Source organism: Telopea speciosissima, chromosome 3 (genome assembly GCF_018873765.1).
Source record: "Telopea speciosissima isolate NSW1024214 ecotype Mountain lineage chromosome 3, Tspe_v1, whole genome shotgun sequence".
NCBI classification, from domain to species: Eukaryota; Viridiplantae; Streptophyta; class Magnoliopsida; order Proteales; family Proteaceae; genus Telopea; species Telopea speciosissima.
In genome coordinates, this window is record NC_057918.1 from 60,923,936 (window position 1) to 60,995,131 (window position 71,196).

Consider the following 71,196-nt stretch of genomic DNA (forward strand, 5'->3'; position numbering starts at 1 on the left):
AAATATGCCCTTTTCAAAACTGTTAGTTAGATTTAAACATTAAAAATTACCATATTACCCCTCATTTTATATTTTTACCCATTTGCCCATACATTTCAAAATTCAATCCCATCTCCTCAACCTTCCATCTTTCCAACCTCATCTTCCTCCATCTCACCTCTTTCTTCTCCGACGACGTGCATACATATCTTCCGGTCATCTCCGGTTCTTTTGCATGGCTTTTGGAAGATCCCTTGCTCTTAGACGATCCATGGTCCTTGTCCGATTTCTTCTTTTTGCGTAAGCTTTTGTGATCATCGCTCATCACAGATCGCAGAGCGCAGCAGAGAGGAAATCGTAAGCCATGGGACAGGCCGATAGGGATTAATTGAAAAGGGAAAATTGATTACTCTCGTACGTAGTCTCGCCTTTCACTCTTCTGCGATCAAGTTTAATTTTCTCATCTGTTAATAATCTCTTTCGTCCTCTTTCGGAAGACCTAAGTCAAGCGGGTAATTCCAGGGAAGCTTCCCATATATATATGGCAAATTGGCAAATCAAATTCGCGATCTCTTGTAATTGAGGGACAAAACCATACCAGTCAATATCTTTCGTTTGAACATTGGACTAACTGGTTTCCCATTTCAATCAGTTCGAACATCTCCATTCAAGAATTGATATCCCAATTGTCTATTTGTCTTTGGGTAATTGAATTTGCCTTTCATAGAGATTGATTCACTAGCACAACTATTCATCAAGAAGGAAAACCCTTCTTAATCAACCAAACTATATCAGGTTTACTCCAGCCGATATAAGGAAACCTAGTGATGATCTTATTCAGTTAATCAATAAACTCTAATTTCTGCAACTGCATTTGGATCGCTTGCTCACTTAATTTGGGATTGATATTAAAAAGGAAAGCTTAAAACAGTGTTATGTTAAGAGAATTAAAGAAGAAGAAGAAAGAGCAAGACAGAGTGAGAAACAAAAAATGCTAAACGTTGTCTGGGATCTGCAATTTTATATTTTGGAGACTAATTCGTAGTTAACATTTAAAATTTGGGAAAATTACATACCCCTCCCCTGTACTTTGGCCTAATTATACGTTCCTCCCCTTGGTTTTCCCACCTTACATTCGATTCCCCTATAGTTTTCAAAAACTTACTAATTCCTCCCCTGCCGTTAGCATCTGTTTGTTATGTGCTGACATGGCGTAGTTAGATTTTTTATAATACCCAAACTAAACCTTGGCCATTGTGAGATTGTGAGATGACCCATTTACCCTTTTGATAAAAATAACAAGGGAAAGGGAGAAAGACACTTCCATTTCCAAACTTCATCTTCAACCTTTGAGCCGTGAAATCTCCGGTGACGATACACCCTACCATTGTCTGAGTTTGATGTTCTACGGCTAGAGAAGAAAGGCACGGAGAAGGTATGTGTGAAACCCTAACTTCCTCCTTTGATTTCAACCATTTTCGCTTTCGAACTCATTCTTCTTCTTTTGTGACCTAAAATTTCTTCCATAAACAGGTAGCTATGGCTAATGCTAGTTTGGAGAATGAGATGGGAAGTTAATTCCTCTTCTTCCATACACCGACAAGCTCGCCCTAATTCCTCTCCTTCAATCGATTTGAGGTATACCATACACTGGCTTGCCCTAATTCCTCTGTTGTACTCCATTTAGGGATTTTTTCATCGGTTTGTTGTTGATGTAATACATTGAGATTTCCTCTGTTTTTTGTTGATGTAATACAACAAGAACTTGGGATTCATTGATTTAGATGAGCTAGTCTCTGCAATATAATAGGAGCTCCATGCATGGCCTGTTGAAACCAAAGCTTGTTAACCATGATATTGGCACGAGTAGGAAAAAGCCCACATTTCTTGTCATGAGAAATAAAAAATTGAGAGTGAAAAGGGTTCAAAATTAGTCAACCAAACCTATTGTATAAGTAACATTGCAAGGGAAGTGTTACTAATTAATAGAAAGCATATCAACAATGGGGCTTCAGCCACCCCACACCCACTCATTCAGTAAAATCAAATGTAACATAAAGTTTCATGATGTATAGTGAAATGTCAAAAATGAATTGTGCTTGTCAATCCATACATACATATGAATAACTATGCAATAGGCTGAGGCATAGACCCAAGTTTTACATACTATAAATCTAAGAATTGTCATCAGATTTATTTGATATTTTGTTTAGCAGAAATCCTTAAGTGTATTAGTCTCTTAATTTTACACCTGGATGTTATTTATTTAGATAATATTTTTAGCATGTTTTTAAATATCTGTTGACCCATATCATCAATGTTGATTTTTTTTCGTTTATGCACAACCCTAGTAATGGATGTAATATGCAATATTGAATTTACTTAGCAAGATAAATGGGCACAGAAGAAGGTTGATCCATATAGGTATGGCTGTCTAGACATGATCAGTGACATATATAATACAGTGCTTAAAGAAGTCCCTATGGGTCATTTAGTGAACTTCAAGATTAACTGTACACCCGACAAGTGATTGAAGTGAATGATGATTACACAATGTACAAGATGTTTTCACTGTGTAAAAAATATGCTTCATTGAATGTTCATGTCCATAGTCTTGATGTGAATGAAGAAGTTAATGAGAATTATACAGTCAATGGCTACAACAATTCGATAGTGAGCAGAGAAGAAAATGTTGAAGAGAATGAGGTTTATTCTGTAATAAATACAGATGTTCCAGTTAGAGGTCATGTTACTCAGCAAAATATGGTAAAGTGCACTCCTAGAAGAGGTGGTGTGGGTTGTAATTCAAAATGTACATCTGTAGGTACTCGTACTGGTACGGTTATTGCCCATGCTGCTTCTACTGCTAATGCTAATGTTGGTACAAGAGAAAAGGATACTAGAAGTTCAGCCATGGGAAAGGCTACTAGACCAACTGCTACTACAAGATCCAGTGGCAAATCAATTGGTGAGAAAGCCAAGACTAATTCTGATGCCTTTGCTAGAGAGAGAGAGTAGTAGCAAATCAGATGTCACGCCCCCATCCCAGACAAGAGATAAAATACATTATAAGGGGTGACTAGGATGACGCGTGTCATCCTACTAAGCTGTCAGGATCACTAACACAGTGTCCCAACGCACAGTCATAATCAATATTAAAATAATATAATATCAGAGTGCGAAAAGGAGAATATTACATTCCAAAAGATCAATAGTTTTGCGAAAGCGTATAAAATCAAATAGTTACAAGATGATCAAATCCTAGATGATAAATACTGTAATTAATCCATTTTCCATTACCATCTAATAACTATCAACAAGGGTATAATAGTAAATGTTTATACATGGGCTTTAAGCCCTAAAATAATCAGAAAAGGGACTAAGTCCCAAGTATCCTCACGCCGTAGGCGCAATCATCACAAGGACACCCGTTGCCATGTTCCTCTAACACAGCTTTCGGCTCCTCCATACTTGCATCATAATCTAAAAAAAGTGTGTACACGAGGGGGTTAGCTCCACTGAGCCAGTAAAGGGATGGGGATGCACAAACACACAATTCACATAATCCAATGATGCATGCATATGTTAAATAAATTTTTCACCTAACATCACAACTAAGTCAGAGGTATATGCTACTGTGACAACTCGGGAAACACTGTGGGTCACTTAACTTATCGTCACAATGAACCTCAATTGTCACCAGGGGGCCTACGCCAGTCGAAGCTACCAAAATCACCCAGGGGCAGACCCCGATAACCAATACTACCATGACTGGCCTCTCCCACCTCCACAGAATCCGGTGTACTAATTACTCAATACCTAAAACCCTGTTGGTAAGGGTCGTAGCATAAGGGTGCAGGTCCTAGCCACAGATATACTACATGTAATTCCTATCGTCCCAAGAGGTAATCCGGACGCATCAACTTTTCATCTGATTTAGTGCCCGGTTACCAGCACGGCACGGCGCATACAGTTCAATATGGCATTCAATCAAACTATTATATATAGTCTGGGGTTCCAGCACCGGCATTCACCGACACCGTAACCCAATAAGAAAAGGAAAGCAACTATAACATCAATATGTCATCTCCATTAAAAGTATGCAAAATGCACAAGCATACCTAATAAGATATACTACTAGCTTGATACATGTATATTTAATGATAGCAAGCCCAAACAAGACCAAACCCTCTCACAGTATATGTTATGCCCCGATGTTACAAGTTGTAGCTGCGATTAAGTAACACGTCACAAGATGGGAATTTAAACCTAAAAAAAGAGTGAGAATAAGGTTAAATAAGTAAAGGGAAGGATCCCCAAAAGGTATCCCATAAATCATTTAAGCATAAGGTTTCAGAGGCAGGGTGGTTTTATAGGTGGTCTCATGCCCAATTCTTACAATCACATGTAAATCCTAGCTAACCAGGGGCTTAGGAAGGTCTCTGCCAAGGGTGGTTTGTCTTAGAACATGAAACCGCACCTATAACCGACTTTAATAGAGGCTTATTCAAGGGGTGGTTGCAAGGGTGGTTTCTCGTAGGTCTTGAAACCGCATGTAAAACCACATACCTGTAGAACCAAAAATTGAAAGGTTTTTCACCAGGGGTTCCTTTCCCAAGGGGTTTAAAGGTAAGGAGGGTTCAAGAAAGCTTCCTCCTAGGTCCAGTAGGGTCCTAAGACCTCATTAGGTCCATGTATCCCAAGGATTCAAGAGGGAAAGCAAAGAGAACCTAATTTAGGGCATAATAGGGTAGAAACCCTAAGTCTTTCAATTGGAATGAGATTGAGAGCTTTAGAGCAAGCCATGGAGTAAAATAACTCCACAATAACCAAGGCTTAGAGGTTCCATCGATTCCTTGGGTTTCAAGAGAACCCTAGGTCAAGTCTTTCCCATTTTCCAAACCCCAAAACCCAAAATAGAAGAAGAGAGGTGGGTTTTAATGGCTTACCTACCCCAAGGAAGTGGTGCTCCACGTTGAGGGCTCCAAGAAGTGATCTTCAAGCCTCCAACCAAGATTCTCCACCCTTCTTCCTCCTTTTCTCCTTCCTTCTTTCTTCTTTCCTTCTTTCCTTCTTTCTTCTTTCTTCTTTCTCCTTTCTCTTCTGTTTCTCTCCTCCACGATTTAGGTTAGATGGGAGAAGTAAAGAGAAATGAATGTTTTTTCCCCTTTAGTCTTATTTATAGAAAATGGGCCTTGGGTTCTTTAAGTTAAATGGGTCAAGAGCCAAATGGGTCGATCCAAGTTAAATGGGTCAACCCATTAGTTCTAAATAGAAAAGAAATCTATCAAAGGGGGTCTATTAAAGGGTGGGGTCCACGTAATAATAGAACACAAGTCCCTCACACGTTTCCCGAGGTAAGTGGGACCCACAAATAAAATTTTTTCAACTCAATTAAAATAGTCCAGGCGGTCCAAACCTTGACCCGTACTTCGAGGACATCGAGGAAAAGGATAAGTAAATAAAATTAGAGGCTAGAACTTACTTTTTCCTTGTCATAGTTTGTCTCCAATGACCCCGAATAGTTTCCTCACAGGCAAACCCATACTGTGGTCAATAATTTTGTAACTGGGTTTGACCACCAGTGAGAACAGCTCACCAGCATATGTGGCAGTGGTAACTACATGTCACGGGAAAGAAATAATAATTAATTATGATCTGGGGTGCGGGTATAACATCAGATGCATCTGCAACTCATGGCAATTCTGGTGACACTTCACCCTTTGCAATAATTGGAAGCTTGGGCATTGCAACCAGTAGGGAGACACCTAATGGTACAAGAACCAGGGCAGCTAGCAAGAGTTATGGAGAATGTGAACCAATAGAAAATGCAACTGGTGAAGACACTACTGATGATGAATGGGTCTATAAAAGTGAGGATGAGAGAGTTGATGTGAATGATAATAGTGGAAGTGATAGTGAGTATGAAGAAGAAGCTGATGTGCTTGATGTGGAAGGATAAACAAGTGAGGATAGGGTTATGGATGAGAAGGATGAGTTGTCTGACTATAATCTTGATGAGTCCCATGGATACAAACTTCAAGGTGATGATGGTTTTGATAAAAGAGAAAGAATAACTTTAGAGGTTGGTTTGGTGTATTATGATGTGAATCATTTCAAAAAATTACTTTATGAATATATGGTTCAAGAGGGTTTTCAGCTTTTAAAACAAAAAAATGAGAAGTCAAGAGTCACAACAAGATGTGCAGGTAATGGTTGTACTTGAAGAATTCATGCTTCTCCAGATGGTGATGGTAAGGCATATATGATTAAGACTCTTAACCCACAACATCCATGTGTCAGAGATTAAAAAAAAATCAATGTTTCATACAAGTGGGTTGCTGAGAAACTCTATGAAGAGCTCAAGGCTGACCTAAGAATGTCAAGAGAAGCCATGTTAGCTATTTTTCTAAAAAGATTTGGACTTCAAGTTTCATACATGAAGCTGTGGAGGGCACGCAAGGTTGCCCATGAATGGAATGAAGGTAATCATGTAGAGTCTTATGCAATGTTACCTAGCTATGCAAGGCTGGTTGTGCAAACAAATCCTGGTAGCATGTTCATACTTCAATATGAGGACAGACAAGTGGATATGTCAACTAATCCAGTCTTCAAGAGATGTTTTGAATGTTACAAAACATGTAGAGATGGTTTTGTGAATGGTTGTAGAAAGTTTGTTGAACTTGATGGCTGCCACCTTAAGGGTAGATTTGGAGGGGTGTTGTTATCAGCTATAGCAGTTGATGGGAACAACTCCATATTCCCACTTGCATTTGGAGTGGTAGAAATTGAAAACAAATCCAGTTGGAGTTTTTTTTTGGATTGTTTGCATGATGCTCTAGGGGATGCAAGTGATAACAACACATTGACTTTTATGTCAGAGAACCAGAAGGTATGCCGGCCTGATTTAGTATGTTATAATTATTTTGTGAAAATTTATAAGTTTTGAATTGATATAATTTAAGTGGTATTTAATTTCTATGTTGTGCATTTGATTTATATAGGGATTGGCAAAGATTATTGATGAACTCTTCCCGTATTCTAATATTAGATGTTGCAGTAGACATCTATACCAGAACTTCAAGGCAAAGTTCCCTGGATCTATATTGAGAAGATATTATTGGGCAGTTTCTGAAACATCTACTTTGGTGCTATTTCAAAAGGCAATGGATACCATTAAATCCATTGACAATGCAGCCTATGAATGGTTGAATAGGAAATCACATACATTATGGTCTAGGCATGCATTTGATTTGAGATGTAAGAATGATTTTATTACAAACAATCTCACTGAGAGTTTTAACAATTGGGTTGGATCTTTGAAGAGCAAGCCAGTATTGAATTTACTTGACTCCTTCAGGATGAAGGTGATGGAGAGATTATACAATAGGTACCAAAAGGGTTGCCCATATGAAAGTATAATCACCCCTAAGGTGTTGCACAAAACAGCAACTATTAAAGAACAGTCCATACATTGCCATGTCTTTGTATCTTCTCCATATGAATTTGAAGTTGCAGAAAACTTTGTCAAAAAGTTTGTGGTTAATTTGAAAAAGAGACGTTGTATATGTAGAGTATGGGAGTCTAATGGGGTGCCATGTAAGCATGCAGCTGCAGCAATCTCATACAAGAGAGGGATTGTTGAAGATTACTGTGATGAATGTTACAGTAAGCAGAGGTACTTGGTGACATATGAGAATATGATCCATCCCCTCCCAAATATATAAGATTTGAGTAAAGAAGGTCCAGCAGGTGTTGTGCAGCCTCCAAAACTGAAGAGATTACGATGTAGACCTCATAAGAACAAGAGGAGGGAACCTGATGAGGGAGCTCTTGCAGATTTTAGAAAGAGAAGTAGGACTGTCAGATGTGATAGTTATAAAGGACTTGGACATAACAAGAGGAGATGTGAGAGAGCTCCAGTCAAGGAGAAGGGGGCATCTTCTTCTACTACTTCAAGGTCCAAAAAGGTAATTCCCTCAATTATTTTTTTACATTTGTTATATGTAGTATAACTATATTGTAACTTTAATCTTTCATGTAAGCTCATTCTAACTTTATTTTTGTTTTATTTTTATGAAACAGAAGAAAAGAAATGAGTAAGAAGATGAGGTGCGCATGTCACAGATTGTAACTAGATCACAAGCTTCTACTACTGCTACAACTGAGACTCCACAAGACAGGATTATATCCCAATTGGCAGCTAAATGGGCAAAAAGAAAAACAAACAACAAAAAGTAGCTGAGCAGCTTGGAAACTTTAAAGGGAAGCAAGTGTCAGATGGTGTTGGCTGCAAACTTGGATTTTTTTTTTTATCTTTTATGAGTGTTATGAACTTGTTTTGTAATATTGACCCAGGTTGTATATGGGTCTTCAAACAATGTCATGTATTTTGAAGTTTTAGTACTTTGTGGATGTAGGTTGATGGGAACTGTAAAGGACTTGGACATAACAAGAGGAGATGTGAGAGAGCTCCAGTCAAGGAGAAGGGGGCATCTTCTTCTACTACTTCAAGGTCCAGAAAGGTAATTCCCTCAATTATTTTTTTACATCTGTTATATGTAGTGTAACTATATTGTAACTTTAATCTTTCATGTAAGCTCATTCTAACTTTGTTTTTGTTTTATTTTTATGAAACAGAAGAAAAGAAATGAGTAAGAAGATGAGGTGCGCATGTCACAGATTGTAACTAGATCACAAGTTTCTACTACTGCTACAGCTGAGACTCCACAAGACAGGATTAGATCCCAATTGACAGCTAAATGGGCGAAGAGAAAAACAAGCAACAAAAAGTAGCTGAGTAGTTTGAAAACTTTAAAGGGAAGCAAGTGTCAGATGATGTTGGCTGCAGACTTGGATTTTTTTTTTTATCTTTTATGAGTGTTATGAACTTGTTTTATAATATTGACCCAGGTTGTATATGGGTCTTCAAACAATGTCATGTATTTTGAAGTTTTAGTGCTTTGTGGATGTAGGTTGATGGGAACAATTTTAGGATGTTTGAAAGTTTTAGTGTTTGATGGTGGAATTATGTGGAACGTATGTAATGTTGTGTGGTTGATTTGATGTTACTTATTATGGATCCCCATATGGTTTTTATTCGTTTTACTATTATCCTTGCATACAGGTTGTAAATTTTGTCTTGTTTTAGGGGAGATGTTGCCCATATGATTTTTATTAGATGTTTACATATTATCCTTGCATATAGGTTGTAAATTTGTCCTGTTTTAAGGGAGATGCTGCCCATTTGGAACTAGGACAACTTCACATATGATCAGGTCCATACAAGTTGTCAATTTTTGTCATGTTTTAGTGGAGATGCTGCCCATTTGGAACTAGGACAACTTTACAAATTCACAGTCCCTTTTACCTACTAAAAAATGGAAAATGTTGCCACTTTGAAGATTGGAACAGACCATAACAAACACAACAACTAAAAAAAATTGTTCATTTCATTGCTAAATAGTACTTGATTACAATACTTCATCAACTCATCTTTCGCAATTTTTTAACAATAAAGGCTAAAACAACTACAACAACAAAGAAAAATAAAACTTGCCCAACAAGCTACCCCCGACCTAGTCTAACATCCATCTGCCCTTGTCTAAGCTCCATCTGCCCTAATCTGAGTTTCAAACTGGACATCTCTTCCACCACATTTGGAGGACTGGGGTTTGGTATTCTTTGCATCTCTTCATTCAACACCATCCTATCACCAGTTATCTGTTCATTATATGGATCATACTGGGAGAAAAATCTGCACTTGTCCTGTTTATTCTTCGCTGCACAAACACAATAAAATTTGTCCGGATTCTGCTTAGATTCAGATTTTTTACTTCTGCTCTAAACCCACAACAACACTTCATGTTTTTGAACTTCAATCCAGGATGGTTGCTGTCATTCACACTGGATGTAGACATTGGATCTGCAAACAAGAAACTAGGTTAGTTGGTTTTAGGGAATCTATTAATCTGATCCAAACCGAGTTTAATTTACATGGATATAAAAGCACAGTTTATAAATAAACTGGATCAGCCAACTCTATTTTGCTAAATCAACATATGGTATTACAATCTACATACATTCTACCCTAATTCGGTTTACAACCTACATACATTCAATCCTAATTCGTTTGAGCATGATTTTGCCCTAATTCGGATTACAACCTACATACATTCAGCCCTAATTCGTTTGAACATGATTTTGCCCTAATTCGGATTACAACCTGTATACATTCTACCCTAATTCGTTTGAACATGATTTTGCCCTAATTTTTTGAACATAGGGGTGGGATTGAAAGCTATTTTGCTAAATGAGCATATGGTATTACACTATGAGTATGAAATGAAAAAAGAAGAAGCAATTACCCTTCGTCGGAGATGGAGATGTTTGGAGGTGACTGTCGTTGGAGATGCTTGAAGGTTGTTGTCACTGGATAAGCTTGGAGGTGGGTGGAAATGAAAGCCCTAATCGATTTTAGAGATGATGAAAAGGGTAGAATTGGAAATGCCATTTCAATTTGTTAGTAAAGGGTAAAATAGTCTTTTCAAATCATTAACTAACAGCACCCTAACACCATCAGCAATAAGGGGTCAAAATGTAAGGTGGGAAAACCAAGGGGAGGAACGTGTAATTAGGCCGAAGTATAGGGGAGGGGTATGTAATATTCAAACCATAACCAGTTGCCTCTAAGCTGTAGGGGAAGGATTGAACAAGGGTGCGACTGGGTGGGGGAAAGGAGCCGTGGAGTTGTAGGCGAGGGTGGGATGGAGGCAAGAAGCTGTAGGGGGAGGGTAGAGAGGAGAGGGAAAGGAGAGGGAAAAGGAAGCTGCAGCCGCAATCAGTGAGGAAGGGGAGTGGGAGTGGGAGAGGGAGAGCCAAAGGTGGAAGGAGAGGGAGCCGGAGAGGGAAAAGAAGAGGAGAAGGTGGGAAGAGGGAGATGGAGAGAGGTGAAAGTTCAAAAAAACCATCCATAAAAAAAACTTAGTGACAAAACCATTAAAGGTAAAAATGAAAATAAAATAAGATTAACCCTTTAGATTTTATGTAAATGTTGAAATTATGGGAGGTGTTATGTTATTATTTCAAACACCAGGGATGCATATAATTTGCTCTTACATGTCTCTGCCACAGAGAATGGATCATTGCACGTACATAACTAGTGTACGGGGAGTGTACGGGGACAAAATGGTTTGAAAATATTTTTAAATAATATTAACGGGAGGATGTTCCCTGTGCCGCAGCACAGGCTGCGCCCAAACACATGGGCCTGTCACTCAAGCGGGTAGGGTGCTCATTAGGCCCACCCATGTGCCTGGGCATAGCCCTGCGCTGCGGCACAGACAACAGCCCCCCCACTATTTATTTAAGGAAAAGGTTGGGTATGCTTAGTGCCTATAAAACCACCTCAACCCTCTTCTCCATGCTTCACCGCAAACCATCTGTAATTTGCGCACCATGGATTTCCATCTCCTGGAGAAAGCCCTCTTAGGCCTCTTCTGCGCTATCGTTCTCGCCATTAGCATTTCTAAGCTCAGTGGCAAGCGATTCAAACTCCCCCCTGGTCCACTCCCGATTCCTGTCTTCGGCAACTGGCTTCAAGTCGGCGATGACTTAAACCACCGAAACCTGACAGAACTGGCCCGCCGATTCGGCGACATCTTACTCCTCCGCATGGGCCAACGTAACCTCGTTGTCGTCTCTTCCCCTGATCTCGCCAAAGATGTCCTCCACACCCAAGGAGTTGAATTCGGTTCAAGAACCCGAAACGTTGTCTTCGATATCTTCACAGGTAAAGGCCAAGACATGGTTTTCACCGTCTACGGTGAACATTGGCGAAAGATGCGGCGAATCATGACCGTCCCTTTCTTCACCAACAAGGTGGTTCAGCAGTACCGATTTGGGTGGGAAGAGGAAGCAGCTAAGGTCGTTGAGGATGTGATGAAGAACCCAGAGGCATCGACGACTGGGATTGTTTTGAGAAGGCGGTTGCAGCTTATGATGTACAACAATATGTACCGGATCATGTTTGATAGAAGGTTTGAGAGTGAGAATGATCCCTTGTTTATAAAACTTAAGACTTTGAATGGGGAGAGAAGTAGGTTGTCTCAGAGCTTTGAGTATAATTATGGTGATTTTATCCCCATTTTGAGGCCTTTCTTGAGAGGTTATTTGAAGATCTGTAAGGAGGTTAAGGACCGAAGGTTGCAGCTTTTTAAGGACCATTTTCTTGAGGAGAGGAAGTACGTTTTGATTTTTTTTTTTTTGGAAACCTCAATTCTTTTCTTTAATGGGTTCTCTGTTTTATGATGCTTTCTTTGATTTATTTATTTATTTTTTTGGTTTTTTGAATGAATTGTGGGTTGCAGGAAGCTAGCAAGCACGAAGGCAACGGACAACGCAGGGCTCAAGTGCGCCATGGATCACATCCTTGATGCCCAGAAGAAGGGAGAAATCAACGAAGATAACGTCCTTTACATCGTCGAGAACATCAATGTTGCCGGTAAGTTAATACTGAAACCCTTTCGAATGTTAAAAAGGAGAGATTTTAGCTCACAGACACGTAGACGCGCGACCACTATTTTAGAACTAATGACCCGGTAAAATTTCGTATAAATGGACAAACCAATTTAGTGACTGTCGCAAATTGGAACTCTTCTGCCGTAATTGTCGTTGGGTATGGATATCCATTTCGGATTTTTCTCCTCTCAGGTACTTCTAAGTAAGTACCCACCTGTCCATTTATAGTTCAACGGTCAAAAGTAAAAACACTTTAAAACCCAACCCGATCAAAAGTAAAGACACTTTAAAACCCAATCCAACCCATGATTTGTCCAACTTAACCCAACCCAATCTTCATCTCCCCTCTCTCTCTCTGGCAACTCTCGGAGACGGCAACCAATGTGGTGGCGACCCAACCCTCCTCTCTCTCTACCGGAGTGTTCCAGCGACGGCAACTCTAAGAGGCTGCAACCTCTCTGCACAAAGGAGCTCTGGTTCGCCATCACCAGGAGTTCGCCATTAAAGAATAGTGGGAGCTGGTTCGCCATTACAGCCAGAGAGGAGGCCTTAAAGCTTAAAATCTCTCTGTGGCAACTCGTCAAACACCCTTCTTGCAAAATCAACATATCCAACCATTTATAAGAGAGTTAAGAACAAAACCATCTGAAAAGAATCCAAGCACTAGAACCTGACCCTGAAGACCCAATAAAACCTCTACGTTTCCCACATCAGTACACGTCTTGGAAAAAAATGACCAGGTGATTCCATTGCACCACTCTACAACATTTCTTTATACAAAGAAATACAGATACTTGGGTTGCTTGTTCTTGAATGAGCTCTAATCATGGCGTTCCAAGTGAACGTGTTGGGCATCCTCATTTGATAGAACACATGGCGAAAGTAGTGGAGATTGACTGAATTCAAAAGGATAATAGTTTCTAATAGTTTGGTTGATGCCACATGGTCTTCCCATAGGCTAATTCTGTAAATCTGAGAGTGAATTTTCTTTAGTTCGGTCATGCGTCTGCAAGAATCGAGTAGAGGAAGACATGGGTTCTTAAGAATTAGTTTTCAGACTATTGGTTTACTGAAATCAAAAGGTTAAGAGGTTGGGTTTCTACTCATCATGGATTTCAGGATACCTGAGGTTTCATGTTTGATTGAAACTTGAGACAGGAGCAACCGCGATGAGAGAAATGGGCGTTTCGGGGTTTTCTTTTTTTCCGGTTCCCCCTCCCTTTGATTTGCGTAACCCGTAAGCTTCTCATTTTGGGCATCCTCTCCGGCAACGGCCAAGAAAGTGAGAAACAGATAAGAGGCAACTGCTGCTGGGCCATAGGCAGCGAGAGAGGAGGGTTGGGTCACCGCGGCGATGGTTGCCGTCTCCGAGAGTTACGAGAGAGAGGAGAGAGAGGAGAGAAATGAGAGTTGGGTTTTAAACGGATTAAAATCCTCTGGAGTACCTGCGGCGCGGCAGTGCACATCCGACGGCACACACATGGCCTCTGCTGTGCGTCGGATGTGCACTGCTGCCCCGCCGGTACCGCAGAAGATCCTGGTCCGTTTGAAACCATAGTTAGGGTTGGTTGGGTTGGGTTGGGTTGGATACACCATGGGCTGGGTTGGGTTTTAAAGTGTCTTCACTTTTGACCGTTGGATTATAAATGGACAGGTGTCACATTTATAAGGGGGTACTTATAAAAACTTACAGATGAGGAAACTTGAGAGGAGAAAAATCCAAGTAGTCCTCGTGGAGGTTTGGAGTTAGGTAGAGGTGTAGAGCTAGAGGTGTCAAAATTGGGGCAGAATCGAGTAAATCGGCTTACCGAATTGAACTTAACCGAGGCCATATTGGGTTGGTTTCGGATTGGGGTATTACGACTTTGAAACTAAATTGAACAATATTGGAAACCAAAAGAAATCGACATCAAAACCGGTTCAAAACTAAAACGAAACCGATCTACCTTGATAAGAAACCATTAACAGCCCGAAACTCAGTAAAAAAAATCAGATTTTCCTATAGCTTTGTATAAATATGTAGGAAAAAAATTCCCTGCATGGGACTAAGGGTATCAATTGGCTCGGTTTTAGTTATTCAGTTCGGTTTCAACTCGGTTTAAGAAACGAAGTGTAGAAACCAAAATTGAACCGAATCGTGAATAGAAATACACTTTCAAAACCAAAACCGAATTGACTCGATTCGGTTCGATTTCATTTTTTTTTTGGTTTTGTATTCAGCTTCTTAGTGAATTTTAATTTAGTTTCATATTCGGTTTAGATCTTATTTCAAGTGTTTGGGTCAACTTTTTTACATTTTCACCAATAAAAAAAACCCTTATTTTTTAGGATCATAGTCCACCAAACACTAAAATGGAAAAAAATTATCATCCACATTTGATTAAAAAAAGTTTAAAAAAAATTTAATTGTATATGGTTCTTTATTCGGGTTGAAAATAGGTAATTCAATTCGGTTTAACGGTTTTTACATGAAATCAAAACGAACTGAACATAGAAATATTTCAGCTTTGGAAACCAAAACCGAATCGATTTACTTCGGTTCGATTCAGTTCAGTTTTAAATGACCAGTTTCGGTTTTGGTTCTAAATTAACACCCTTATATGGGATGCAGGGGCCACGCTCAGACACATTGGGGGCGGAAATAACCACCCCGTCCCCAAGAATGGTGGAATTTTCGTCTCCCAATGTGCCAATGTGTGAGCTGTCATTGGCTGTTGGACGCGCATGGCTCGTGCGCTCCCATGCAGAGAACAGTTCCCCAAATATGTATGTTAAAGCGGACCCAAATTAAGACTGAAATCAAAACCATTAATAGACTGATACAAGAAATCGATACGAAGTTAAAATCAAACCAATATGGAAGTCGCATTTTCTATGTTGACTTGGTTTCAGATTCACCATTCCCAAAACAAAACGGGCTAAAGCCGAATTGAAATCGCCCAAACCGATTGATTGACACCGGCAGTTGGCACCCAACGTATTTCTGTACAATTTTGGTGAGTGGACTCATTAATCAATAAATATCCATGAAAGAACAAAAGTTACCGATCGGTCCAGGTGTAATGGTCTGACCCAAAATCCTTTTGTCACAACAATTTTTTTTTTTGTCAAAAAGACAGAAATTTTGACAATAGTCCACCAAACACTAAAATGGAAAAAAATTATCATCCACATTTGATTAAAAAGAGTTAAAGGGAATATAATTTTATATGGTTCTTGCATGAAATCAAAACGAGTCGAACATAGAAAATATTTCAACTTTAGAAACCAAAAGCGAATTGATTTACTTTGGTTCGAATCAATTCAGTTTTAAACAGCTCGTTTCGGTTTTGGTTCTAAATTGACACCCTTGCATGGGACGCAGGGGCCACGCCCAGATACATTGGGGGTGGAAATGACCACCCCATCCCTAAGAATGGTGGAATTTTCATCTCCCAATGTGTCAATGCGCGAGCTCTCATTGGCTGTTGGACGCGCATGGTTCCTGTGCTCCCATGCAAAAAACAGTTCCCCAAATATGTATGTTAAAGCGGACCCAAATTGGGACCGAAATCGAAACCATAATTGACAGATACAAGAAACCGATACGAACTTAAAACCAAATCAATATGGAAACCGCACTTTCTATATTGATTTGGTTTCAGATTCACCATTCCCACAATAAAACGGGCTCAAGCCAAATTGAAATTGGCCCAAACCCACAGATTGACACCAGCAGTTGGCGCCCAACGTATTTTTGCACAATTTTGGTGGGTGGACTCATTCATCAATAAATATCCATGAAAGAACAAAAATTACCGATCGATTCACGTATAACGGTCTGACCCAAAATCCTTTTGTCACCTAATTTTTTTTTTGGGTAATTTACACATACCACCCCTGAGGTTTGACGAAAGTATGATTTTACCCGCCCCCCCCCCCCCATTTTGGAAAATTCTGCGTACCCCCCTGAAGTTTACAAACATTAACAAATACACTCATTCCGTCAGTTCATGACTAACAGTATTAAAAACATCAGGTGAAATGACAAAATTGCCCTTGCAAAGAAAAAAAAACCTGCAACTCAGTAATTTACTCTGATGGTGACATCGCCGGTGGACATCGGAAGACCTACCTTCATTCAACATCATATTCGCTCACCTTCTTGTTACCAACACCAAGACTGATAGCCGCTAGAACCTGATCCTTTCCTTCTTTTGCTTCTTTGCCTTTCCCCACTCTATCGAAATTGTTGGCAAGGAGAGGGCAATTGGCAAGGGCATCCCAGAACTCCGAAGGCTCTTTGCCCTCATCGATGTTCACAATGGGTCCTTGAGCTCCCTCGTAACGCACGACTTGAGACGCAGCAACGCTGGCCTGATTCAACATTACCTGAGTACAATTCTTCCCGACCCAGATGTAAATCACCGAAGGTATATGAATGATGAAAGCCCCACGAGATTCGAGGCCGAGTGCGCTCGGATGATTCAACATTTTGGGAACCAAGTGGAGGGAATCGTAGGAAGAGTGGGGGCCATCCGGTACATCCGAAGCACGAGTTAGGGGTGGTGCACTGCGTGAACCCTCTTCCGCACTGCAAGAACGGCAGCGAAGCCCATGTTTGGGTTTGTACGTGATCCCGCGAGCAGCCTTCACAAACTGGAACGCATCCTCAAAGCTCTGGCCATCCCTCCACATAAGGTAGGCGATGACCAAGGAGGTGGAGCGGGAGACCCCCCCTGGCAGAGGTGAACGAGAACACGCCCTCCCTGCTCGCGTACATCTTTGAAATAATCGAAAACATCGTAGAGGATACTGGTGATGTCCTCGGAGGGGCTGTCTTGCAGCCACAAGGTCTTGTAGATGAGATCGTTCTTGAAATACTCGGGAGACACTCCACCTATCGGTGACACTCCCTCTGCAAGTTTGTCTTCCAACGTAGTTGTTGATGCTGTACAGATATGGGTTCCCTCCCTCTGCAATCTTTAACCTCCACATCTTCTCTTCTCTTCTCTTCTCTTCTCTTAAAGATGTCGTCAGAACCTTATATGATCATACCAAAACAAAATAATAATTCATAGGAGAGAGAGAGTAAATGCAGGAAGGAAGGAAAACTATAGTAAGTATGGAGACAAGTATAGTTTAATAAGATGTTCAAGAATGAAGCAGTTTCGGCCCTACAGTGGGTGACTTCTTATTATTTGGTGAGATGGGAGGAGTGAAGAGCAGGAGAGGTGATTTTTAAGGGCTCCTCTACTGCCGAGCTGCCCGGTAGGATCGTGCTGCCCAGACACAGTACTGTGCGCAATGTCCACCTTACCCCTGCCCAAATGCCTTACCCGAGTGGGGTAAGGCGGTCTTTGCACACAACACCGTGTCTGGGCAGCACGGTCTTGCCGGGCAGCTCGGCAGTAGAGGATCCAAATTGCTAAAATGTGTGATGTAACAAACTATAGACCTGGGAGTAGGTGGATGGGGCCAATGACGGAGGTCATCGGAGCTAGGCCTGGGCCACTCTTCTACGGGACAGCGAGAGATGGAAAGGGGTTGCAGGGGAGGAAGGGAAGCCTGAGCCTTATTGCTGAAAGGTTGTGATTGTTTGGGGTTGGAACTAGGATTAGACCAGGAAGAAGGAGACCACCGGTCAGACCATGAAATAGAACAAAGGTAGGTCTTCCGATGTCCACCGGCGACATCACCATCATTCCCTTGCTCTGAGTCAATGAGTAAATTACTGAGTTTTAGGATAACTGCAACTCATCTTCCCCAATCGATTTGGGGAAGATGAGTTGCAGGTTTTTTTTTCTATGCAAGGGCAATTTTATCATTTCACCCCATGTTTTTAATACTGTTAGTCGTGAACTAACGGAATGGGTGTATTTGTTAATGTTTGTAAACCTCAGGGGGGTATGCAGAATTTTCCAAAACTGGGGGGTAAAATCATACTTTCGTCAAACCTCAGGGGTGGTATGTGTAAATTACCCTTTTTTTTTTTTTGGTCAATAGCAAAACTTTTATTAAAAGAAATCGATTGCAGAGAAACTCTGGCCGGCTGAAAAATGTGAACTTGTTTGTTGCCACAACACTTCGAGTAGATGTGAAATTGTTTGTTGCCACCAATTTCTTCCACGTGGTTGTTGTTCTTGAATCTTGACCATGGATCATTTGACAATTTATTTAAGGGAAAGCGATCTCTACTTGGTGGTGTTTCCTACACCCTCACACAAGGCATCGTGAGATGATGTCTCTGTCTCTAAGTAGATACCCAAGGGTGCTCACCAATTGGAGAGTGTAAAAAACACCACCATGTAGCTAGAGATCTTTTTCCTAATAATTATTTATTTATTTTTGTATGGTACTGTCATTTACGTGGTAAGCCGGTGATGATGAAATGTCACCAACCATCATTTTTAGGTTTAAAAGAAGATAGGAAAAAAGAACTCTGTCCGAGAGTGTGGTCTACGCCAACACTCCCATGAGTCTATCTCTCTCCTCCTTAAAACAAAGGGGCAGAACTGTCTTTTCATATGTGGAGGAGAGAGATAGACTCATGCAAGTGCTGGCGTAGACCACACTCCCGGACAGAAAACTAGTATATATAAGTTTTGAGTAATGTATTTTATGTTGGTTGATGCAGCCATTGAGACTACGTTGTGGTCTATCGAGTGGGGGATAGCGGAACTGGTGAACCACCCCGAGATCCAACAGAAAATCCGAAACGAAATCGACATAGTTCTCGGACCCGGTCTACAAGTGACCGAACCCGACATCCAGAAGCTTCCCTACCTTCAAGCTGTGGTCAAGGAGACCCTGCGACTCCGCATGGCGATCCCATTGCTGGTTCCGCATATGAACCTACATGATGCCAAGCTCGGTGGCTACGAAATTCCCGCTGAGAGCAAGATCCTTGTCAATGCATGGTGGCTTGCCAATAACCCGGCCCACTGGAAGAGCCCGGATCAGTTCCGACCCGAGAGGTTCCTGGAAGAGGATGCCAAGGTCGAGGCCAACGGCAACGATTTCCGGTACCTACCATTCGGGGTTGGCCGGAGGAGCTGCCCCGGAATTATTCTGGCCCTGCCCATCATTGGAATCACCTTGGGCCGTTTGGTCCAGAACTTTGAGCTCTTGCCCCCACCGGGTCAGTCTAAGCTTGACATATCCGAGAAGGGAGGGCAGTTCAGCTTACAAATATTAAAGCACTCCACCATTGTTGCACAGCCAAGGGTGTTTTGATCTTCAAAGTGCTCTCTCTCTCTATTTAGCTTTTGTTATTATTATTACGGTGTACTTGTTTTATTTTGGCTACCTTGTGAAGCTAGCGATAAGGAATTGACGTATGCATGGATTATAAAATATGGTGGATCATGGACAAGTGGAAAAATAATAAAAAGAATATTCATCATAGGGGAAAGTTTTCCGTCACCGCGTGGTCAAGAAAGTATCAATTCAGCCAATTTTTTAGTAATTGTTTATTGTAAAATGAATTTTAAACGAAAGTTGCAAAATACTTTTTTACCTTTTTTGAAAATTTATTTTATTTTTCCTTCGCAAAGAGGTAGTGTATAGGACTAAGAACTGCAATGGAAGGTTTTGAAAAGAGAGTTCTCTCCTTCTTCATGTATGGGGTTGGTTTGGGTGCTTTACACAAAAGCGCATATTTAGTCGGGCAAGTCGGGTGGTGGTGTGGCATGGCGTTGCAAGGCAAAGCATGCTTTTATGGGGTTTCTTTCCTTAATGAACAGAGGACGTCCATCACTCTCTACTAATTGATTCTAACTTCTAAGTGTTAAAAAGCTCTCTCTCTCTCTCTCTCTCGCCTTTCTTGCTCTCTTTGTTTTGGCATGTATCGAGTTTCAAGTTTAATTCCTTAGTTCCATTATTTTAGTTGATTGAACATAACCAGACAGTGCCCCAATGTGGTCCGGGAAATGAGTGCAACAACTATTGGAAGGCCTTAGGGGTTGTTCCGTCTTGGAGGTCGACTTGCAAAAACCTGTATTGCACCATAGGGGCAACTACAATCTTAAGGAGAATGAACGGTGGCATGACTCAGCCCTGCTAAGTTCTGTCTGTGATCTTGTTCTTGTATCATCATCTCCTACTATCCATGGTTGCTTCATTTAAGAGGATTAAGCATAGAAAGATAAGTTCTATATTCTCAATTTAATTCCAACAATTGTTCAAATCGTAGTTGATACGTCAATAAAAATTTGTTGTATGGATGTTTGACATGTGGCAAGTTATGAAGTTGGGTTGGAAGAGGTATGGTTCAAAGCCAGCTCATGGAAGACTTTGGAACCAAGGATCAGTAGTCTGCTATTCCATAGGTCATAAAGCCTATGTCTAGCATAGGCATCAGGATGATGCATGCAATATCTATTCATCCTAGGGAAACGGGGAACGAACCTTTGTCATCCACATCTCCATTGAATCCCATCTCAATGTATCAAGTCACATAGTAATTCGGCAACAGTTAGTGAAGGCATGCTTAAGGTAATCCAATATCCACCAAAAGGATTGATTATCTTTTGACAAGCTACTTCGCATTTAAGGCATGCTTACGTAAGCCGATCAATCTTGGGTCACATAAGGGTTGGAAGCCCCATCACGTCACATCACAACACATCCTCCTGATACTATGGTCTGATGAAGACACTGGGAATGACAGATTGATCGAACTCAATCCTCAGTTTTAGAACCAATTCTTGAGGTGAATTGACCGTCGAAGAACCTTGATTTGGTTCTACGCTTGTTATTGAACCTGTCTCTCCTTCTTGACTAGCTGCCTTGAAAATTGATTTCGGTATCAGAGGGCTCACCTCTTGTGTCCTCTTTCGTTTGTGCAGATTGGCGCATCTGACGATCTACGTCACTTCTTCAGTTTTCACCCGCATCAGTTTGGCGCCCTCCATGGGGCCTCTATACCGTAGCCATCTTCTTTAAATCTTGAGTAAATTACTCCCCCTCCCCTCGATTATGCCCGAGTTCTAAACACCGCCCCTGGGTATTGAGTAATAACTTTCCCCTCCCCTAAACTCAAAAGATTCTATCAACCGTACCCGTTCCAATAATACACCCTACCCATATCAAAACCCTAAAAACATCTCTAAAAACCCTAGTTTCTCCAGCTTGAGTAACGGTCAACACCACCACCACCACCCTCACGACATCCATAATCATTGCCCCCTCCACCTCCACCTCCAGAGCAAGAAAGCCATCCAATATCAGAGAACGAATTTTTGGGAGGTTGAGTTCCAAATATTCTTTGGGATCGAGTACCCCTGTTTTTGGGAAAAGCTGTTGCCAATCTTCATCAAACATAGAAGCACTTCGAGCTCAAAGTACTTTGTTCCTGCCCAAGAGATTCTGAATGAGTTTTGTAACCTTGAAATAAAGCAAATGGATCCACCGAAGCAAGAGCCCCAGAAGACCAACCAATTGTAGAAACAAATTGCAGAGCTTCTCAAATTGCATAAACGAAAAGTGAAATTGATTTCCTTGGTCAAAGAGGTATACTGTTTGATTCCCTTTTTTTTTCTTTTTCTTCTCCCAATTTTTCTGTTAAAATTTTTTCATTGAACCTTCAAAAACTGTTCTTTTAACCCCAGTCTCTACTCTATGGTGGTTGATTGATTGGTTCTGGAGGACTTGATTCTTGAAATAATTGAGCGACTGCGGGCCTTCCCTTTAATGCGCGCATCATGATAAGTCTGGCATCTCATTAATTTCTATATATTTGAATATTTCATACCTTTTTTTTTTGGATTTACAAACAGGAAAATGGGTACAATGGGTTCGGTGCTTTGTGTTTGCTGAGTTCATGTTGGTGGAGTTTCTGAGCTATGGTGTTGCAGAAGAGGTTGGACTATGGATTCAATGACTACCAAGTGTCTGCCATTGCGTTGGCAACAGAGAGGGGGCAGAGTTGCAGGAAATGGGTTGCACGAGAAGAAAGAAGAAAAAGAAGGAGGGGGTAATAGTCTTTTTCTAACACTTAGGGCCCGTTTGGTAATACTTCAGAAACATGTTTTTGGTGTTTTTCTGTTCTACGGGCACAAAAAAATGGAATCTACCGTTTGGTAACACTGGTTTGTTTTTTTATGCTAGTGAAATGAACCGGGCAAAAAAAACAGAAAAACAGCAAATGTAGAAACAAGGAAACCCTTGTTTTTTTCACTTTTGAAACACCTCAATTGAAACAAAAGGTACCTTTTTTGCAAATGTGTGCCCGACAAACTTGGACACCAACGAGATACCCACTCTCCATTTGTGAAGATCTGAAGGGCTCCTCCACTCTTCTGCGACATCGCCTTCCTCTGCTACTTTTAGTTAAATCATCTTCTTCTTCTTCTCCTCTACCTGTATCTTCTTCTTCTTCTTGCTCTGTGCAACATCTTCTCCTTCTTCCTCTACTTATCAGGTTCTTCTTCTTCGTCTGTGATATTCTTCTCCTTCTTCGTCTGCTCGGCTGCGTCTTCTTCGTCTATGATGTTCTCCTCCTCCTTCCTTTGCTCAGCTTCTTCTTCTTCTTAGATTTTTTTGTTAAATAAACTCCATGAGACTGCTCTCATCTCCACGATCTCTCGAGACTCTAGCACCATCTTCTCCAGCCAAGTCCATCGGTAAGCTCTTTCTGATTCTCTCCCCTCTATATCTCTTTCTGATCTCTCTCCATCTCAGTAAGCTCCTCTTTTGATCTCGCTCCATCTCTCCCCCTTATATCTCTTTCTGATCTCTCTCCATCTTTTCCCTAATCCCCGATTTTTATTTATTTTTTATATAAGTTTCAGATTGAAATGGTCGTTTGTTGGGTTTTTTTTTGGGGGTAAATAAAAGATAGAGATGTGATCGCAGTTGGGTTTATAGATTATACTCTGATTTTTGCAGAAAACCCAAAAAAACCAGGACTTTGAGAGGCGCTTCCCCAGTGATTGAAGCTCAAGTTCACAATTTCTGACCTCCCACACACCGATCCAAGCTGCACAGGTAAAAGCCCTCTCTGTGATCCATTTGGAATAAATTATTTTCTCGTTTTTGTACCATCTCTTTGAATTGTAAAACCTAGTTGCTGGTTTATGTTGGTGTATCTGTGGTTGTCAATGAAATTACTCTCCCATTGTAGATTCAAATTTAAGATGTTTCTGGATATGTATTTTGCAATCAAACTTGTAAACCTAGTAGCATATAGGTTCTGGTTCTGTTTCTCATTAACTGTACGAGGATGCGACCATAAGCTTTGTCCTTTCATGTGAAGAACTCATATTATTTGCTTCATGGAAGTGTTTAATTTCATGGCTGGAAGCTTTGCCCTTCTTAAATTATTTATTGTTTTAACTCAACATTTAGAATGAGAGTTGGACTTCAAAAAAGAAACTTGAAAAAAGAAAAAGACAGAATTTGTGCACCTATGTACCTCTTCGAAGATGACTGTTTACTCCACTGAGAACTCAAACAACATGGTATGTTTGTACTTCTCAGTTGGTTGAATAACAACAGATGGAAAGTTTGGTTGGTTAATAGCATTAGGGAATCCCTGCGTCTCCAAACAAAGCCCTGAGTGCTTTCCATAAACTGCTCCACTTTTACCAACAACACCATTAACATAGTTCCCAGTATAAAACTGCACACCAGGGGCATCAGTCCATAAGTTCAGAACCCTTGAGCTTGAGGAATCTTTCACTTTAGCAGCATGTTTCAAGCCTGATTTCTCTTCACCACAGTCGAGCACATAATTGTGATCATAACCCAAGCCAGGAACCTCATGGATCGAGGCACCAAACTTCTTTTCTGTTGTGAAATCAAAGGGGGTACCTTTAACAAGAATGATTTCACCTGTGGGGATTGTGTTCTCATCAACAGGGGTAATGTGATTTGCCCAAATCTGAACCACATGCTCAAGAACATTCCCAGAGCTGTGACCAGCCAAATTGCAGTAGGTATACTGAGCTAAGTTAATTGGAGTAGCCTTGTTCTTGGGCACAGCTTCCATTTCAAGCTTCATTGTTGATGGGTTTTTCCCTTCTTTACGGTCAACTATGTCCCACACCACCTTATCGAACCCCTTGTTCCCACCTGAATAGACGAATAAAAGAGATTAAATACAGACAGTGGCAAATACAACTTGAGAACAGAGTTCCTCAAAAAGTTTTAATGCATTGTTTATAACAAACAACATGAGCAAAATGTAATTCTGACACTACTTTGCTAAGCATGGAAGGAGATTCTAGCTTAATTTTATATACAAACAATAAAGTAGGAACATACCTTGTATTCAAATGGAGTATCCACCCTTTCCATCCCCCCCCCCCCTCCTTTTTTTCCATCTTCAACTTTCACCCATTTAACCATACAACTAGAAGGCATCTCATAGTTCATGCATCATTCATAGGAATTCTGGATTCTCATGATGAAACCAGGTTGCAAAATTATATCAAGATAAGAATTTACGAAAGAGCTAGATCTAGCTGAGTTTTTCAACCATTAGATCACCCCATCGATTATAGCCTTGTAGGGAATCAAAGCAATAGTTCTTTTTTTCCATGGTTTTTTATTTTTTATTTTTTTTTTATTATTTTTTTTTATGTCTCCCATTCTTGTTTCTTGCGATAAATGTCTATGATAAGCATGCTTAGTAATATTGCAATGGGACCCCTCTAACGAGACGATTTAAGATGGGGTTATGTTTGGGGCTTTAATTTGTTATGATAGTGCTCATATGAAGAATACAAAGTGAACATTTGTTATATACAGGACATATGGGTAGTAGTAGCATTGACAATGTCAAGTGGACACAAGTTGAGTTAAAAATTTTCATTGAATTCATGATTGATAATGTGAAATGCGGGAATAAAACTGCTAGTACATTCAACAAAACTGGTTGGAATGACATTAAGACCCGTATGGAGAATTATCTGGGACGTTCCATTTCAAATGAACAATTGCGTAACAAGATTTACAAGCTGCGGACAGAATACAGTAACTTCAAGAAGCTACTAGATACAACGGGTTTTGGTTGGCATTCCATGACAAGGACAGCCACAGTTGATGATGAATCAGTCTAGGATAGAGCAATACAGGTAAACATATATAGACTTTATTTAGGAAAATTTTAGATATAAGTAATCATCAATATTAATAATTAAGATTAATTTGTTAGTAATTAATCTTGTACTTTTCAGGCAAATCCAACATGGTCTAAATTTAAGAAAAATGGATTATCCTACTGGCCAGAGTTGTGTATCATCTTTGAAGACTCATATGCACGGGGGAATATAGGATCGTGCAGCACCGAACCTATTATTGACATGACAGAGGGTAATGAAGATAATATAGTATATACACCTCCCCCCACTGAGAGATTCCATGATAATATAGATGGTTTTGAGGAAAACGAGAACTCGAACAAAAGTGTCCGCGATAGTACACCGCCATCCCGTAGGAAAAAGAGTATGACTGGAGATGCAATAACTTCATTGAACCAACTTGGTAGGTATATGAATTGGAAAATGGAGAAGGCGACGAGTACTTCTGTCACATCTCCAATTCGAGGTGCTTGTGCTACATCAGAATATAGTGCTAGTGCTTGTCAAGCTATACTGGACAGCATTGATGATGTTCCTAAGGACCAGTATGTGAAGACTATTGATCGTATGTGTGTTGATCCAGTATGGAGGGAGATCTTTATTACAGCTAAACCTGAAAAATGGGCTTGGATACTTGATGGTTTAAAGTAGTCCCCTTAGCTTTACATTGGATGCTTTATTTGATACTATTTGAACATGGTTCGTGATAGGGAACCTTGTAGAACTAGTATATACCAAGGTTCTATATTGGTGAATGAGATGTTGAATGGGCACCCAACTGTATGTTATGAGGAATTTAGGATGGAGAAGCATGTTTTTGAAAACTTATGTTCATGGGTGACTCATAGGGGTTGGTTAGAGGACACTCGTTATATACATGTTGATGAACAAATTGCAATGTTCCTTTGGATTGTTGGTAAAGGTGCAAGCAATAGGGATGTATAGAATAAGTTCCAACATTCGGGAGAAACAATTAGTCGTATTTTTTAAAATATATTGGTTGCAATGCGGAGGTTGGCTAAGGAAAAGATTAGACCACCAAATTTTAATCGAGTACCCAAAGAGATTGAACACAATCCCAAATACTACCCGTATTTTAAGGTAAACTTGGAGAGTATATATATGCTCAACTATGTTAATCATGTTTAATTTTTCAACAGCCTAACAATCGTGGGTGTGGTATATTCGCATGGATAGATGAGACAACGCCTAGCTCTTCCATACAACATACTGCTCCTACGTCACCATGTTCGGAAGCATCAACATCTACGGTTTCTTTCCCTGCATCATATTATATGACCGGATATCTTGAAGGTAGAATTAAAGGGGCAGAGAAAAATATGAAAAGCTTGAAAGACGTTCTTAGTGCTATGAAGAAGTTGGAGTTAAACGAGAAAGAAGATTGATGCAATTCATGTGATTTTGTAATAAATTGGAAATACTTTTTAAAGATTTTTTAGAATATTTTCTAGTTTTAAAAATGATGTTTTTTTTTCTTAGGTTTTAAATTGTTGTATGTAATGCACCTCCGGATATTGTCATATGGTGGATGTATTCTTAGATTTTTAATTTTAAGTAAGTTTAGTCAAGTAATGGCATTTCTGTAATAATTTATTAGTTTGGTAAAAGGTGTTTCAGAACAGATTTTACCAAACGGATTTGTGTTGTTTTTCTGTTCTAAAAATATTTCTGGAACAAGTTTACCAAACACCATTTTATCATCCAGAAACATGTTTCTAGCAAAGAAACAGAAAAAAATGATAAAGGTAAAAAACCCCTGTTCTGGAACAGAAGTGTTACCAAACGGGCCCTTAGTGATTTTTCACCAAATGGGTACAGTTGATAGAATCTTTTGAATTCAGGGGAGGGGAGAGTTATTACTCAATACCCAAGGGTGGTGTTTGGCATTCGGGCATAATCGAGGGGAGGAGGGGAGTAATTTACTCTTAAATTGAGAGACTAAAGTGAGAAAAGAAACATGGTTCGAAACAGGGGGCAATAGGCGACCTCTCGACAAACTAACGACAATCATGTCAAGAGAGAACCTGCCCATGCCACACAAAACTTTGCCGAAGCCTAGACGGCCACCAAGGCCTAGGTCGGTGCCACCGACCCTATCAAAGGTCCCACTAACCGTTTCGGTGTTGCCATTGACTATTTTGTCAGTATCGTTGGTCTCAGCTTAGCTTTGTTTGGTAACACTGGCTTTTTTTTTTTGGTATATTTTTATGGGTGACTTAAGAGAGTCGTCATCTAACCATGTCTTTGTTGTCATCATTGTAAGGAGGTGACAAAATTCAGTGTCTAAAATAAGGAACTATAATTATGGGTGTCCACTGTCCAGTGGCTTTTAATTTCAAGTTCAATGATTCCGTTTGAATTTTGATATGATATCTCAATATCTATGATGTTTATACGTATTTCCAGTCCCAAGGGTGGGCATGAGGTGTTAGATCTTTTTAGCAAATGTTTGATTGTCAATATTTTTTTTCTTTTGTAATTAATAAATCCATTATTTGAGTTAGCGAGTTCTAATCAACCAACTAGTTTGGTGGTTTAGTCAGTTTAGAAGGCCAGTTCAATACTCCTCATGCCTAAAATTGTTTATTGTCAGGGCCAGTAAGGGTTAGCCTAGACCGACCCTGAGTCAGGGTTGGATTTTTTAGGCCTTAAGTCAGGGACGGGCTAGGCGTGGATCCAGGCCCAGCTAAGGGGGCTCAACGTTGGGTTGCGGTTTTAAAAAGCCCGGCCCAACCCGTTCCTGTTGTAGCTCTAGTTCTAATTTTAAGAGGTGGAAGAAAAAGTTAGTGCTTGCATTGAGTCAATTGACAATCTCATTTTCCTTGACTGAACCTCTTCCATGGTGAGTGTTGATCCTACACTCAAGGCCAAAAGGTAGACTTGGCTAAAAGAGGACTACTAGGGCGAAAATCAGATTCCGAACTCGTTGTATAATGTGTATTCTCCTTTTGAATACGCATACACAATATTTAATGTGTTGGAGAAGAAGTATGCATTGGAGGATGTCGAGAGTAAGAAGCATGTAGTGGCTAATTTTCCTGATTTCATTATGAAAGATGGTTGTAATGTTTCATTTCAATTTGATAGATTTCAAGTCTTGGTTGCGAAGTTGGCAAAGGAAGGCATGGTCCTACTAGATGATTTTGTGGCAAGCTCTCTCTTGGAGAATTTGGCGGACTCTTGGAATGACTTCAAACTAAGTATAAAACATAAGAGAAAGGACTGCTCACTTGACCAAATAATCATATGATTAAAGATTGAGAGGATGAATCGGAAAAAAGGATAAGGAGGAAAAGCCCAAGGAATTCAAGTCCAAGGCTAACCTTGTTAAGTCTGGAAATAACGAACAGTTCAAAGAGAACCTTCATGTTAAGAAGGACAACAAATTTATGAGGAAGAAAGGGAACTGCACCATTTGTGGCAAGCCCGGTTACTTCCAAGTGTGACTGCCAACAACTCAAGAAGAAGAGTTACAACAACAACGCCAAGGTGAATCTCACGGAGGTTGAAATATTTGCAGCAGTTGTGACTGAAATGAACTTGGCCAAGAGACCAAAAGAATGTAACATTGACATGGGTGCCATTAGGTACATACGTGGTGATTGGAATTCATTCTACAACTATTCAACAGTTGATTCCGGTGACATGGTTTATATGACACCCCCAAACCTCACGTGTCATTGGCAAGGGTCAAGTGATCTTGAAGTTAACTTTGAGAAAGACACTCGTACTCAAGGATGTGTTGCATATGCCTAAGATTCATCGTAATTTGGAATTGGGATTACTCCTCATCAAGGCCGGACTGAAATTGTCAATATAGGCCAACAAAGTTATTATATTGGAAATTAACGTGTATGTGGGAAAGATATCTTTATCTAATGGTATTTTTGTACTTGGTATATCTGAAATTATGAATGAAAAAAAAATCACATCTGCTATTTACATGATTGAGTTATTTGATATATGACATGTACGTTGGGTTAAGGCACCATAGTGCAACCTACATTAAGAGACTTTCCAACCTAGCTATCATAGAAGGTAATCCTATATCGACGATTGACAAATGTCAAGTTCGCGTGGAGGCTGAGTTCAAAAAGAAGCCTTACAAGTCGGTAGACAGACAAAAGTGAAATCCTAGACTTAGTAAATAGTGACATTGGGGACTTTAAGCTGAAGAGTGCAGCGGAAGCGACGAGCGATGAATATACAATACAAAAATTTCAGTAACTCAGATCTAGATGAACATTGCCATTAAAGTAAACAGCTGGGAATGACGATTACCTAGCTAAAACACACTAATGGTATGTTCCTCCAAAGGAATGCAACACTCGGTGATGATCTCCGTTGATTGCTCCTCCTCCTAAGTCGTAACCCAAGCTTGAAGATGGAGAGGTGCTCTCTTCCTCACCTCAAGTGTAGAGACAATAATATATTGTGCAAGGCCTTAGCTTCTCTTTTATAAGTAGATTAGTGTAGGAGATTGCAATCTAACTGATATGATCATCCCAAGTGGTGCGATGCTAAAAGGTAGCCTTTAAGTATCCTTAATTGCACAAAAGACAATCCTATCAAAGGTGTAACCTGAAAACCACAGTGGTAGAAGCTTTTATTAAATTCTCTCCCACACAACTTACACCCACAATGGACTTTGCAGGCATGAATTTAAATCACCGCCATGATTCATAATCCAACCATTGTACATTAATATGGGACTGTCATAACTAGTGATCGGGCACAAAAAGGTTTGAAAATATTTTCAAATAATATTTATTTAGGGAAAAGGCTGGGTATGTTAGTGGTACACCGTATTCTAGCTAGCACCCTATTTGTCTGTCTCTCTCTTCCTTCCTTTGAGGGGTAAGGGAGTCATTTCAAAGTGGGGAAGAGAGAGAAAGACACACAGGGTGCTAGCACACCCATCTCTCTCCCATTTATTTAATATAACTGTATTTAAACCCATTTTGCAAAATCTTTACAAAACAATTGTTGGGTCTCGGACTACGACTAGCCATTTTCAGACAACTCATTCATATGGATGTTTTCCTTAACAAAAAGGCGGTGGAAACTATATTGAGCATTACCCCCAATCACACCCATATTTGCATGTTGGATATATAGACACTTGACGTGTAACCATCAAACCCAATTTAATTTTATTATGTGCTTGTTATAATTGTTCTTTTATGTGCAACTGCCCATCTTTACTGCTATTTGCTATCAACTACGAATGAACTTAGGCACTCTATTTAAGGGTTTCCGTACTGTATATTTCCCCAGTGGGATTGGTATAGAAATATAAATATGGGTATATATTGTATTGAATACTGATCTATAGAAATTAATGAATGGTTCACCACCAATTGTGTTTGCAACAATAATTCTCTGTGATACATCCAATATTCACCGGGCCAATCAATGATCGCCACGTGTCATAGGTGACCCATTCCATAGCCAAGGAGAACGAACCGGGTCCCAGCACCCGGGCGCGGCCTCACCCAAGCGCGGCCACCACTCGGGCGCGGCCTCACTTAGGCGCGGCCACACATCAGGGCGCGGCCTCACCCAGGCGCGGCCACCCCTCGGGCGCGGCCTCACCTAGGCGCGGCCACACATCAGGGCGCGGCGTCACCCAGGCATGGCCACCTCTCTGGTGCGGCCACACATCCGGGGCGCGGCCTCACCCCAGGCGCAGCCTCACCTAGGCGCGGCCTCACCCAGGTGCGGCCACCACTTGGGCGCGGCCACACATCCAGGCGGGCGCGGCCTCACCTAGGCACGGCCACACATCCAGGCGCGGCCTCACCCAGGCGCTGCCTGCACCCAGGCACAGCATCGTGGGCACGTGAGGTGGGGGCCACCCATCTACGATCCGATCGCATCGTTAAGACTCATGTCACTATCAGGACTCTAGACCGCCGCTTAGAGGTCACGTCACCCAGAAGGATTCAAGCACCAAGGACGTTATCACCACGTGCGGGTATCTATCCACCAAGGATCCTGATGCCACCAAGACACTCCCTCCCACGAGGAGATGGCCAATTAGGATAGAGCCCCGTTACCCAGGGCCTCTATCCACTCAACGGCACAATCGCCATCAAACTGGGACTCTCCACACCGCCATATGCTACTATAAAAGGCAAGGTACACAACCCCATCGGGGACATCAAAACTCATACTGAATAATTACTATTCATCTGTTTGCGCCAGGAGATCTAACTTTGGCATCGGAGAGCCCTAGGCCGGAACCACACCGGTTCTCTCTGTTGACCCCTTTGGTCCACTTGCAGGTGACGGCACTCGCAGGACCGCTCGACGATTTCTTGACGCAACACTCTGGTAGTCTCTTTTTTTCCTACCTAAGTGGCTCTTAGCGTTGCATTCATATTTTGTGGGTGTGGTGTTCCAATGGTTGATGTCTAACGACAGGACTGATTAGACATAGGCCGCTTGATGTATTTAATGGTATGTTATTTTTCAAATTTCACCAAGTACTTATCTTTCCGTGTGGATAGATGATATGTCAATTCCAGAGGAAATGGTCTAGATTAGTCATGTGTCAAATTTCAGAGTTTAGTTAGTTCGAATGCCCCCTTTTGTATTGGTACACATCTCATGTATGTCCTTGCATGTGTGCTGGCACTCAAGGCATTAGTGTACCCTCTCCCAACTCTAAGTTGGAACAAACACTACAGAATAATATATTTTAAAAAAAAAAAAATGGATGACTCAAATTTGTCTTTGTGATTTTTGAAAACATCACCTTCCATTGTTACATGGAAGCTACCCCACAAATCAAAAGTTAGGTGAATAGATTAAGAAATTAAACAACTTATAAAGGTAAATAAATTGAAGAAACCAAGTTTTGGTCTTTGTTAATCCTTCATTAATGATTGGTTATTAGGACACTTACTGACAGATGAAATTTTGTTGCTACCTAGGTTGCAGGAACTTTCCTGCTACCTTTGCTTGCAACCAAAGAAGCGAAATCTCGAAGGGATTTTTGAAAAGTACAATAACCTAAGAGCATGTTTCATATTTGTGAATCAAAGGGGAAGTGAATTGTTCCATTTTTTTAGTTGCGAGCCCGGGTAGCAAGAAAGTGTTATGTGTTTGATGGGGCTCGATATAGTGTATGAGCGCTAGATTGGGCCAGCCTAGTATGGATAGGTTAAAGGGCTTGATTTAATGCGTTCCATCAGCTCTGGAGCTAGTATATGGGTCAAGTACCTAACATTTGGTATCAAACTCAGACACCAAGTCAGGGGTTCAAGTCATGGAAAGGGCTACTTAGGAGAGGGCTACTTGGAGTAGCTTGAAAGATGTCAAGAAAGAGCCACCTATCGCCAAAGTGAGAGTTGCCCCTGATTTAACGCATTCCACCAATCTGGAGCTTTTGGCGTATCGATCACCTACCTAATAGAAAGTTTGTGCAAACTGGGTAGCAGCAAATTTTTTTCCCTTACGATTTCTTGAGGAAAAGAAAAGGGCAATTACTATCACCACCCTACACTTAACCTATATTTACTAAAACTACCCTACCTTAAACTTCTTTTCTAATACTACCCTGCTTTTAAACTTTTACATCTCCTTCTACCCTCATGTTTTTAAATACCCAGATTGCCCTTCCTTTTCACCTAGTAACCTGCTAATTTATTTAACCTACCATTCATCTTCTATTTTTTACTTTTTTTTGTCATTAAAATAATAAAAAATGAAAGTACCCACCCACTTCTCTCTCCCATTTTTTACTCCATTCGTTTTTTTTGTTGTTTTTTCTTCAATTTTTCTATTTAATTAATTTTTTATTCAACATTTCATCCTTATCATTCTTCTTCGAACAGATCATGGTTCTAAGTATCGGTATCGTATCGCCTGTGCCAGGTGATACGTACTGGTTTTTCTAGTCATCGATACTGATACCGTGTCGATACCATATCGGTAGCACGATATGGACAAGGGGTAAAATGGTCAGAAAACTCAAATTTTAAGGAGATTCAGGGATAATTTTGCCCGATACAGCCGATGTAGATCGATACCGTATTGGTATCATATCGGTTTTGCAGGTTACCGATACCCGTTCCAATATTGTACACTAATACCATGGAACAGATCGACTCTCTTCAAAGTACCCCACTTCTTCTCTCTCATCCTGTTTTTTATTTAATTTACTTTTTATTATTTTTGAAGAAGTCTATTTGTTCCATGGTTTTAGTGCACGGTATCGGAACAGGTATCGGTAACCTGCAAAATTGATCCGATACCGATTTGGTATCGGCCTAGATTGGCTATGTCGGGCAAAATTACCCCTGATTCTCCTTAAAAATGAGTTTTCTAACCATTTTACCCATTGTCCGTACCGTGCTATCGATATGGTATCGGCACGGTATCGATATCGATGACTAGAAAAACCAGTACGTATCGCCTGACATGGGCGAAACGATGCCGATGCTTAGAACCATGATTGGTTCAAAGAAGAGCGATGGGGATGAAATGTTGAATAAAAAATTAAATAAATAGAAAATTTGAAGAAAACACAAAAAAAAAAAACCCGATTGGAGTAAAAAACGGGGGAGAGAAGAAGTGGGTGGATGCTTTCAATTTTTACTATTTTAATGATTAAAAAAAAATAAAAAGTAGAAGATGAATGGTAGGCTAAATAAATTAACAGGTTACTAGGTTAAAAAGAAGGGCAATCTGGGTATTTAAAATATAAGGATAAAAAGAGATGTGAAAATTTAAAAGCAGAGTAGTAACCGTAGTATAGAAAAAAAGTTTAAGGTAAGATAATTTTAGAAAATATAGGCTAAGTGTAGGTTAGTTAGTAATTGTCCCCGAAAAGAAAACTTCCAACACCGTCCGAATAAATTTTCCAGGACGTCAAACCCTCCTTCAAGTTTCAACGGGACCCAAGGTCTTCCCATGGACTGAAGAAAAAGAACAACCAAAACAAAGCAAAAAAAAAGAATTAGCAAGATGAATTGAAATACCGTGGTGAGTTCCTGAAGTGTGACCAGATCGATGACTATGACCAAGTCCTCTCTTCCAAATTATCATCCTTCACGCCGTGTCAGAAGAACACAAATACTTTGAATAATCTCCCAATGTTTCCCAAGTACAAAGCCAGAGTAAACCCAACATGAATACAAGACCAAAATTCTCCTTTTTCCATTTAAAGTTTAAGACCTCCAGCTTCTCAGCTACCCAATCCCACCAAATCATGGAAGAGATTTTGTCATTAATCCTCCAAGGCTGCAAGTTAACAAGAGACCTAGAATCAAACTTCCCAATCTTGACAAACAATCCAATTTTACTTTCTAGCTCATGTGAAGATATCTTAAGTGTCTTTACTAGAGCTTCTGATCGATTAAAAGCTCTAACACCGCAACCTCCACCTCCACCGGAGCTTGAGGCAGCTGTTCAGGAATGGTTGAGGTCTAGTTACACGCCGTCCATGACAATGGCCGTTAACCCTTTTCAGGCCCAGCTCTTCTCAGATAAAAACCCGTTTGATGTGAGGTTTTTGACCACCAGGGATGCAGAGGGTTCTTCTTCTATGAAGTCGAGAGGTGGAGCAGAGGCTTCTGATGCCGGAAAAAGCCCTGTGACCCAACAACGGTCACGAAAGAGGTGAGTATTAATAAAGGGTTCATCTAATTTAATGCTTATTTAAACTGTTGATTAGCATTAATTGTGATTTTTTTTTGGTTTTTTCAGGAAGGAAGGTGTGGAGAGGCAGACGGTAAAGGCAGCAGCTCCTCGTACAGGGAATACAGAGATCCCACCGGACGACGGCTTCACATGGAGAAAGTATGGTCAGAAAGAAATTCTCGGGTCAAAATTTCCTAGGTAATGTTTCCACCTTTTAATTGAAGAATGCATTGCCACAATTCGTGCTACCTGGTCACGTGCGCTGCACGGTCCATGTGCCTAGGGCCACACGAAATGACCATGGCAGCGTGGCAGTCATTTTGTGCGGTCCTATGTTTGGGCAGGGGCTGCACGTAATCAAGTAGCGTTCTCTCTCCCTAAAAAAAATACAGAGAAAGAACACGAATTGGTTTTGTGCCCTACGCCTAGGCATAGTCGTGTGAAATGACTGGTGCACCCCTTGGAAAGGTTAAAAAATTAGGGATATGATGCGCTGATCATTTCGCACGTGACTGTGCCTAGGCGCAGGTACACACTGAGACACAACACCGGTTAGTGTTCTTTCTCCCTTTTTCTTTTCTATAACCTAATATAAAGTGGAGGCTATTTTAGGTTTTAGTGCTAGGGAATACAAGCTTAAAAGCTACCACAAAATTGAAGGTGCTAGGTACCACGTAGCAAAGGACTAAGCGATTGCTAGGTCTTGGGATTGTATCCTACCTTCACCTAAAGCTTCGGGTTGGGTAGGGAAGGTTCAAAGAAACCAATAAAAATAGGAGAGAGAAACTCATAGGAGTGTTGGCGTAAGACCAAAGTTTTTTTTTCCCTTCTATAACTAGTGGAACAAGGAATGTGATCCTTAAAAACCATTACAACCATTGAAGAAAAGATAATCCTTACTTGGAAAAGAAATTACTCTTCACATAGATCTTTATCCCCTCCAATTCCTTGATCGGCCCAGTTCCCCAGTTCTTGTAACAAGGGAGGTTGGAATGACCACCCTACCCCTGCCTGGATGGGGTCGACCACCCCCTATTAGAGGAACTGGAGGAGATAACTTTCCCTCTCCACATAGGGGAAACTGATGGGAGCCTCTCCGGCCAATTCCCCCATGATGCAGTGTCGTGCAGTTTGGGGTGGAGATGTCAACATCTGCGACATACAATGGTGCTTAGCTCGAGAAGAAAGAAAAAAAACTGGGGTGGTGCAACTCGGACAATTGGATGTCGTGCTTGTTAGGTGTCAGACATCTCCACCCCGAACTGCAGGACACTACACCATGGGCGAATTGAAGAGTATTTTAATCCAAGCTGATGCGGGTTCGTCAGGTATTTTTCACAAATGTCCAGCTTCATCTGGAATCCGTTTTTGGTGGTGGTTGATAGTCAAAAGTCCAGACTTCCCAATATTTGCTTTAGTGTATGATCTTTTAACGGTGGGCATGACTTGATCTATAAACCTAACCAGAATTTGATTTAGTCAACGTTCAAGGCACACCGGCCCAACCCACCAGTTACCCGGTTTTCATTCTTCTTCTTCTGTTGACTTTCGTTGAACCTCACTCACCATTCTCTGCAGGAGCTACTATAGGTGCACCCACAAGAGCTTCTACGGTTGCAATGCCAAGAAGCAAGTCCAGCGACTAGATGACGATCCAGACACTTTTGAAGTAACCTACTGCGGCCACCACACTTGTCTCATGTCCTCCACTGCACCATCTGTGCTACCACCGTCGGCGGTGGTCCCCACTACCCAGCAGGAACCGATTGAAGTAGAGCCAACACAATCCTCGGTTCGCGAAAGAAGATGGCAATCCCTAGAATTTGAACCTAACACCCCTACAGACCTACGTTTGCGAATGTCCGGCAACTTCAACGTTGTTGGTGGTTCAAGCAGCAGCGACGTGGCTGCCAATGAAGGACAGGGCCCCTCACATTCACAGGTGGGTGACGGTAAAGAAGCCGAGTGGCCTGTGGTGGATCTCGCTGATGCCATGTTTAATTCTGGAAGCAGTAGTAGCAGCATGGATGCTATCTTCTCTTTCATGCAAGACAAGTAGATTATCTGACGAGAGATAACATGAATAGTTTGGTTCACATAGGATTATTCTTTCTTTGATGCAGCCAACCACGTAAACTAAACCATCAATTCATTAGAGGTAGTTGCAGCAGATGAGATACTTCATCGGCACATATAGAGATGAAAAATTCTTTAGCTATCTTACGCATATTCTTTGAATTAAAGTTCAAGTTTTTCTCTTTCATTTTTGGATGAATAAGTTCAAGTACTTCAAGTGCTGGCAATTGTCATAAAACCCGTCCATTGCCTTCGCGTAATCTTTGACCTTAGAACATTCAGGTATACACTCCCTGATACTCTGACTCATTTCAAACTCGAGTGTAAAAATGGGTTCTCCCCTACGACTTCTGGGAGATCCTCAATTTGTAACTAATAATGTATGGGGTCCCTTAAGATATGTTTTTGGAGGAAACTTTTGATTTCTTGAACTAATTGGAGTACACCTTCCAACTGTTATTGGATGGTATCATTCTGTGTGACGATCTCGAATGTCCTATGCATGATCGTGCATTTCTCGCATGATATTGTGGGATTTATGTGTCTATCAAACCTGGTTTATTTTAAATTGAACCGTTGATTCATTTTGGTTTAATTTTATCACATACGATATAAACTTTTTGACCGTTATGTGTCCTAAAGTCTACACTTTAAATGGTAGTCACGACTAAGGTTTGGGCTAGACACCCTTATCATATGGTCATCGCATTGGGCATGTTGATATCAGCGTAAAAATGAGAGTATACATATGGATGTGTATTGGAAAAGAATCTTTTGTGCCAATTCCCTCATGTGGCCTCATGTGTTACTACCAGATGGAAGTTTGATATTGACATGTATCACTGAGACCCAAAACTAGAGAGGGTCTTGTCATTGCAAAATATGAACGCATTCTTTGGTTTATTTATGACTGAGGTTCATAGAACCAATGTTGATATTCTGGGAATGCGCGAACATTTTGTGAGTGAAAGAGTCACTCAACATGGTCTCCACTGTCCGATTTGAGAACATCAAGAGAGAGATTGTCTGTGGATGGTCGGATCAGAATCTAGATCTAGTACCATTTTAGAAATGGTTTGCAAACATGTATTTTCACATAAAATGATACTTATATGTATGTTTTAATTGAAGTATTTAATCGTTTTTGTGGATCCGATCACATACACACACACTCTAATTTGTACATGTACTATGGAATGGGGTTTTGGCAGTATTTAATTACATGCCCTAGATTCCATAACGACGGTGTTGATTAGTGGAGGGTTGGTACATAATAAGTATTATTATATGAGGGTATTTTTGGGATTTGTTAATTAAATAATTAATTGATTTAGTTTAACGGATATGATGCAATTTTTTAATTATTCATTTAAATTAAATAATTATTTATTTACTTTCCACATCTGCAACTCCTTCACCTTCATTGGATTATAACAAAGGATATTAGAAATGAACAATTAAAGGCTTAGAAAAACATACAAGTATGTTGAGAGCCGTCCTTGAAGTTGTTAGCAAGCTAGACTTGACCAAAGGTGGAGATTAATACCACCTCCTGAAGCTTCAATCTCTATTCTCTCCATTGACTGACTTGCCACTTTGACTGTGTAATAATTGTAATAGTATTTTTTTAGTACAAATGCATACATTTTCATAATTATTTTATGAAGGGAAATTTTAATGGCATTTTTGTAAATTTTTGTTATGGTATCTTGCATGGCAATGACATTAGGACATTATTTGGGTTAAGACATTTCTGTAAATATTGACAACAATATTAAGAAATTGTTCGGAACGGGTTTTATCAAACGCCCTTGCTGTTCTTTTTTTGCTCCAGAAACAGTTTTAGAACATGTTTGCCAAATCCCACAGGACACAGTTCCATAACAAAAATGGAAAAAAATGGTTCTGCCAAAGAACAATGTTTCCATAACAAAAAAACATTACCAAACGCAACCTTAGTGTTGGAACCTTGCGGCTGCCCACCTGTCCCCTACATCTTCTCCATCAGAGAAAGGAGTAATACTCAAACGGGAACGGAGTCGAAGATGGAGAAGGTCTATCTTCTTCAGAGAGGGAATGAGAGAGAGTAAGGTGAAGAGGTTGAGAGTGGAGAACTCAGATGTCGTGGCTACAAGCTACCATTGCCTCTGTCGCTGTGAATATTTCTAAAGAGAATCGTGAAACTCTAAGTTTGTAGTAGCAATTGAGTTATTTAATGGCGCCAAAGATCTTCCATAAGCTTTCTAGGTATGTTCTCACTCTTGCGCCTTTGACTCCATCTCTTGTTTTATCTCTTCTCAATCTCTCTCATGGGGGGGGGGGCGTCAATCATTTTGCCTGCCCCTGTATCTAGGCGTAGGGGCAATGTACCACACGCACCCAGGTAGTGTTCTCTTTCCCTAAATAAATTTATGTTTTATATACTATTATTTTAATTATTGAATGATATATTAGCTAGAAATAAACTGTCACGCCCGCAACCCACCCCCTGGGAGGATTCGGCTAGTGATCCGGATACCCACGGTATCCAACCACCTCCAGGATGTCAGAAGCAGTAAATACAACTCACAAACCACACATCCATAATAGAAAATGATTAAAATTACAGAGTGCAGCGGGAAGCTAAAGTTATCCATGTGGAAATCAAATATTTATATAACTCAGTCTTTGTTTCTACAATTTGTCTCATACTGTATTTTGTTTACATAACCTCCTTAAAGATTTACATAATGTGTACAATAGAAAATCTATCTATTTGAAAGTAAGCATCCAAAACACTAAAAGGAAGAAGAAAATGTTCAATTTGTCAAGTCAATCACAAAGAAGCATAGTAATCACATCCATAAGAGGGATCATGCTCCTCGGGCTTCATCTCCGAATAGACACAGTCAGTATCATCTTCTTGTACAACATCATCCTCCCGCATATGGATACCTTCACTTGCAAGATCATCTAAAAAGAAAGATTCCATGGGGGTGAGCTCCACCGAGCCCAATGAGTGAATAATAAACCATGCATGTAGATGCAACACAACGATCCTATATGCATAAAGTCAGATTTTATTCTCTAGTCCATCTAACCTCGAAATTAAGTCACTAGGTAAGTAGGTACTACTACAATCCTCAATACATGTATCCTTGGTGCCGGCTTCTAACCCCTTCCCGTGATACACCCATTGAGTTGTCGAAGAAGACTAGTCGGCTCTAGCATTCCTTCCCAAGGTCAGCCCGACTAGCCCTCTAAGTTACCACTGTGCTACAACCAGCCCTATTGGCTGATGGAACAACTGACACCAACTGTCCTAATGACCCTTTAGGACATTGACCTCACACAATTGTGGTATCCAACACCTCAACCCCTATTGGCAAGGGTTCGAGTACGTGTTGTATTATTCCCTAGTCACATGCAATACTATATGGTATAGTATAAAGTGTACAGTGTTCCCGCATCCCATACTACGACGACCATATCCTTCATTTTCAAGCCGGCTACGACATCTAATCTAACAATATGAATAGCATGCATTTCAACATAAAGCAATATCTCCACAATTTTCTATTCAAAGTTCCATATCAACAACAAGAATAAAAGAGAGTGATGTAACATATTTAACATAACATCATAACACAAAAGAAGTACACCTACATGAATGGCATATTCGCACTTACCTTGCTTTATGTGCCATCGCATAGCTGAATTAATCCCCGGGTTGGTTGTCGATAGGTCTCGACGACCGATTGGTTCTATCCTATGATTATTAAGCCATACACATGTGTTAGAATGTAGATGGGGCTCTAGGATAGCCTTAGGGTTGGATTAGATTAGGTTTTAAAACTAGAAATGGGTTGATAGCAACTCTGATCGATGGGAGTGGTCGGTCCTACATCGACCAGAGACTGGCAGTGCTTAAGCTTAAAATTTTTTCTGAGAAGGCCATTCTCTGATCGATAGGAGTGGTCGACCAAAGGCTTTGTAGTAGCAAAACCAAAGGGAAGAACAGGGTTTTTGGGAGGATTTTGGGTTTGGATTAATGCAATTGATCATAGGGGAGATGCTTAGGTATCAAATTACATGATTAAGACTCTAAATTGATCTATGGGATGGGTAATTTGAAGAATTGAAGTGGGTTTGGGCCAATGCATGGGGTTTGGGTTCCAATTCATGAAATCAGCCATGCATGGCTGAAATCAGTTTTCTAAATGTCTTAATTCAGTGTATAGAGTGGGAAATGGTTAGCAGTTAGGTTAGATTAAGGTTAGGTTTTGGATCAATAGGCTTGGATAAACATGCATGGGGGTTTGGGTTCCAAATTCGTAAGTTTGTAAACAAATTCATATGCATATTTGGTAGATAATCCATTTCCAGCTCTTAATCTAAATTAAACCTAATCCTTAGCTTAAAAGAAAGAATTTACAATATGAGCAAAATGACTAATCAGATTTTTACCTGAAATTGGAGGTGAGATGAATGGATTTCAATTGATCCCACACACACAAGCTAAGCTATAGAAGAAAACTTGGACTTAGTAATTAACCTATACAGTTCTACAGATTTGAAAGGAGAGAGAGAGAAACAAGAGATCCCTTATCAAGCTTAGCAGCCTAGGTCTTCCCTTCCTCCACTTCTTCTTCCCCTTCTCTTCCTCTCCTTCTCTTCTTCTTTCCAACGTTTTGAACAGTAGCAAATAGGTTTTAGTCCTTTTAGATGGGCTTATATGGGCCTAAGGGCCCCGTTTGGCTAAGGCCCAATTACCCAAAATAGGTTTTTAAGCCAAATTCGCATACACGGGTCAATACGTGGGTCCCATGCACCAATAATTATCAGGGAACATTCCTAATAGGTAATTGGGACACGACGACGAGATCTCCGACTTGCGACATCGGGCCCCGCACTCCCAGGATAGAGATCTATTAGTACAACGACTCTGGTCGATGGGAGTGGTTGACCAGAGTCATCGACCAGATTGTGTTTCTTGCTGAAACACAGCTGGATTCACTCTCGGTTATTGACATCTTCGCACCCTAACTTCCCAAACATGATTCCTAGTTTTTTTTTTTGATGAGAATGATTCCTTGTTTTTAAACATATTTATAGTTGGGGTTCGACAGCTAGGGGTACTTACCATGAGTTGTACATTTGGTGGTGGATTTCGTAGTTGCACAGGGATGGTATATGCCTCCTCACTGGTATGCAGGTCCTCACTAGTGGGGTTACCTCGTTCAATTCAACCACTGGGTCACTACACCACAAGGTACCGGTGGATATGGCTTTGGGTTCCGGACCCACAACCAAAAACTCAAATTAGCTCAAAAAATTAGGCCCGGGTATAACATAAAACTATGACCAAATATACGTAGCATTCCAGAATATAATTTTAACATCGAAATATTGACATCAAATAATAGTAGCATTGTGTTTATTTTAGTTGTGATGTTTTTTATTGATAAAATCATTGTTTATATGCTATTATTTTGTTTATTAGATGATGTACATGTTTGTTACATAATGAATATATGTCCATATTGTATTTATAGGACGATGTATTAAACACATACTATATAATTGTCGTACGTATATTATTATGTCGGATTTTTAAAAAATATTATTACTGTTTGATTTATTTATTTGCCATACATACCCGTACCCGTTCTATGAATTTTTATCCTCTCAATTGCCATACATTTTAACGATGCACCTCACCTGTACACCTTTAAAAATCCAATGCACAAGTGAGGTGCACCATTTGATGCACTGGGCGGTACCCCGCACTTGAAAGGATGGAAATTCCCGTTGTGTATTTTAGTCCTATAGTTGTTAGGACCATTACCGGAAAAAAAAAAGATATGGTTTTTAAGGGTCTTTTTGGTATCATTTTTCATTTTCATTTTCTGAAAATTTTTCATTGTTTCATATGTTTGGTATCATTTTTGAAACTTGTTTTATTTAAAATAAAGAGTAAATTACATGCACCCCCCCAGTATTTTGAAACAATATCAAACCACTTCCCCTAGTTTCACTATTTCAAAAAACCCCCTAATGGCTCACGGTGTTAGTAAACTGTTAGTTTTATAAGCAAAAAGACCATTATACCCTTTTCCCATCAGTGACTTAATTCAATTACCATTTTACCCTTTTTACATCTTCTCCTCCAAACCAAAAATCCCTAAATCGATTTAAGGTTTTGCTGCACACCACCTCCGGTGAAGGTTAGTCTCTCCACCGCCGTGTACTCACCCCTTTCATGGTTTATCAACTTTTCTGCACTGATGCACTCATGGTTCCGTTAAGCATTTTACTCTCTCTCTTCCTCCCTGTTTGATCTCTTTTGTCATCTATACCCAGTTCTTAAACTCTTATTATCATTAGATTATGACGTTGGAGAAGAACAAAAACAAGAGAAAGAAAGGGGAAAGTTGTTTGTTCTCTTTCTCTCTCTCCTCTGTTCTCTTCCCCTGCTTAACTCCACCTGTTTGTTCTCTTGCTTTATTCGGTAAGTAGATAGAGGTCAGAGAGACAAAGAGACAGTGATGGCAACTCAGTTCCCAGACGATTTCAAATGCCCAATTTCCTTGGAGATATGTCGGACCCGGTGATTCTATCGTTAGGCCACACCTTCGATCAACCTTCCATACAGTGGTGGTTGGATTTTGGCAGGGAATGAGAAATACGCACCCAGACTGCAAAAGGAACTCAAGAAGCATCTGGGTTCTCCGGACGAACCCAGACTCTGCACAGTCTTCTACAGTGCGGAGCCTTGGCTTTACCCTATTCGTCTTTTTTTTTTTTCCCTTTCAGATTTCTTTCAATTTCTTCCAAATCTATCTAATCTCGAGTTAGATTCCTTACTGGTTCTTTCTTTCGATCATCAAATAGATCACGTTTTCGCTCAAGTTCTATCATCCTCTCCCGATTGATTCCAATTTCAGCTCTTAACCTTTCGTAATTCTGATTCTAGGGTTAGGGTTTCGAAAATTTTGGATCTCACTCTGTTCGCCGCCGATCTATCCATCCTTTGACGGTCGATCGAACTATCGTTGTCGTTTTTTTTTGGTTCCCCTTTCTTACTTTTGTCGTCCGATCGACTCTAATTTTTTAGATTATTTCGATCTTGAATTTTGAGGGTTTCCCTAGAATCCAAGAAGCCGCTCTCTCGGTCCTTCTCAATCTCAGTTTAGATGACGATAACAAGGTGGGTTTGGTCGCTGAGGGTGCCATTCAGCGTGTGGTTGGAGTTTTGCAGAGTGAGGGTGGGACACCCAATTGCAGGGCTCTTGCAGCCACCATGCTGACGAGTCTGGCCGTGGTGGAAGTGAACAAGGCCACCATTGGTTCCTACCCTTTTCTGTACATTTTCAATGGTGACTGTGCTCAGATCGCCAGAGAAGAAAGAGATAGGTGGAGGAAGATGACAATGGAAAGGTGGTTTTGGGAGAGATGGGTTTGGGCTATGGTTATCTCTCATAAGGGTAAAAGGGTCAATGTCAATTACTAAAGGGTAAAATAGGATTTTAGAAAAGTTTAACAACAATTAACGTTTTACACTTGATGATAGGAGCTTATTTGTAAGTCGTTTAAATTCCAGGTGGGTGCACGTAAAAAGTAAAACTATTTCGGGTGGTTTGATAGTGTTTCAAAATACTAGGGGGTGCATGTAATTTACTCTGAAATAAATAAAAACTCCCCCAAAATCAAAATAGACTCAAGAGTCTATAAAAGATTATGGCCAAAAATATTTTTCTTTTCTATTTTCGCTCAAGTGAATGAGCACGTGCTCATAAGGCTTAAAAATTGAGGTTAAAATAGACATTTACTTTTGATTTTAGAAAAGTCCCCCCTCCTCCTCGTCCTCCTTATTCTTCTTCTTCCAAGCACGAACCTTGCATAGGAACCAAACTAGGCCCACCTTTTGACGTGGGTGAAGCAGTCTCACCTAGAGAGGTTGTCGACCAGAGATGAGTAGGAATCCCATTATGGAAAATGAAGCCAGCAAACACAACAAAAAACCCACAATGGGACAAAATTACACTACCATCCAATGCTACAAATTTAGAAACCCTAGTTGTGTCTTTTTTTCTAGATGAGAAGATTGAGAGAGAATCAAGAAAGAGCATAATTTGGTCGGAGTATTTCTCATACCGAATCTATCCCATCTCTATCTATTATTCTTGGGTGTGACTCTACTTAGATCTCTTGGAGAGAGGAAGCAAACAAGAAATTTTGTTTGATTTCGCCAAGAACCTGGATTGGAGGAGAGAAACGGGAGAGAACTTTGTCTCCATCTTGAGAGACGAAAATGTAAAACACGGAAGCTAAAGTTTCAAGGCTTGGTTGCGGGCTCCTCTACCTTTGGATGTGGGTGTTATTTGAAATCTGAAATGATTAATCGCAAGACTTCTCAAACAGTTCACCAGTTAAGCTCGAAGACACTGACAGATTCAAAAGAAATGCTTCATCGTTAGTCAAACTCACTCACTTTCTTCGTAAGCACTCTATTTCTCTCTCTCTCCTCGTTGGCACTCTATTTCTCTCCCCCTTTACCCCCACTATCTATCCCCTGCTGTGTCTTTCTCTCTCCCCTGCCCCCACTCACTACACCGCTCTCCCCCATCACTTTCACTTCCTTTGCTCTGCTTCTCTTCCTACTCTCTCTCTGCTTCAGGCCCTGTATCGCTGATGCTCCTATCCATGTGCACATTACACTTGTAGCAACTTCTCCCACACAACTCCACCATGAGTGAGGCAGTCACGTGGAGAGACCGTCGGCCAAAAATGAGAACCAACAACAGAACCCCAAAATTGTAAACATCACACTTCTCATTAGAAATGGAATCGGGAAAGAAATTGGGTGAAGAGATTATTTCAAAAGTCTCTTTAATTCTTATGCATGTATTTCAAGAGGATGCTTAGCCTTTTTTTCTCTTATAAATACCAAAATCGTGGAGACTGAAGAGTGAAGAGCCATTCCAAAATTATTTAACTCTCTTCTCTTATGAGAACTTTGCTTGTGAGTTTATCAAGTAGCCTAGGTGGGACTCCTATGGTGGGACACTAGTAAGAGTGTAGTTGTTTAATTTATCTTTTCTTATTTATCATCTTCAGCCTCAAACTTCCATCAACTATTATAGCATACCATCTTCAACCTCAAGCCTCCATCAACCATTACCTCTCTTCACCCATCACTTGAAAAATGTTACAAAAATTATTTACATATGGGTAGGTATCAAACGGTTTCTCATTGTATATTCTTTTATGTCTAGTAGTTGTCAAATAGTTTTATTTTTTATTTTATTAAAAATAAATTTTATTAATGATTTTTTTTAAATAGACCATAAACAAAATGAACAAATTGATACAAAAAAAGACTCTACGACCGGACTCGGCACTGACCCACTTCCGTTAAAACCATTCTACCGTACTGATTGAAGTTGGAGGAGCCAGGGTGTCATCGGTGGAGGGTTTTAGGGTTATTCTTTAGTCTTTTCCGGCTACTCATGCTAGAGCTTCTTCATCATAGAGTCCAAAGTTAGAAACTTAGAATCAATCATGCTTGGTTTGCTTTTCAGAAGACTTTCTCAGCTGAGAGGTACTGGAGATTCATTGCCTAATCTCTATCTTATTCGAATTGAATCTTCATCTTTCAGATTCAATTCAAATGCCACAAACCAACCATCTCTCACAGTAGATTATCTTGTGAACTCATGTGGCTTGTCCCCAGAAACAGCTCTCAAAGCCTCCAAATTTGTTGTTCTCAAGACTACTACCAAAGCAGACTCTGTTCTTGCCCTCTTTAGAAACTATGGATTCTCATTACCCGAAATCGCAAACATCATTTCTAACAATCCACTAGTTCTTAGGGCTGATCCAGACAAAATCCTAAATCCCAAAATTGAATTGCTATGTAAGATTGGGATTTCAGGCTCATACATTGCAAAGATTCTCTCCAGATACGCTAACTTCTTGTCGGTAAGTTTAGAGAAAGAACTAATTCCTTCCTTGGATTTCCTCAAGAGTTTCGTTAACACGGATGCTAAGGTTGCTTTGACTCTGAGTCGTTTGAGGTGGAGCAGCCGTCTTCCTGAAATAATGGGACCCAACATTGAAATCTTGCGAAATCATGGTGTGCCGGAGTCCAGCATTTCGAAACTGATATCCCTGCAACCTCGGCTACTGACTTGGAAAGCTGAACGGTTTAAGCAGATTATTGTTGGAGTCGAGGAGTTGGGTTTGAATCCTAAAACTTCAGTCTTCGTCCATGGCGTTCGCACATTTGCAGGCTCAAAAAAGCCTTTATGGGAAGCAAAATTTGCGGTTTTTCGGAGTTTTGGATGGTCGGAGGATGTTATTCTTAAACTGTTTCAGAAGCAACCTAGTATTTTCTCTATTTCAGAGAAGGTGATAAGGGAGCGATTGGGTTTCTTCATGAACGAAATTAATTGGACGGTTGATGATCTATTGAAGTGCCCTGTCGCGTTTTTGTGTAGCATGGAGAAGAGAATTCTGCCGAGGTGTTCTGTTCTTCAGCTTTTGCTCGCAAAGGGCCTAGTGAAGAAAAAAAGTATGGGTAGGGCTTTCTTGTTGACTGAAGATAAGTTCTTGAAACAGTTTGTGATGAGGTATCTGGATGTACAACCTGAACTGCTAAAGGTTTACCAAAGTAAGATGGGAATTCTTGAATCAGAATTTGTGTCTGATAAAGGGAGGGGATAGGCAATTTGTATTATGTTTTGCCTTACATTTGAGAATTATTTGCATTTTTTCTAGACGAGTATACTTGCTCGTGTAAAGATTTTGTTTGCAATATTATAACTCACTTTATTTGATTAAGTTTGAATTCTACTTGCATAAGTAGGGTTGTTAATTTTTCTCTTAAATCGTCTAAGACTATGGAATGCAGTGTTGTCCATTGGAGGTGATTTTAGATTTGATTTCGAGAAAATGGCACCAGTCATTGCTGTTAAAACCAGTATGAGTACCTATATTAGGGGAGAGGGGTTTGAGGGGTGGGGGGTGGGGGGAGGACTCTGCTGAAGATGGGAATCCTTACTTTTGGTAATGATGTTTGGATTACCAGTGTAAGAGTTTTGAAGAATATTCCCAATTAAATTTGGCTAAGAAGGACATGATGTCTGTGCTGGCTTGCTTGGGTTGTGGTTACAACCAAATATTTCATATTCTGTGAAGAATTAATAGAACAATTGAGGATTATCTGAAATTTTCTTTTACCCTGGTTGTTCATGCTTGGTTATTGAAAGCTTTGAAGGTAGAAAAACAATTATTCACTTTTTAAAGTCTTTAGAGTTTGAACAATTCTACAAATTTTCCAGTCTTTGGAGTTCATATTTGCAGTGGACATCCTAAATTACCATACATTTTTAAGAGGTTTGGCATTGCAGATGACTTGAATTGTGATGTTTTGGAGGGGAAGCAATGATTGGGCGAGCTTCCTTTAAATTAAATTGTAGTTTAGGCTGCAAAAATTTGCTTAGTAGGGATTATTTTGTTTGGAGCCTCAGTAAATAATTGAGGATTGGAATTATATGTCCACTCTTTCGTTGCCAAAGTGAATTCTTTCATTGAATCATATGTATCTCAGGTGTCTATGAGGAAGTAGGTTGATGGCACATTTCTAATGGCTGCTTATATATTTACTGGTCCAGGTATCTTACCTTTTTCTAGCACAATCTCATAGCACAAGTGAGACATCTTAATCAGTATTCTAAATGATGCTGAATTGTTTGCTTAAAGAATGTAATCAGATTTGGATTGAAGTGATAAAAAAAATTGGATTCTAAATGGCTTTAATATCTAACTGAAGTGCAGTATCAGAGCTCCTGAATATGTCTGGTTGATGCAACTGGGATGTACACCTTAATGATCTAATGAAGACAAATGGTTTTTAGATGTACCAATAGCATGTTTTGGATCCTCTTCTTGATAGATTTCCCCCCCCCCCCCTTTCCCGTTAAGTCTTCTCTCCAGAAGTTTTTGCTTAATTGATCTATATATCTATTGAACATGTATAGGATGCTAGGACTTAGGTTTTTCAAATGTGCTGAATCAAAATTGTACATTGAACTGGTTCTAATTTGCTCCTATATTAATTGAAATTCAGGAATTCAACAATGCAATTTACATCCATTAAGCCAATCCCAGTACTTGCATTTCTGAATTACTGCATTACTTTTTACTATGGATTTCACTAATAGCATATTCTTTTGGCATTAACTGAGTATATTCTTTGGGTCTGTGTTAGCCTCTGTCTGCAAATTCTCACCTCCTAAACCAACCCACTCCAATGATGTTGTTCAAACAAGGTAAAAAGCAAGGCCTCTAAAGCAAGCACAAGCGGATAGCTCTTTCCGAATTTCATTGGTGTTGCTTTGCTTTATATACTGTGAGCTGAGCAAGTCTCTAAACCAGGCAGCCAGTGGTTGCACTTCCTTCTTTCTCTCTACTGGACAATTGAAGTTCATCTCAACTACAATGTATTTAGGACAGAAGTGTTTGATGAGCTCATTTGCCTTGTGGATTGGGTCTTCTGTGCAGGGGAGCTTATATTAAAAATTTACACGCCACCCCTTGGTTGTCGATCAAAACTCAAATCACCCCTTGTATTAGACCCCAATATGACAAATTAGTCCCTACCGTTAGTTTTATGCTGTTAAGTGATGATGTCAGCCAGTTAAATAAATTTAAATCCCTAAAATACCCTTGACATCCAAACATAGATTTTGAAGGGTAGTATTGTAAAGTTAATTCTAATGTTTTAGTACAAGGGTAAAATAGTCCTTTCACACCAATAACTAACAGCAGACTAACACCGTTACTGTAGAGGGGGTAATTTGAGTTTTTTCAAAAACCAGGGGGTGATCTGAATTTCGATTGAAACCAAGGGGTGACGTGTAATTTACCCTAAAAAGTAAGGCAGTTACAAAATTTAACATTTAGCCATGTCAAGATTCGTGGATTGTCCAAAAATTCTGTAAACTTGGCTGGTACATCTTCCTGAGGCCCTATGCTAGTGTTGTGTGTGACTTAGGGAATAGGCCATGAAAGTGATACACCAACTGCTCTTATTTACTTCCCTTGTGATGTTGTCACAGAACAATTCCAGGAAATTTAGCAAGATTTATTAGGAATGCTATATCCCCAAACTTCACTTTTTGCCAAGAATTATAGCATGCTATGTTTGCTTTTATATAAAAAATCAACGATGATCTTTAGTGTCCCTTGGAGGAAGGGGGTTGAACTATTTTCTTGAGTACTTCTACTGATATCCTCTGAACGTAATCTGATGTACATAAATCAATGATGTAGAGAAATCAATGAACACCTTCAACTGTTCTTGTAGGGCTTCAGTTTTTGGGAGAAAAGTTTGCTGCTACACTTGTAGCAGGAATGTTCCTGCTACCCTGCTGGCAGCCAAGGAAATGGGATAATTCACTTACCCTTTGGGTTCATAAATACCCTCCTAGGTTTTAGTATTTTCTAAAATACCCTTTAAAATCCCATTTCCTTGGCTGCCAGCAGGGTAGCAGGAACATTCCTGCTACAAGTGTAGCAGCAAAGTTTCATCCCAGTTTTTGTGTGTCACCTGTTTGTAGTGTTTGCACCAACATGATTTCCTCTGTATCTCATGATTGTCCTTGTGTAATAAGATTATGGATTTTGCCTAAGAAAATATGATAGAAAGATAGATCGGTTATGTCTCTTCATTACCCCCCCCCCCGCGCGGGAATCTGATGGATTCATCCTTTAGTAAATGGTATAGATTCAGTTTATTTGTTGACCAGTATATATGTTTCTAATACAAGCAATCTAATGCATTGGTGACTGACTGGCATGGATTTAATCTTCAAGGTCACAGTCATAGCCATCCAGTATATTAAGTTTTTCATATTACTGTTAGAACATGAGATGTGATGTTGGCAAGGTTTACATGGTTTTGTTTCTCAGTTACTTGGAAAGCTATATCTTAGAACAGTTCTTGTGACAAAAGGACCTAAAGACATTGCTTGGTTTTATATGCAGTGCCTCTTTGTCAAGTGCTTAGGGAATTGAGTGGATGGGCCGGAGCACAGTCACATTATTGTGCATGAAGCACATAAATTCATCTGCCAGTAACTCTCACGTGGATGGTTTATATTCTTTTCCTGAAGCATTAAGTGATGTAGGTAAGCACTACAACAAACAGTATAATCGTAGGCTTAAGAAGAACCAGGCCCATACTTAGGCCCATGGTTACTCAATTGGGCCTATTAGTTCAGGCCAGACCGAGCCCATGGTCTTGGTGTTACTGGTTCACTAAAAACCAAAATCGTGGGGGCTGGGGTTATAAGTAGTTTCTATTTGTTAAAACTAGTTACTATTTTGGTTATGTAGTTGTTACTAAGCTATTATTTGTATCTTTCTATTTTCTTCAGTTATTGTACAAAGCAACACTGACATGCGTGGGCTTCTTTTTCTCATTGTTTTCTTTCTAGAGGTTACAACCATCTATATATGGTAAGGGCCTTACAGCATATACCCCACGATTTTATGAAAGAAGAATGCTTGACTTTTGTGCCCTTGTTGTGAGAGACAGTTGAGTGGTGAGATTCCATTGTGTTTATTGAGATACTGACCAAGGCCATAGGTTAGAAGCTTTGGTCATAGCCCTATTTCTTCCTTCTCTTTGTTTCTATTTATTTCTACTGCAATCTTGGTCTCTGTGGAACTGTCCAAGACGTACTGAAGCTGTGATATTGCCTGCTGTTCATGAAGTTGAAGTATTGTTGACAGTGATCCAGTACAAAGTGAAGACCCTTCTACTTCTCTCATATCATGCGGTACTCTTCTGTTGATGTTTCATTGCAGCAGTTTTTGATTTTCATCCCCCATGTAATTATCACTCTGGTCATCAGAATCAAGTAGTGTTTTGAAGGTTTTATCCTCCATTGGAGACCTTCATTTGACCTTAATTCTCAGCCTCATCTAATGACTGGATGCTACTGGCCAGTAAGTTGGTAAATCTGTCTCTTTATTTCTCATTTCAGTTCTGTGTTGTTATCTCCTCATCTGACCATCCGTTCTCCAAGGGATTTTGAAGTGTTGTTCTACTGCTAGTATCCTAGCCGGGGGTAAGTTGCTAAATCTGTCTCTTTATTTCTCATGTCAGTTCTGTGTTGTTATCTCCTCATCTGACCATCAGTTTCTCCAAGGGATTTTTAAGTGTTGTTCTGTGGTGTTTTGAAGGTTTTATCCCCCATTGGAGACCTTCGACCTTAATTCTCAGCCTCATCTAATGACTGGATCTGCAACTAGCCAGTAAGTTGCTAAATCTGTCTCTTTATTTCTCATTTCAGTTCTGTGTTATTATCTCCTCATCTGACCATCAATTCTCCAAGGGATTTTGAAGTGTTGTTCTACTGCTAGTACCCACCATCAACTGATTAGTTTGTTGGATATCCATAAGTTATGAATTTCTGAGATTTCGTACTAATTTCAGTAATTTACTCATGTCCTAATCTGCCCATTGAGTTATTGCCATACTTTAAGCGATTGTTCACCTTTATCAGGGTGTTGTTCGACCTTACTTTCATGATCAACTAAGTTCTGGTTTGATAGTTCTTATTATTTCTCTATTATAGCCTTTATTTACTACACCCTATTGTTCTACCCCGTGGGTGGTTCCTGTTGTTATTTGTTGTTGAAACTAGGAACCTATTATTTTGGTATTAGAGCCATAGAATAAGGTAACATTAGCATCTCAAACTAGGCTCTTGACTCTAATGTTCATGTTGTTGAGATGTTAAGACAATTGACTAGTTGCATGACGTTGATGGAGCAATGGCTTGACTCTCTGTTGCCACAGAGTATTGGATAGCCACATCACTCTGAAGCCAACAACACACATGGACTCTTAAATAGACAAGCACATAGACAACCTCCTCCATAAGTCCCCTTTGAAGAACATGTGTGATCTCACTTTGATTGAGGCACATCGCAGTGACATCCAGATGACACACACAGAATGAAGTTGGAACTTAAGGAGTTCAACGGTCGGTATGATGCACAATTGTTTTATGATTAGATATGCTCCTTAGACGATTACTTTTGATTGGTTTGATTTTCGCAAGACTAGAAAAATGAAGTTAGTTTGCCCCAAACTCATGGTGACCGCACGCGAGTGGTGACATAATTATGAGGTGAAGTTGACTCGATATGGAGGGAGATGCGAGAAGAGCTTAAAGAAAAGTCCCTTCCAACAGAGGCTATAGGTTCGTCAAGGCTCCCTTTCAGTGAAAGAATACATGGACTAGCTTGACACTCTAGTTTCTCGCACTAGCTTGGACGAGGAAGATGATCATCAACTTGTTTCCCGTTTTAGGTTGGGGTTATAGCTTGATATACATGATAAAATAAGAATTACAAGCATTAATGACTACAAGACTTTTTCGAGAAGGGTCTCAAAGACTTCTGCGGTACAAACTGACTCCATGCACAAGGATCTCTGAGATGGGACTCTTCCCTTCCGGCAGCCGCTGACTCCATGCCCTCTACCCTTCCGGCGGTTCCTGCCGTTGGTATCCCATCCCTCTCCTCTTCCCCTTCTCGCAGTCCTCACCATCCAACTCTCCCTGCTTCTCTACCCCCATCATCTTCATCAGTTCCCTGCTCGCCTCACCATACCTCCACCTCCCTTGCAACTAAACCTTGGAAATCTCTTTTTGACTTTGCCACCTCCCTTCCCCGAGAAGGTCATGCTCTCCACTTCGTCCCTCCGACCATTGTTGACAACTCTAAGGTTGGCTTTTGCCCCAGAGGTCTCCTTGATGAAGATATTTCTAAATGGAATAGCTGCTTGGTTGGACACTTACTTGGCAAGAGACCTCCCTTCCATGTTGTCAAATCCTCTCTTCAAAAGCAATAGAAAGCCAATGGAGTTTTATACACTTACCTGCTTGCAAACGGTCTTTTCATCTTCCGCTTCTCTGATGAGGGTGATAAGGTTCGTGCTTTGGAGGGAGGACCCTGGCAGATTGGCAAGAAATCCATATTCTTGTGTCAATGGGACCATCATACCTCCCTTCGTAAAATTGACCTCAAATCCATCCTTGTCTGGATCACTCTCCTTGGGCTCCCACTCCATTACTGGTGTCCCTCGGGCCTTAGCATTGTGAGTTCGATCATTGGAAAACCTCTGTACTCGGATGAGCGTACCAAGCGCATGGACAGACTCTTCTTTGCGAGAATCTGTGTTGAAATTGCCACTGATTCTTCTCCGCCTGAAGTTGTCACCGTTATGGAAGAAGACGGCTACTCCTTCTCACAGAGTGTCCTTTATGAATGGTTACCCCTTTACTATACCTTCTGCAAGGTCTACGACCACTCCTTTAAGCTCTGCATACCTACTTTAGACAAGTCTTCTGGTTCTCCTGAGGCTCCAAACGACATTTTGGCCGACCCTATCCCCACCCCAGCTACGGTGGTCTGTGGAGGTCCTTGCGACGGCTCCACCAATTCATTTCCTCCTCCTGAGGATGGAGCCCTTTCAAGTGATGTTCAAATGACTGCCGAGAACTCACTGGAACCCTCTCATAATCGGACAAAACGGAGGAAACACCTCCTTCGAAGAAGAGACTCACCCTCTGACGACTTGTCCTCTGATCTGCCGGTCAATCGAGCTGCTACATGTGGTCACAATAGGTTTGCGATTCTTCAAAACATCGACCCTGACGCTGACAGCAATGTGTCACCTGCTCCTCCTGAGCTTAGGGTGAATTTACCTGCTTCCCAGGTTTCTCCAGGCGATCTGCAGATCTCCACCTTGTTGTTTTTTCGTCGCCCTTTGCAAACCTCTAAAACCCCTTCTTTCCACTTCCATACCTCTGATGCCTCCTTCTCTGGCAACCCCCTTTGTCCCCCCCTTTTCAGCTCTGTTGTCCCCTCGACCAACCAGTCTCCTCTTCCTGAATCGTAGTCTACGATCTTACCCAAACCCCTAACTCCTTTAGCTCCCTCTTCCTCTTCTACCCCTGCCCCATCGCTTTCTATATGCCCCTCTCTTAAATCCTGTGACTCAGGCTAGCTTTCCACTTTTACCCTTAACCATTCTCGACCTCACCACCCCGACCTGACCCATCTCCCTAATCCACACCATCCTCTTTTATCACCAATCTCCCTCTTTCTGAACCCGACCCAATCACCCTTCTTAATCCCCCGTCCCCTCTCCTCTCCCCTCCCTCGCTATCTCTTCACCACCCCAACTACCAGCTTTCCAGGCCCTCTTCCTTGGTCTCTTTCCCTCCTCTCAAAGAGCACCATCTTCGCCTTAGGAGCGCTCCCCCTGCTTCTTGCTTGTCCTCCTCCTCCTCCCCCTCCTTATGATTTGGAACATCTGGAATATCTGTGGCCTCAACGCCCCGACAAAACAATCTGCTATCCGCTCTTACCTTTAATCTTCAAAATCCCCTCTTTGTTGTCTCTTGGAAACCAAGGTTCTTGAATCCAATTTGTCCCACATTGTCTCCTCAATCTCCCCTTCCTGGTCCTTCATATCCAACTACTCCCACTCCCCCAATGGGCGTATTTGGATCATCTGGGACCCCTCAAAGTTCCACTTCTCGGTAGCCACCTCCTCCTCTCAATTCATCCACCTTAACATCTCCGACCATCTTGACAACCACCTCTTTTTCTTCATTATGGTTTATGCTTTGAACCGTCATCCTGATCGGCTCCCTTTATGGGACAATATCCGCTCCCTCTCTTGTTTTGTGGGTTCTTCTTCTTGAAGTCTCGGGGGTGACTTCAACGTCGTCTGTTACACTCACGAAAAAATTTGTGGGTCCCCTATTGACCAACATGTTGTAGATGCCTTTAACTCTTGTCTGGAGGACTCTAGGCTAAACGATCTCAGATGGTCGGGTGCAAAACTCTCTTGGCATAACAGACGTTCTAGCCTTAACAGAGTTGCTTGTAAGCTTGACCGCGTTCTTGTCAATGAGTCCTGGCTCTCTGCCCTTCCATCTTCCTATGCCTTCTTCAACCTCCCTGGCTTATTCGATCATTGCCCCATCTCCCTTTTTGTCCTCCCCTATGTTTCTTTCGGTCCCAAGCCCTTTAAATACTTTGACATGTGATCCTCCCACCAGATATTTCTTCCCACTATCAAAGCTGTCTGGGACATTCCTGTTTTCTCGTTCTCCTCTCACCTCCTTGCCTTTTCTAAAAAGATAAAAAAAATGTCAAAATTGCCCTCAAATCCTGGAATCTTTCTTCCTTTGGCAATATCTCTTCTCGGGTCTCCTCTTGTCAAGAAAACCTCTCCATCCAATCCCGTCTTCAATCTGACCCTTTCAACCCTTCCCTTACGGATGATGAAAAGCTAGCTTCCTCTGAGCTCTATTCCCTGCTGTCCCAAGAAGAAAGCTTTCTCAAGCAGAAATCTCGCATAAAATGGCTCGAGCTTGGTGACTCCAACACTGCCTTTTTCCGTTGATTCCTTGAAGCTAGATAAAATTCCAACTCCATCCTTTCCTTCTCCTCCTCCGATGGCTCCAATCTCTCTAGTCCGGAGGCCATCAAATCTGAAGAGGTGTCCTATTTCTCTGAGATATTCTGTCCTCCCTTGCTCCCCCAGCCCCCCATTCCAAATGATCTCATCAACAGATTCGTTCCCTCCCACCTTCTTAGCGCCCTCCATTCCATCCCCCCTGACTCTGAAATCCTTGATGCTGTTCGGTCTCACAAATCTAACAAGGCTCCTGGCCCTGATGGTTTTAGCTTGGGGTTCTTCTTCTCTTGCTGGGACATCATTAGTGCTGACCTCATCAAAGCCATCCAAAGCTTCTTCTTCAACCCTAGGTAAATCCAAAGCATTAACCATACCTTCCTTTGCCTTATTCCCAAGAAAGCTGGGGCCTCCACCATGGTTGACTTCAGACCCCATCTCCCTTAGTATCCTCCTCTATAAATTCATCGCAAAAATCCTTGCCAATCGGCTCCAATTAGTCATCGACTCCCTGGTCAGTGCAAACCAATCCACCTTCATCTCTGGTTGTAGCATTGCCGACAACATCATCCTATTTCAGGAAATTGTCCGAGGCTTTGACCACAAATCTCACTCTCCCTCAGCCCTCCTGAAAATTGACATCCACAAAGCTTTTGACTCCATTCTTTGGGACTTCATCTCCTAAGTTCTCCTCAAAATGTCTTTCCCCCCCCCCCCCCCATTTTCATCAATTGGATCCATTCATGTATCTCCTCCCCCTGCTTCTCGGTTCTTGTGAATGGTAGTCTGGCCGGTTTTTTCTCTTCTTTTGTCGGCATCCGCCAAGGCTACCCGCTCTCTTCCGTTCTCTTTTGTCTGTCCCTGGAGGTTCTTTCCCAAAGTCTTCAAACAAAAACTGACCTTCATCTCATCTCCCCCATCCCAAAATGCAAGCCTACTAACCTCACCCACCTTGCTTTCGTTGATGATCTCATGATCTTCTGCAAAGCAGACTCCCTCTCCATTGAGTCCATCATGTCCTCCCTCCTCTTCCAAAACCTTTCTGGCCTCTGCATCAACCTCTCAAGTCCCAAAATTTTCTTGCTGAGGTCTTAGAAAACACCAAAACCCTCCTATCTTCCATCACTGGTTTCACCCTTGGCTCCCCGCTTGTCCTCTACCTTGGCCTTCCCCTCATCCTTGCTAGGCTCACAACCCATCATTGCTCCCCCATTTTAGACCTCCTTCGCAAAAGACTTCAACTTTGGAAAGCTCGGCTTCTATCTTATGCAGGTTGTCTGGAGCTCATCAGATTTGTGCTTCAATTTTGTTACGTTTACTGGAGTGGAGTCTTTGGCCTCCCCAAGGCTACCATTAGGGCAGCAAAGTCTATTATGTGTGCCTTCCTTTGGAAAGGAGTGGATTCAGCTAGATTTCTCCATCCCAAGAGCTGGCCTTCCCTTTGCCTCCCAAAATTTGAAGGGGGCCTTGGTTTTAGAAGTTTTAGAGATGTTAATCTTGCTGGCTCTCTCAAGCTTATCTGGAAGCTTCTCACCAACAAAGGCAGCATTTGGTCCTCTTTGATTTACATAGGGCCTCTCCATAGAGACTCTATTTGGACGGTTAGTCTTGCTTCCGATTCTTCATGGGTCTGGCACAGAATTCTCCAAGTGAGACATATTGCCATGGATGCCATCTCATGCAGGATTGACGATGGCCTCTCCACCTCCCTTTGGCTTGACAAATGGCACCCCTTTGGTGTTCTCTATTCAGTTGTGAGCCCCCGTGGTATGTACTCCTTTGGGCTTGGTAGATCTGCTTTGGTGGCTTCCATAGTTCCATCATCTCTAGAGGCAACTGCCCCCCCCCCCCCCTCCCCCTTGAGGCTCTTTGGAACTCCCTCCCCCCCCATTCCTCCTGGTCTCGGAGGCAGAGGTGACACTATTATTTGGCTCCCTTCTCTATCAGGCAGGTTCAGCTCTCACTCAGCTTGGGATATGGTTAGACACAGAGGGACTCCTTATCCTTGGTTCAAAGTTGTCTGGTTCAAAGGACACACTCCTCATCACAGCCTCACCTCTTGGCGTGCCCTCTCCAACTGCCTCCCGACGCAGGTTTTTTTCATCCATCGGCACATTCAGGTCTCTCCCCAATGCTGTCTTTGTTGTAATGGGCAAGAAGACACAGATCATCTGTTCTTCTCCTGCTCCTTTACTTTCTCCATTTGGAAAAGAGTGTTGGCCTCATGTTGGCCGGTCAGAAGAAGCCCCCTTCCCCTTCATCGTGAATGGGTCTGGATCGATATGACTTTTGGAGGGAATTCAATTTGCGATTCTGTTGGCAAGCTTGCCTTTTGTGCCACTATCTCTCACGTTATGGTCACTTTGCCAAATTTTGCCCATAATGCCGCAAGAGTAATTCCATCATAGCAACAATTTCAGTGAATTTAGAAGATCAATTTTGTGATCACCAAGATGATGAGATAATCATTAATGCAACCACTGATGATGTGTCCTATGATGTTGATATAGAAGAGGAGGATGAAGAAACATATGACACACATGTAATTGATCATATTTATGTCACCAAGTCCTAAGGTGAAGGTCGGCGTCAGTATTGTATCTTCCACGCTTGTATCTCTAGTGGACCACTCAAAACTTAAGTTATTATGGGGAAGCAGTTGTGGGAGCGTTGTATCACAAGCTTTTATCGTTGAAGGTAAGTTGCAGCCAAAGAGGCACCCACAACCTAAAAAGTTTCCCTCTTAAATGGAAACACTCCTAAGGTAAACCAGCGGCACTCCATGCCTTTAAAGCTGGCTAATTATGAGGAGAATGTGTGGTGTGATGTTATCCCCATAATATTGATTAATATTCTTCTTGGAAGACAATGGATGTATGATAATAAATTAATAATGTGTTGGTAGGTGGCACGAAGAACCAATGTTTATTTGACTTCAATGACAAACCTTTGGTGCTAAACCCAACAACATACTAGCTGAAAAGCTCAGAGTGGCCCAAGCTAAGAGACGACAAATTCTATAGACTTCCAAGCAAGGGCCAACAAGAAAAGAAGAGTGCAAACAACAAATAATGGCAAGAGAGCAAACATTCCAGCAAGGGGCAGAATTCTTAGCCTTATCACATCAAGAGTTCATCAAAACTAGCAAGGAGACTGGTTTGATAATGGCCTTTGTAAGAAAGGAAGTTGTTTCCATGACTAAAACAAAATTTCCTAAACCTATATGGGATTTAATTTTTGATTTTACAGATCTAGCACCTAAGGACCTACCCAACGAGCTCCCACCAACGAGAGATATTCAGCACGCCATTGATATAATATCGGGGTCGGTCTTGCCTAAGCTTCCCATGTACCGTCTCATCCTTACTGAGTAGGACGAGCTATTGAGGAAAGGATTCATTCAATCTAGCATGAGTCCATGTGTCATACCAGCCTTCATTTTGAAGAAAGGTGGATCATGGTGCATGTGCATTGATAGCCTAGCAATTAATAAAATCACCATCAATTGTATGTTTCCTAGTCCTCGACTTGATATTTTAGACATGCTGAAGGGAGCGACGATCTTTTGTAAGATAGATCTTAAAATTGGCTACCACCAAATTTGCATCCGTCTGGGAGACAAATGAAAGACAACTTTCAAAACAAAGGATGGACTGTAAGAATGGAAGGTCATGCTCTTTGGTCTTACAAATGCCCTTAACACCTTTATAAAGGTCATGACACGAGTGCTTCGTCCCTTTATCGACAAATTCTTTGTTATATGCTTTGGTAACTTCTTAATTATTGCAAAGAGAATGATGCCCATTTAGACCACTTAAGGCCTGTGAATCGAGTCATACGAGCTTAAAAGCAATATATCAACCTCAAGGAGTGTTTGGTCATGTTTCCCAAGGTTTTTTTCCTGGTTTCATTGTGTTGTCAAGAGGTGTAGAAGTTGATCCAGAGAAGGTTTAATACATTGTTGACAGGTCCATACCAAAGACTCTTGTAAAGGTCTGAAGCTTTTGGGGCTAAGTATCCTTCTATTGGCGATTCATAGAAGTTTTAATACTATATGGCATCTATTACTGAGTGCATGAAGCAATCTAAGTGAAAATTCTAGAGGACTCCAGCCACTACAAAAGCCTTCATGCTTATCAAAAAGAAGATGAAAGAGGCTTTGATGTTGCATCTACCAGATTTTGACTGCATATTTTAGTTAGTGTTTGGTTGCGTAAATTTTTTGGATGTATTTCACCAGAATCGTGATTCCGTTTTTAGTAAACCGTTTGGTTGCATTTTGAAAGTGATCCATAAGAGAACAAGGAGAATCAGCCATAATCATCATTTCTTAAGAAAAGTGAATCATTGGTGAATTCAAGTGAATAGGTGAACTCACATCTGAAGCACCTAAATCTACCCTAGGTATAAAAAGAACCGATTCACTTGGAATCACTTTTATCTGGCAACAAATTCGACTGAAGCGGACTTGAGAACCCTATTCTTCATGATCTTCTGCAACTCCTCTTTCTTCCGCTTGAGAACCATATTCTTCATGATTTTCTGCAACTCCTCTTTCTATTCCCATCTTCTTCTTCGTCTCTGGTCTCAAGAACCCTAGCTGAAGCGGAGATGTGTGGAACCCTTCTTCTGCCACTCAAGGTGTGAAGAACCCTAGCAACAGTGACTGATGTTTGGAACCTTTCTTCTACAACTCAAGGTGTGAAGAATCCTTCCCGATTTTGGAAGAACCCTGAGGTAATGTCTTCTTCTTCTTCAAATTCTGCAACTCACAGACTAATCTTCCCATTTTCTTCTTCTTTTTTCGGTTAATGGGCTTAAGTTTATGCTTCTGCAACTTAAGGCCTTTTTTTTCTTTAATCAAGCCGTGCTTTATTTGATTCATGCCTTATTTTGATTTGCAACTCAAGGTCTGTGAAGAACCCTAGCGAGGATAGTCTGAAGCGGAAAACCCTTTTTGACCTAGTTGTAACTCGAGGTATTGTGTTGTACCCCTTTGAATTTCTGCAAGTCCTATCTCCATTTCCCATCTTTTTTTTTTAATGGTCTTCTGATTCTGCAATTCAATGTCTGAAATTCAAGTGGTTGGATTTGGTTTTCTATTTATTATCAAGGTACTAAAACTTGGAACTCGACCCTTGGAAAAACCGAGTCGAGTCGAGAACTCGCCGAGATCTCACCGAGTTGGTGCATTTTTTTTTCTGACTCGAAGCCTCAACTTGGTGGGTTTTAGACCTAGTTTGGGTTTGAAACTTGGTATTCAGCTTATTTTAGGCCATTTAAACACAATGGCAGTATCAAATTTTGCAAAAACAAAGTCCAACTATGAGTTTCACTTTGGACCATAGGTTGGTAGGCGACGACGTACTAAAATACCCTACTCTACACATAATTTAGTAATAGAAAGCAATCAAAATATTCAATTAATGTAAAACAACTTTAAGCATTAGAAATGTTAAAGTGTACAATACATCAATCTTTAAACAAATGTTACATAAAATGTGATATGTTAATGTATTCAGTCCCAACACGATCCACAGAATTCCCATATCATAGTGTTGCTGTAGTTTGGCACATAGTTTGCCACCACACTCATATAAGTGTTGTCATCAACATATTCCAAGTCTCCTATCCTAGGGTATAGAAGAGGTGGTTGGTATGAGGCGTGAGATCCATTGCTATTGTCATATTGAGGCATGTATGGGTATGGCTGGTTTGGGACTGGGAATATAGGCCCAAAACCAAACCTAGTGCTTTGATTGTCAAACTCACGTGTTAACTGCTGACCATAGCCACTATATTCAGAACCGGTGCTCTCCTGGCCATAATCATAGTCATGATGAGGCTGAGATGAATGCCACGACTGACGCTCACTAGTAGTATTTATACTCATGCTTCCGAAACTTGCAAGCATGGTGTTCATACTCATGTCATCATCCTGAGCCTGTGATTGTTTGCGACCCTTCTTTCTCTTGTACGTAGTATGGGCACCATGGTCTCGATCTTGTGTGGTATGCGTAAACTGAGACTCACCTGTATGACGCACATGGTTCGCTTGCGTTCCCCCTCATGTTGGTACTACTCGCGCATCCCCTCATGACGATCATCATAATAACCACCACTTTGCATACCACCACCACCACCACCAGCAGGGTCATCACCATCACCACCATCACCACCATCACCATCACCATCATCATCACCATCATCACCACCATCATCATCGTCAGCCCTTCCTGTTGCAGCCTCAAAAGGTCTCGGTGACTTTGAATGTGCACGCTCCTCTTACGACATGTACTCAACATTTGTACTGGTTACGGACGCAATGGTGGGGTCGGGCCTACTCCCAAGCTGATCCATATCTAGTGCACCACGATCCCTCACCCACTGGAATAGGGGATCCTCATCATCATTAGAGTCCTCCTGGAAAATGTTGGCTAGTTCGATGGGTTCTTTATCATTGGTGTCCATTCCTTCACGTATGTGCCTCATCCTTAGTCTCATATTGTAATGCACATACACCAGCTGTTTTAGTCGTTTGCTACCCAATCTGTTCCGCCTCTTCGAGTGTATCAATGCGAATGTAATCTAGTTGCGCTCGTATTTGGAGGATGAACAAGTTTGTGAGAGCACTCTCACTGCTATCTTCCTCAGGTTGGGTGAACTTGTACCATAAAACACCCACCAGTCGGCTGCATTACAAATATAGAATATTAAGAATATGTACATTCTAAAGGGATAAAATTATAATTCATAAATGTAATGCCATGCCACCTACCAGGGTCTGACTTTTGTCTATCCTCCACTGCAGCTTTTCGACTGAAACTTGTTAAGGCCTCTCTGATGTATTGGATCTGTTTTCATTTCAAATTTCAAACATTGTTAGAGGCATTAGTATTTACTATTTAGTAATTACATTCCTTTACTTACTACCAAAGTACCAAGTCCCATACTCTCACCTCATCATTGCACTCAGCCTGTGTCTTGGCATTGGGCTCCAACTTCTCAATAACATTTTGAACTGCCACTAACAAATCTGTGTCTAGCCCAATATTATGCGAGTAATGATACTTTGGATTCAGATAGTATGCTGGTAAAGTGGAAACCAAGAATATAACTTGTTAGTGATTTAATGCTTTTGAGTTTTGAATATGTAAATGTAAAAACTTAAATAAAGTGTAAAGCATGTTGAAGTGTCGAACTCACCAGCTTTATGCAATGGATGACTCAAGTACTTCTCTCATCGTGCATCAATGATGTTAGTGTATGACCTTGCACTCCGGGGTATCGTAGCTCTGACCATTTTCCTTCATCTTCTGAAGGGCAGCATAAATGTGGGGCAAGGTAGGCTTCTTTTCTGTATCAACCATCCTTAGTACTGCTACTACTGGCTCTAATATGGCAACAACTTTATGAAAGTCCTTCCAAAATTGGTTACTTGCAATGGTCTGTTGTGCTGCCCTCCTTCTGAATTAGACCCATGCCAACCAAACCACTGTTCACTTACAAACATAGACTTCAGACGTACCACCTTCGTCTGAAAGCTCTTCAATGTAATGTAATTGGTGGCAAATCAAGTGACATCAGGCCTTACTAAATCGCCATTGCATTTTTCCCTCAACATGGCTAAAGCATAACCATGGTTATATACAAAAGTGGTCACTTATCTTGCCCTATTGACCACACCTGCCACCAAAGTTTTCTTCCCCATGTCTTTCAACATTAAATCAATGGAATGTGCTGCACATGGAGTCCAAAAGAGGGAGATCCTCTTACTCTTCTTGTTCAACAACTTCTCTCCAGCCTTTTTAAAGTTAGAACCGTTATCCGTTACAATTTGGATAACGTTCTTTGGTCCTATATCATCCACCACTTGCTTCAGTTCCTTATACAAGTATGATGCATCCTTTACATGCTTCGATGCATCGACAGACTTCAAGAATATTGTCTTCCCATTGCAACTCACCATGAAATTGATAATGGACTGTCTAGTAAGTCAAGTCCAACCATCAGCCATAAGGGAAACCCCATACATCTCCCACCTTGGCTTCAGACCCTCAATGTACTCTTTCAGCTCTTCTATCTCCTTAGGCAAATATACATTATATAATTCGTGTGGTGAAGGCCCTTTCCATCCTGGGCTAGCCCTCCCTACAACGTCAGGGAATGCATGATAGTATGTTCCTTGATTAGCTGGAATGCCATTGTATAACATGAACTTGCTTAAGGCATTCCGTGCTTCATCTTGTTTACCACCAAACACTTGCGGGATGGTTGGCTGGTAGGCATCTTGTTGCCTAAAAATAGATGGATCCTGCTCAAAAATAGGATTTGGGGAATGTACTCTTGGTCGGGTTGGGGGCCGTGGGACTCCGGGATTCTGTCTTGTGTCAGTGCTTCTCCTCTCTTGTTGTACTGGTGCAACTGAGCCAGATCCACCAGCTCCTCTTGCCTGCTCATAACTTCTCATATTCTCAAACTCCAAACTTTGTCTACTATCTGCCAAAGCCTACTGGTAAATTCTCCACTCAACCTCTGATTCGAACTCACCAGTTGTAGGCCTATATTCAGTATCATCTCCTCCATGGATCTCTACACCAGGCCTCTCTAGCAGCCTCATCAAACTCTTTTTGTTGTCTTTCCTTCTCAGCTTTCTTTGTTCGTCCTCCTCTTAAGTGTTGTGACATAGCCTGTTGCACTCAGCTTGGAACTTTTCTGCATGTGGCAACGTCCGTACTTGTTCCAGCCAAATGTTGCTTTAACCTAATGGCTCCTCCAGATAGCAACTTTCCACAATAGTTACACTTGGACTTTTTTTTATACTCGGACATCGGGACTCCATGTTGCCATGCTATATCAACACGGTCCCCCATTGTGTACCAAATGTCTTACTCATTACACTGTTACATAAAAAAACATATATTAGTAACTATTAAAGACTTAAAGTAATGTATTAAAGACTTAAAGTATTGTATTCGTAATTATTAAACATAATGTCAAGCTACTAGAACAATCAAATAACTATCTTTTATTTATCCCCTAATCCTAGTATTTATTTCTTAATTAAAAATAAAATTTAGAATTTTTATTAAAAATATTTATACCTTAAAGTATAAAACATTATAATGTAATGATGTATTTGACACCATTTGAAGTTGGACATTATATACATATGTTGTGCATAATTTTTCAACAAAAACAGGTATTTTTCCTAAATATTATATATTTTTTTACAATTTTGATAATTTTTTTCATTAATTCTGAAAAATAAAATAATTTTTTTAATGGGTGAAAAAATAAAATGAATCCATGAGGCTGTAGAGCATCCAAAGTTGTCCAACATACATGAAAATCACTTCCAAACAGTCACTATTCATCCTATTTTTTCAATTTCTTTTTTCAAAAAAATCATTTTTTTTGCAGAAAATATAATAAAAATAATAATAATAATAGAAAAAATTTCGGACTCCATCAAGTGATAGATCGTCCAAAGTTATGTAACTTATCTTAAAATGAAATGAATCTACCAAAGATTGAACAATTTTTTTAAAAAAAAATAGATTTGGGAAAAAATAGTTTACTTTTGAAAAATCATTCAAAATTATGATGAATCTTGAAGATGTGTAGCTGAATCCTTCAAATGTGCAGCTAAATCCCCTCTCCCGAAGGTTAGAACTTGAAATCCATAGGTAAAATGAAAGGAGCTCCAAATGGGGAAGAAAATGGGTTTTGGACAGAACTCGACCGAGATATGTCGGATTCTGTCGAGTTAGGTAAGTAAAACAAGAGGTAGATGGGTCAAGTTTTGGGTCGACCCGAGATCTTGAGTTACCCGAGAACTCGACCGATTTTTAATATCGTATTGGAACTCGACTCGGTTTTTAATCTCGCCGAGATCTTGCGAGTTCTCGAACCAAGTTTATTATTGAATTAGTTCACTACTGCTGCATTCTACTGCAAGGTAAGGGAAATAAATATTTGTTTAGTGATTTATGACTTCCTTAATGAAAAAGGAATGGTGCATAATGGTTTACGTAGCAGAGTTGAAGTTTACGTAAAAAGGAAAAAAAAAAAAAACTTCTTCAAACCTTATTAGATATATAAAGGAAAGAGTTGAAGAAGATGATTCCAATACCCCACCCAACTTAGACTATTCTTTTAAATATCCGTAGTAGTCTTTTCTCACTTTGAGAGGAATTCATGCATGCTTTCCTTAACTTAATTTCTTTCTTTGTCAATTTGAATCTTCAAATTTTAGCTTCTATTCCTTCGACTGCACAAAGTACTTGGCTATTTTTGTCAGAAAATACTCGAAGCAATACTGTTATTGAATTAAGTGTATCCTATGGTTTACTCTCTCTCTCTCTCTCTCTCTCTCTGTGTCTCTCTGTAAATGGAAATATGTTTGATGATAACTATTAAAATCAACATTTCTGCTTTCTACACTAAATTGCAGTAACTTGATCTCTATTAACAAACATGAACATTATTATTTCTTTTTAAGTATCAATAGTGTGTCACATCCATAACAGGAATCTCTTCACAACATGAAACCATGAATTATTGTTTAACTATTTTGCCAAGACAATTGAGCAAACTGTCAAAAAAAATGAATCACTATATAGTATGGGACTTTAAAGGTCAGGGAGTAACTAGTTCTTTTCAGTTTACATTCAATATATAATCTCAAAGAAGTGAGGTTGCCTATTTAGAATTAACAATTATTTCTATGGAGCTGTAAGAAGAATATCAACACAAACAATAGTATATTCTCTTTTGTGGAAAATTAGGGAGTAGTTTCCCGCTAAATAGGTGGGTGCATACAGTTTTTGAACCAATTTTTCAGTTTCTATCAACTTAGACATTTACCAAATCATCAAGCTGGCATCTTCCAATGCAATTACAGAGTACAATCATTGTCATCAAACCATGTGTCTCAAAGTTGGCCATGACAGAGCTGATGAAAAACTAGTCTTGAACCAGGAGAATTCCAGCAGGAGATTAGCTTGCGACAGAATCGGGGAAAAAGAGCAAGAATTAGAATTAGAGAAAATTTAATAACCTGAACAAACCAACCCGATTGACCTCAAATTTTAAGTGTAGGTTCTGTTTAATAGCTAGAAAGGGCCTGCAAAAGCTGATTCAATTCTGATGTCTGGATTATAACTTAGCAAGAAAACTTAACTAGGAAAGCTTCAAACTTACAAAACAGATGGAAAGTTTCAGATGATTGAAAACAAGATTCAATTGATGATTAAATCAAACGTATTTCAGTGAACTGAAATCAGATTTAGAAAAGTAAAATTGAGTAGAAGTTGGCTTGAACTAAGAAACTATAATTTGATTATAACTTTTGGGTTATAAAACAAAAATTAGAATCAAAGAGCAAGTATGAAAATTGATGGCAAGAACAACTGTCAATATTGTTCTTATTCAGGTGTTCATAGTTCATAGAAGTTCTATAGTCACTCCATTTTTGGATCTTATTATCAAACCAGGACTCATAGTTCATAGAAGTTCTATATTCAGTCCATTTTTTGGATCTTATTATCAAACCAGTACTCATAGTTGATAGAATTTCTATATTCACTCCATTTTCAGATCTTATTATCAAACCAGTACTCATAGTTCATAGAAGGTCTATATTCACTCCATTCTCTGATCGTATCTTACTTCTATATTGTTAACTTAAATTCTTAAACTGAATTGTGTTTAGTTTCCGATTATGTTCTGATATGAACAATGAAGTTTATTCAAATTTGAAATGTAGATCTACGTATAAATGGATAGCGATCAAGAGAACGATGAGGAATACGAGGATCACAAGAAAATAATTATCCTTGTGGCTATTGCTGTTGTTATTGCAGTGGAGGAGTCTAATAAACTATTCCTCCAAAAAATGTCGTACCATAGTGAGCGTCACCGAGGCATTGGTGAAACAAATTGAATTATTGGTGGTTCCAACAAGTCATGTTGAGACATGATAAGAATGAGCAAGAGGACCTTTTTTTAGCTTATGTCATATGATGCGAGATTGGGGCTTCTATATGATAGCAAATCAGTGCAAGTGGAGGAACAACTAGTCATGTTTTTACACATAATTAGCCACAATATTAAGAACCAAGTGCTTGTGCATAATTTTGGACATTTGGGTGAGACTATCAGTCGGTATTTTAACATTGTATTGGGTGCAGTACTAAAATTGTACCCAGTATTATTGAAGCCTCCAAGTACCACAATGCATGAGCGAATAGAAACTAACTGAAGAAGCTTCTACCCATTCTTCAAGGATTGCATTGGAGCCATAGATGGTTTACATATCCCAGCATGGGTTTCGATTGATCAATATCAGAGATTTCGAGATAGGAAGGGAAATATATCTCAAAATGTCTTAGCTGCTTGTGATTTTGACATGGAGTTTACATACATACTTTCTGGATGGGAAGGATCGACATCAGATTCTCGAATTTTAGATGATGCCATTCACAGGGTAGGAGAAGGAAAGTTAGTGGTACCTTGAGGTAAATACTATCTTGTTGATGCTGGGTTTGCCGACCAGAGGGGGTTCATAAGACCATATCGAAATGTTTGGTAGCATCTGAAAAAGCGGCGAAACTCTAATTTGTCACCAGCTGATAAAAAAGAATTGTTTAACTTGCGACATTCCAAATTGCGCTCTGTAATTGAACGTTCATTCTCTCTATTGAAGTCACGCTTTAAGATATTGAAATGTCAACCAGGATACCATTTTAAGACACAAGCTTAGATTGTGCTAGCATGCATTCTTATACACAATCACATTCTTACTCAAAATAGTGTTGAAGATGAGTGACGGCTCGTGCAAGAGAATGCATATGCAAGACCTAGTTTCAGTGCTCAACCAATTGATGGAGTAACTGTTGGATATGTATGTCCATCAAACCCGGTTTTGTTCCGGTCAAGTCCGGTTTATTGTTTATTGAACCGTTTATACATTTTGGTTTAATATTATCACATGCGATATAAACTTTTTGAGCAATGGATGTCCGTAAGTTTATACTTAAAATGGTAGTCGTGACTAGGGTTTGGCTTGGGCACCCTTATCATATGGTCGCCGCATTGGGTATGCCTAGACATGTTGATGTCAGGGTACGAATGTGAGTATACATAATGGTGTGTATTGGCAAAGAATCTACTTGTCGATTCCCTCATGTATCATTACCAGATGTAGGTTTGGGGTAGACATGTGTTACCGAAACCCAATACCTGAGAAGACCTTGTCACTGCAAAATGTGAACACATTCTTTGGTTCATCAATGACTAAGGTTTGAGAGAAACAAAGTCGGTGTTCTGGGAAAGCGGGAACATTTTGTGAGTGAAAGAGTCACTCAACATGGTCTCCACTGCCCGATTGGGGAACATCAAGGAGAGATTGTTTGTGAATGGTAAGATGAGAATCAGGATTCTGTACCATTTTAGATGCTTTTGCAAAACGTATTTTTACGTAAATTGATATATTGTATTTATGTTTTTGATTAAAATATTTAATTATGTTTTGCAAATTCCGATCACGTACACAGACACTCTGATATGGACATGTACTATTTTTTTTGGGGGGTTTGGCAGTATTGATATATGTGTCCTAGATTCCATAACGATGATATTGATTAGTGTGGTGTGTAATAAGTTGTTATTATGCAAGGGTAATTTTGGGATTGTCTAATTAATAATTGATTTATCTAATTTTAATGGATGTGATGCAATTAATTAATTATCTATTAATAATTAAATTAATTAATTATTTACTTTCCCTTTTAGATTCTGTTTCACCAATTAGAAGCCCATCAAGAAAGCCCATTGGATTTCAAATCAAACTTATGGAGAGAGAGTCAGGCTCTCACAAGGACTGATTGAGGGGCTCTTTAGAGCCCCACTTATTTAAACCCAAGGGAGAGGAGTCGGCCTTGGAGGCTTGGCCGATTCTCACTCTCTTGCTCTCTTGTGAGTTGTGAGGTTTTAGGGTTTTAGAAAACCTTGGTTTTGGAAGGATTGGATCTTTTCGTTGGAGAAGCTTGTTGTTTGGCTTAGGGAATCTTCGGCTGCATCAAGAAGATTCAAGAAGGGCTTTCTTGAAGTGCTAGTTGGGAGAAGAACCATAATCTGTAGGAGGAGCAACACTTGAGGCTCTCCAAGTTGGCGAATCTTGATGTTTTATTATCATGCATTAAGGTTTTAATTATTTGTTATTCATGGGATGCGAAAGAAAACCCGAATCGATTTCTTTCTAATGCGCATTCGGGTATGGGATGGTTTCCTTTTTCCATGTGATGGAAAGAGATGTTTTTTTCTCTTCTTGTTTTAACTCTAATTCCTATGGGATACAAAAGGAGAACGGTGTAATAATTTTTGTTATACCAT

The 71,196-nt window shown here is 40.4% G+C and overlaps 6 protein-coding genes across 8 annotated transcripts; 5 read left to right on the forward strand and 1 right to left on the reverse strand.

Annotated features, from left to right (window-relative positions):
* The first annotated feature begins 5,959 nt into the window (after positions 1–5,959).
* Positions 5,960–9,130, forward strand: LOC122655369. Its single transcript, XM_043849569.1, has 7 exons — positions 5,960–6,064; positions 6,314–6,871; positions 6,984–7,657; positions 7,772–7,949; positions 8,400–8,504; positions 8,893–9,018; positions 9,107–9,130. The coding sequence occupies exons 1-7, from the start codon at positions 5,960–5,962 to the stop codon at positions 9,128–9,130; spliced, it is 1,770 nt and encodes a 589-aa protein (XP_043705504.1).
* A 2,270-nt stretch (positions 9,131–11,400) lies between these two features.
* Positions 11,401–32,083, forward strand: LOC122654565 (trans-cinnamate 4-monooxygenase-like). 3 transcript variants are annotated; one of them, XM_043848701.1, is made up of 4 exons: positions 11,401–12,221; positions 12,348–12,481; positions 19,115–19,721; positions 32,073–32,083. In XM_043848701.1, exons 1-3 carry the CDS (start codon positions 11,437–11,439, stop codon positions 19,711–19,713), a joined length of 1,518 nt encoding a protein of 505 aa, XP_043704636.1. In that variant the 5' UTR covers positions 11,401–11,436; the 3' UTR covers positions 19,714–19,721; positions 32,073–32,083. The 3 variants fall into 3 exon arrangements, with proteins under 3 accessions (XP_043704636.1, XP_043704637.1, XP_043704635.1); XM_043848702.1 differs by lacking the exon at positions 32,073–32,083 and adding an exon at positions 19,943–19,953; XM_043848700.1 differs by lacking the exon at positions 32,073–32,083 and having other exon boundaries at positions 19,115–19,775.
* Positions 23,832–24,574, reverse strand: LOC122655370 (galactose mutarotase-like; the record flags this gene model as incomplete). The annotated part of the gene is made up of 1 exon (XM_043849570.1): positions 23,832–24,574. A coding segment is annotated over one exon (663 nt), but the record flags the coding sequence as incomplete, so codon positions are not given.
* On the forward strand, positions 25,236–26,213 carry LOC122655372. Its single transcript, XM_043849571.1, has 2 exons — positions 25,236–25,535; positions 25,659–26,213. The coding sequence occupies exons 1-2, from the start codon at positions 25,236–25,238 to the stop codon at positions 26,211–26,213; spliced, it is 855 nt and encodes a 284-aa protein (XP_043705506.1).
* A 2,662-nt stretch (positions 32,084–34,745) lies between the features above and the next one.
* Positions 34,746–37,388, forward strand: LOC122655373 (WRKY transcription factor 55-like). Its single transcript, XM_043849572.1, has 3 exons — positions 34,746–35,210; positions 35,298–35,429; positions 36,810–37,388. Exons 1-3 carry the CDS (start codon positions 34,801–34,803, stop codon positions 37,288–37,290), a joined length of 1,023 nt encoding a protein of 340 aa, XP_043705507.1. The 5' UTR covers positions 34,746–34,800; the 3' UTR covers positions 37,291–37,388.
* Positions 37,389–46,810: 9,422 nt separating this feature from the next.
* Positions 46,811–49,168, forward strand: LOC122653894 (transcription termination factor MTERF6, chloroplastic/mitochondrial-like). Its single transcript, XM_043847851.1, has 2 exons — positions 46,811–47,961; positions 48,901–49,168. Exons 1-2 carry the CDS (start codon positions 46,851–46,853, stop codon positions 48,921–48,923), a joined length of 1,134 nt encoding a protein of 377 aa, XP_043703786.1. The 5' UTR covers positions 46,811–46,850; the 3' UTR covers positions 48,924–49,168.
* Positions 49,169–71,196: the final 22,028 nt, after the last annotated feature.

Coding starts and splice junctions, on each gene's coding strand:
- LOC122655369 (XM_043849569.1), top strand. CDS start 5,960: ATGGATGAGAAGGATGAGTTGTCTGACTATAATCTTGATGAGTCCCAT. Junction 6,872..6,983: donor TTATGTCAGAGAACCAGAAG/GTATGCCGGCCT, acceptor TGATTTATATAG/GGATTGGCAAAGATTATTGA. Junction 9,019..9,106: donor ATGGTGGAATTATGTGGAAC/GTATGTAATGTT, acceptor CCTTGCATACAG/GTTGTAAATTTTGTCTTGTT.
- LOC122654565 (XM_043848701.1), top strand. CDS start 11,437: ATGGATTTCCATCTCCTGGAGAAAGCCCTCTTAGGCCTCTTCTGCGCT. Junction 12,222..12,347: donor CATTTTCTTGAGGAGAGGAA/GTACGTTTTGAT, acceptor TGTGGGTTGCAG/GAAGCTAGCAAGCACGAAGG. Junction 12,482..19,114: donor CGAGAACATCAATGTTGCCG/GTAAGTTAATAC, acceptor TGGTTGATGCAG/CCATTGAGACTACGTTGTGG.
- LOC122655372 (XM_043849571.1), top strand. CDS start 25,236: ATGGGTAGTAGTAGCATTGACAATGTCAAGTGGACACAAGTTGAGTTA. Junction 25,536..25,658: donor CCACAGTTGATGATGAATCA/GTCTAGGATAGA, acceptor TGTACTTTTCAG/GCAAATCCAACATGGTCTAA.
- LOC122655373 (XM_043849572.1), top strand. CDS start 34,801: ATGGAAGAGATTTTGTCATTAATCCTCCAAGGCTGCAAGTTAACAAGA. Junction 35,211..35,297: donor CAACAACGGTCACGAAAGAG/GTGAGTATTAAT, acceptor TGGTTTTTTCAG/GAAGGAAGGTGTGGAGAGGC. Junction 35,430..36,809: donor CTCGGGTCAAAATTTCCTAG/GTAATGTTTCCA, acceptor CATTCTCTGCAG/GAGCTACTATAGGTGCACCC.
- LOC122653894 (XM_043847851.1), top strand. CDS start 46,851: ATGCTTGGTTTGCTTTTCAGAAGACTTTCTCAGCTGAGAGGTACTGGA. Junction 47,962..48,900: donor ACTGCTAAAGGTTTACCAAA/GTAAGATGGGAA, acceptor TATGTATCTCAG/GTGTCTATGAGGAAGTAGGT.